Raw genomic sequence first — 72,089 nt, 5'->3', positions numbered from 1 at the left:
CGTCCATTTTCCATTATGCATGTCATTATCTTCACATACCTTCTCATGCATAGTGGATTGTCATCATAAGTTGAAGTGGATCTCCACAAGTACAACCTGCCATGTGCATTTGCATTCCAAAAGCAAATTACTTATATGCACATCTTCAGGGGGAGCCCTTGCAACTTATGAAGACAATCCCGTATCCTTTACAATTTCACAGATTATATTCGCCGTTGAAAACTTCAACTAGTTTGTCATCAATCACCAAAAAGGGGGAGATTGTAAGTGCATCTAGTTCCACCCCTAGTTGGTGTTGGAGTATTGACGACAAACCTAGTTGAGGGACTAATGTGTTTGTGAGAATTGCAGGATAACACAGGTAGAAGTCCCTCATTGATTCGGTTTTCCTACCAGAGATGACCCCTAAAAATGTATGAAGACATTTAAGTCAAAGGTGGTATATGAAGATATTCACATTGAAGACTATGACAAGAGAAGACACCGCATGAAGCCTATGGAGCTCGAAGACTTAGATCTTTCGTAGTTCTTTTTCTTCTATGTTGAGTCATAGGAACCACCGTACTATTAAGTGGGGTCCAAGAGAACCAGTCAGAATGACTAAAGTGATGCCTAACCAAAACCTATGTCTTCGAGTGAAGACTATGAGAGCGAATCTTGTCCAGAGTCGGACAAGTCAGCTTTGCTTGCAGCCCAAGTAAAGTTGCCGTGTGAGTTTGAAATCTAACCATTGGAACACGTGTCAGTTCCTTAGTGACCCAGGGTCATTTCGGACAAATCAGGTCGGGTTGCCTTGTGGCTATAAATAGCCCACCCCCTACAACCATAAACGGTTGGCTGCTTAGAGTTAGTGTACGGCTTCTGTCGTTTGAGAGCAACCCACCTCGAAGCATTTGAGAGAGAAATCCTTGCGAGGATAAAGCCCTAACAACCCAGAGCCAAAGAGAATTAGGCATCACTTAAGTCTTCTTGTCTGTGTGATCTGAAGACTTATTACACTTGAGGACTGTGCATCCTCCAGCCGGTTAGGCGTCGCGTTCTGAGCATCCAAGAGACATTGTGGATCGCCGGTGAACGAAGTCTGTGAAGGTTTGGGAGTCTACCTTGAAGACTTACCAGAGTGATTGGGCGAGGTCTGTGTGACCTTAGCTCAAGGGGAATACGATGAGGACTGGGTGTCCTGAGCTGCGTGTCCAGGACTGGGTGTCCAGGACTGTGTGTCCTCAGGTTTAAATACCTAGCCACCCTAACCAGACGTACAGTTGTCACAGCAACTGGAACTGGTCCAACACATCATTGTCTTCAACAAGTCACTGGTTTCATCCTTCCCTTCTCTTTACGTACTGTTACTCCTTGTGAAGACATTGTATGATTGCACTATCTTTTATCTTCACTGAGTGACTGTGTGTTCTGTTTGGCTTCATAATTTCTTCCTACTTGATCCTTACTACATTGATGCTCTTAGTCATTGTGCTTTCACTCTATTGAATACTTGACTATGGCTTGCCTAGTGTAGTCTACCTTCCGCTGCAGGGTAATAGGTTTATTTCGATCGTCTGTCTTCACAACTTCCACGTTTTAAAGACTTTCATAAAAATCGCCTATTCACCCCCCCCTCTAGTCGATATAATGCACTTTCAATTACCAACTTGTAGCACCCACAATGCGGCTATATCTCCCACTTGTCAGGGCACGACCTAGAGGCATAGCCGCATGCTAGGTTTGTCGCAAGAGGGGTAATCTTCACATAATCCCATGTACTGAATAAGAAAGGGATAAAGAGTTGGCTTACAATCGCCACTTCACACAAATACAAGTTAAACATACATCATCCAGAATACAATCAAGGTCCGACTACGGAACCAAAATAAAAGAAGACAACCCCAAATGCTAGATCCCCGATCGTCCCAACTGGGACCCACTACTGATCGACTAGAAATGAAACAACACAACGAACACGAGCTTCATCAAGCTCCCACTTGAGCTGGGTTGCGTCATCCGCACCTGTATCATCGGCACCTGCAACTGTTTAGAAGTATCTTTGAGCCACGAGGACTCAGCAATATTACACCCGCGAGATCATGACTATTTAAGCTTATGGGTATGAAAGGGTAGTGAGGTGGAGTTGCAGCAAGCACTAAGCATATATGGTGGCTAACATACGCAAATAAGAGCGAGAAGAGAAGCAACGGAGCGGTCGAAAAGCTAGAAGTGATCAAGAAGTGATCCTGAAACTACTTACGTTCAAGCATAACACAAGACCGTGTTCACTTTCCGGACTCCACCGAAAAGAGACCATCACGGCTACACACGTGGTTGATGCATTTTAATTAAGTTAAGTGTCAAGTTTTCTACAACCGCACATTAACAAATTCCCATCTGCCCATAACCGCGAGCACGGCTTTCGAAAGTTCAAAACCCTGCAGGGGTGTCCCAACTTAGCCCATCACAAGCTCTCACGGTCAACGAAGGATATTCCTTCTCCCAGGAAGACCCGATCAGACTCGGAGTCCCGGTTACAAGACATTTCGACAATGATAAAACAAGACCAGCAAAGCCGCCCGATGTGTCGACATCCCGATAGGAGTCACACGTATCTCGTTCTCAGGACACACCGGATAGGTCAAGCTACGAGTAAAATGAGCCCTCAAGTTAACCCGAGGTGGCCCCGCAGGTTGCCCAGTTCGGACCAACACTTGGACAAGCACTGGCCCGGGGGGTTAAAATAAATATAACCCTCGGGAGCGTGACTCCCAAGGGAACAGTATAGGTGGTGGTGAGGCAAATGGTAAAACCAAGGTTGGGCCTTGTTGGAGGAGTTTTATTCAAAGCGAACTGTCAAGGGGTCCCCATAACACCCAATCGTGGAAGGAATGCAAAATCAAGGAACATAACACCGGTATGACGGAAACTAGGGTGGCAAGAGTGGAACAAAACACCAGGCATAAGGCCGAGCCTTCCACCCTTCACCAAGTATATAGATGCATTAAAGTAAATAAGGTATAATAATGATATCCCAACATATCCATGTTCCAAACATGGACAAACTTCATCTTCACCTGCAACTAGCAATGCTATAAGAGGGGCTGAGCAAAAGCGGTAACATAGCCAAACAACGGCTTGCTAGGAAGGGTGGGTTAGAGGCTTGACATGGCAATATGGGAGGCATGATAAAGTAGGTGGTAGGTATCGCGACATAGCAATAGAGCTAGCAACTAGCAAGCAAAGATAGAAGTGATTTCGAGGGTATGGTCATCTTGTCTGAAATCCCACAAGGAAGAAGAACGAGTCCATGAAGAAGACAAACGGACGAAGTCGAACGAATCCTCACAAACATGACGTTATCGAAACTAACCCGAAGAAGCAACACCGGAAAGAAGCAAACACCATAGTAAACAACCATCACATAAACAAGGCATGATGCATAACCAAGTATGGTGCATGTCCTGTTTAAATATGCATGGCATGGCAAAGTGCAACAAATAACACTACAAGTTAAGTGGAGCTCAATATGCAACGAGTTGCATATTGACGAAACACCACATTCAAGTTATTTAGTTCTCTCTCATTTATGTACCCAACAATATTAAATGTTCTTAACATGGCAAGGGGGTGAAGCAAAAGAAAACTACCTATCCAGGCAAGTTTAAATGAGGCCGGAACGACAAGCAACAAGTCCGGAAGAACCTCATGAGCATATATTAGATTTGGTACTGTTCTGACCTAAACACAATTTTAGAGTTGTTAAACATGCAAAGCAAGTACACCATGTTAAACTATGCATTTTTCTACCCCATTTACATATAAATATTATTTAAATCCAAGCTACGGTTGATTAATTATGAATTAAATCATTTTATCATGGCATTAGAGCAAATATAAGCAAACACCATTTTAAGCATTTCAAACATAGATGAAAGTTGGATATTATGAATCTAGACACAATTCTAAGCATTTTACATATAAAGTTTGTTTTAATCCGATGCACGGTTAATTTGTTATTAAAAGCATGAACAACAAGGGGTAATATGTAAATATGCAGTTTTTCTGGAAATAGCGAAATTCGTTCATAGCATAAAAAAATATACATCGGGCCGAATCTGCACTTGGGCCAACAGAGAGGCGCTGGGGAGCAGCTCACCCATGGGCTTCGGCCCGTTGGTGAGGAGGTGGAGGCAGACCGCGGGGCGCAGTCGAGCAGGCCGGCTCGGCAGGAGGCCCAAGCGGGGCGCTGGAGCGGGCGTCGCAGGAGGCTGGCACCCGATGCGGCCCACACATCGGTCGCTGGCATGGTCAACGCGAGCTGGCGGCGCAAGCAGAAGGGACTTGGTGCTGGGGTACTCCTCCTCATGAGCTTGCACAGAGAAGAAAGGGAGGCCGGCGACGAGGCTTGGAAAGGTCGATCCGAACGGATCCCTCCAGATCCGATCGGGAATGAGACGACAGCAAGCGGGGGTCACCGAACGGAGCAGGGTTGACCCGCAGGCACACACACACACACACACACACACACACACACAGAGAGAGAGAGAGAGAGAGAGAGAGAGAGAGAAACATGAGAAAACGGGAGGAAAACAAAGGGAAGAGGAGGAGTGACAGGGCCAGCCTAGGGTCTTGGTGGCTTCGGTCCAAGGCGCCGGTGTGCTCGCAAGACGGGGCGGAGCGAGGCTTTGCTCCTGGTGGTGCATCGAAGGAGGCGAGGAGACCAAACCGAGGTCAACCCTTCCGTTCCCGACGGGGGCGAGGCATGTCGAGGTCGACCATGGTAGCGGTGTTCCTGTGGGTCTCCATGGAGAAGACATAGAGCAAGTGAGAGAGGGAATGGGAGGGGTGCGGGTCCAGTGACTGATCTTGGAGGCGAGATGGGGCGGCGAGGAGGAGGTCTTGGAGGTGAGGGTCGTCGCTGGTTGGATCGAGGAAGAAGGAAGCTGCGGCTGGTTGGGTGGATCGATGGATTGAGGGGATATGGCTGGTGTGTGAAAACGAGGAGGGGATGGATCCCGAGATGGATGGAGACGGGGTGGCGGCGGCGGGATTGGACTGATGGGACAAGCCTCCTAATTTTTAGGGCTGGACCTCAAGTATATATAGCAGGTGGATTTGGGGTGCATTTGGGCCCTCCGATTCAAATCAGACGGTCGAGAAAATTAGGGTGGGCGAGTCCAACAAATAAACAAAGACGTTTCGGGGATGTTGGGTGACGATCCGGACTCAACGGACAGGAGTGCCCGGTCGGGTTCGGGGAGGTTTTCGGACGCGCATGCGAGGAGGGCCATGGGCTGGCGAGAGAGGTTAGATTGGGCCTGGCAGTGAGTGGACTGTGTAGACGGTCTGGAGCTAAGAGAAGATAAGAGAGAGAGGCCCGACGACTGTTTCCGGAGACCGAAAACATCCGACGATTTGACCGACTATATTGTCGCTATAGTTATCCGTTGAGGCATCAAACAAACTCCGAATGCGATGAAACTTGGCAGGCGACCTACTAACAACAAAACAACACCGCATGCCAACTTTCATCCCATTCCGAGAACATATTCCGGCCCCTTATAAAATAAGATTTCGGACGTGCCGCGGGCGCGTGCAAGTGTGTCTGGGCTTAGAATAGACAATGGAAGGAACGGGGAGGCCGGGACGGATGCAAGTTTTGAAAACATGATGATGCAATGCACATGATGCAATGACAAGATGCACATGCAAGCGAATGACATGGCAACGACGGCGAATAACTGGGAGACACCTGGCGCATCGGTCTCGGGGAGTTACAGTTAGATCCTATCCAAGAGGAGATATCCTCACCAAGGGTTATCCCAAGGAGAGATCTCCTACTTGGCGAGCTATTTGTCAGGGAAGTGACGTGATGCGCAAGGGCCTTATTAGGCATGTCGAAGATATGAGAACAATAGAGGCATGGCGTGATCAATGCATCGCTATCACAACCACGATGAATCTAATGGGTATACTTTGTGGATACTCCAGCTTAGATGATTGTTGATTTGATTGAACCATGTTTGGGTCAATGAAATGTGCGGTCGTGAAAGAAGTGTTCTACGTGCCTGATGCAGATGCTATCTTAAATATGCTAGACCGAGGAGGGCTGGTGTGGATAACTGGGTGTGTGTGTGGGAGAAGAATGGAATTTTCTTAGTTATCATACGCACAACCAAAGGTTCCGCTCGCACTAGAAGGGAGTAGCGACAACAACAACGGCGACGTGCCCTTATCCCGCGATGGATATGTGGTTGGATTGGTTCCTGAGGGTGTTGGCTATAATTTCCTAATTTTCTAGGGTTGTGTTGTACCACTGTTTATTTTCAATATAATATGGGGTCCTTCTTGCAACTTCTTTTACATATAGAGAAGTAAGGAACAACAACCCTGCATGATGTGTTTGGTTGCTCGCATCAAACCCAACCAGGTCTGCGCAGGAAGAAAATGGGTTGTTTGGTTGTCGGGCCTGCATTGGATTCTTGGCCCGCACGCAACTTAAATCACTCCTCAGTTGGGCCCTCTAGGAACAGTTGAATTAGTTGTTTCGAGTGAGCCAGGCACGAGTGGTGCAGAGGAGGGGTACGCACTACTGACCTCCTGTGTCCATAGAGATGGCGCGAGTTCGCGCGCCTCTCTGAAAAAGCGATGGAAAAATTTGCGTCACCGCCCATCAAATCGGTCACCTTATATAGCCAGCCTCACCTCACAAAACTCCCGCCATCCCCCCTCTCAAGCTGCCCCTCCGGTGCGGATCGAGAATGATGATCAGGTAAGTGGTGCTCCTGCTCCAACCATCGGTTGACGATGTGGCGATTCGACTCCTCCTCTTCTCTGACATGTTCATCGCCTCCTTTGAGTTGCTCCGATGGTGTGAGTGAGTTTAATCACCCCCATCTCTCTAGTCGTTCTAGCTAGATCTGTGAGCATGTGGTAAGGTTAGATTTGTGACCATGTGGTCACATTGTACACCACCGATCTGTCTGAGTGTGATGTTCTGGTAGCTAGTGGTGATGGATTTGAAGCATGCTAGGAGTTGTTTTCATGTCCGCAAGGATTGGTAGCTAGTGGTGACGGATGGATTGATAGTATGCTTGATGTGTAGTATGCTAGGTATGTGTGCTAGTTTGTTGAACTCCTTGCTATTATTGCTGATGTTGTGTTGAACTATTTCATCCGTCTGTACATGTGGTAGTGCTCGTTCATACTGTCTATAGGTGGTGTCTGTTCATACTGTCCATGTTTAGTGCTAGTTCCTAATGGCGATGAAGGAAATATGCCCTAGAGGCAATAATAAAGTCATTATTTATTTCCTTATATCATGATAAATGTTTATTATTCATGCTAGAATTGCATTAACCCGAAACTTAGTACATGTGTGAATACATAGAAAAACAGAGTGTCACTAGTTTGCCTCTACTTGACTAGCTCGTTGAATCAATGATGGTTATGTTTCCTAACCATAGACATGAGTTGTCATTTGATTAATGGGATCACATCATTAGAGAATAATGTGATTGACTTGACCCATCCGTTAGCTTAGCACGATGATCGTTTAGTTTGTTGCTATTGCTTTCTCCATAACTTATACATGTTCCGATGACTATGAGATCATGCAACTCCCGAATACCGGAGGAACACTTTGTGTGCTACCAAACATCACAACGTAAATGGGTGATTATAAAGGTGCTCTACAGGTGTCTCCAATGGTGTTTGTTGAGTTGGCATAGATCGAGATGAGGATTTGTCACTCCGAGTATGGGAGAGGTATCTCTAGGCCCTCTCGGTAATGCACATCACTATAAGCCTTGCAAGCATTGTGACTAATGAGTTAGTTGCAAGATGATGCATTATGGAACGAGTAAAGAGACTTACCGGTAATGAGATTGAACTAGGTATTGGGATACCGACGATCGAATCTCGGGCAAGTAACATACCGATGACAAAGGGAACAACGTATGTTGTTATGCGGTTTGACCGATAAAGATCTTTGTAGAATATGTAGGAACCAATATAAGCATCCAGGTTCCGCGATAGGTTATTGACCGGAAGTGAGTCTCGGTCATGTCTACATAGTTCTCTAACTCGTAGGGTCCGCACACTTAACGTTCGGTGATGATCGGTATTATGAGTTTATGTGATTTGATGAACCGAAGGTTGTTCAGAGTCCTGGATGTGATCACGGGCATGACGAGGAGTCTCTAAATGGTCGAGACATAAAGATTGATATATTGGAAGCCTATGTTTGGACGGAATGGTTCCGAGTGATTCGGGCATTTTTCCGGAGTACCGGGAGGTTACCAGAACCCCCGGGAGAAGTTATGGGCCTTATGGGCCATAAGAAGGAAGCACACTAGCCCACAAGGGGCTGGTCCACCCCCCTTGGGCAGGAGGCCGAATTCGAATAGGTTGGGGGGGCCTTTCCTTCTCTCCTACTCCTCCTTCCCTTCCTCTCCTACTCCAACTAGGAAGGGGGGAATCCTACTCCCGATGGGAGTAGGACTCCCCTAGGGCGCGCCATAGAGAGGGCCGGCCCCTCCCTGATACGTCTCCAACATATCTATAATTTTTGATTGTTCCATGCTATATTATATCCTATTTTGGACATTATTGGGCTTTATTATACACTTTTATATTATTTTTGGGACTAACCTATTAACCGGTTATATTGGGTGTGACTATGATTGGATCTCTTTTACCATGAATTACAATGTCTAGTCAGTCCTTGATCTTTAAAGGTGCTCTGCATTTATGTTTTGCAGTCTCAGAAAGGGCTAGCGAGATACCATCTTGTTATATCATATTATGATTGTTTTGAGAAAGTGTTGCCATCCAAGATTTATTATTTTGGCTTGCTAGTTGATTATGCTATTGATATGAGTAAACATGAGACCTGAGAATTATTGCAAATATGGTTAGTTATAATCTTTGCTGAAAACTTGAATGCTAGCTTGACATATTTATAACAACAAGAGCAAACAGAGTTTGTAAAAGTTTTTCTTTATTTCTTTCAGTTTGTCAACTGAATTGCTTGAGGACAAGCAAGGGTTTAAGCTTGGGGGAGTTGATACGTCTCCGTCGTATCTACTTTTCCAAACACTTTTGCCCTTGTTTTGGACTCTAACTTGTATGATTTGAATGGAACTAACCCGGACTGATGCTGTTTTCAGCAGAATTGCCATGATGTTGTTTTATGTGCAGAAAACAAAGTTCTCGGAATGACCTGAAACTCCACGGAATACCTTACAATAAATAATAAGAAATCCTCGCAAAAGATGAAGACCAAGGGGCCCACACCCTTCTCACGAGGGTGGGGGGCGCCCCCCCTAGGGCGCGCCCCCTATCTCGTGGCCCCCCTAGAGACCCCCCGACTCCAACTCCAACTCTATATAACTGCTTTCGGGGAGAAAAAATAGGAGAGAAGAAATCATCGCGTTTTACTATACGGAGCCGCCGACAAGCCCTAAAACCTCTCGGGAGGGCTGATCTGGAGTCCGTTCGGGGCTCCGGAGAGGGGGATTCGTCTCCGTCGTCATCATCAACCATCCTCCATCACCAATTTCATGATTCTCACCGCCGTGCGTGAGTAATTCCTCGATAATCAACAACCATCCTTAACGATCCATCCTTCTTCTCCACTAGAAGTACTGGCGATCCCCAAGGTGAAGAACTTGGGCGAATATAACCTTTATCCAGTAACTCCTTAATTTGCTTCTTAATCTCCACCAAATCCTTTGTGGGCATCCTATATGGTCTCTTAGATATTGGCCCTGTGCCTGGTAAAAGCTCAATCAAAACTCAATATCTCTATCCGGTGGCATGCCTGGCAACTCTTCTGGAAATACATCAGGGAAATCCTTCACTACTGGTACTTCCTCCTGTACAACTCCTATTAAACAATTTACTTGAGTCCTCTTCGGCACATGCCGGGATACATACTTGATCCTTCTCCCTTCTGGGGTGGTAAGCAAAATTGACTTACTGGCGCAATCGATGTTTCCTCCATACATCGACAGCCAATCCATACCCAGAATTACATCCAATCCTTGTGATTCCAAAATGATCAAATCTGAGGGAAACACATGCCTACCTATACTCAATGGCACTTGAAAACATCCCTTACTAGCCATATACTCCGCTCCTGGTGAGCTTACTAACATAGGTGTTCTAAGAACTTTGGTCGGCAGGTTATACTTATCCACAAATTCCCTTGATATGTATGAATGCGATGCACCAGTATCAAAAAGAACGAGTGCAGTAAATGACTTAACCAAAAACTTACTGATTACTGCATCCGGCTGCTCTTCAACCTCCTCCACGTTAACGTGGTTCACCTGTCCCCTGTTGAAAGGGTTCGGCTTCTTCCCAGAGCTTCCATTGCCATTTCCATTCTGGGATTCAGGACATTCATTGGCATAATGTCCGGTCTTCTGGCACTTGAAACAAGTGACTTGGCTCAGGTCTCTCTTGGCTGGGGTTGATGGGTTGGTGCGGTTTTGGCCGTTGCTTCCTCCATTCCCATTACCATTCTTGGTGCCATTGTGATTGTGCGAGCTACCTCCTCCATGGGTATGCTGAAAATGTCCTCCCGGCCTAGGGGTAAAACATAGCTTCTACTGAGCTCCTGAATTGTACTTCCATTGTCCACACTTCCTCTTGCGGTTCTCAATCTGCTGCTGCTTCCCTTCAATCACGAGAGCACGATCTACCAACTCCTGGTAGTTGTTGAAGGTTGCTACCATCAACTGCATGCTCAACTCATCATTCAGTCCTTCCAGAAACTTCTCCTGCTTAGATGCATCCGTAGCAAACGTCATCTGGGGCATAATGTGCTAACTTACTAAAGTCCTCCACATACTGGCCAACTGTCCGTCCTCCTTGGCACAAGTTGCGAAACTCTCACTTCTTCATGGCCATAGCTCCTGCTGAAACATGGGTAGTACGGAAAGCCTACTGAAACTGGTCCCATGTGATAGTGTCGATAGGGAAAGTGGCGGTGAAATTCTCCCACCATGATGCTGCGGGTCCTTCAAGCTGATGTGCGGCAAACTTCACCTTTTCCGCATCTATGCATCCTGCCGTGGTCAACTCCCTTGCTGTCTTGCGGAGCCAATCATCTGCTACTATCTGCTCGGTGCTACTGGAAAACACCGGCGGATTCAGCCTAAGAAAACGGGCTAAGTGATCAACAGGTGGTGGTGGTGGTGGTGGGTTGTTGTTGTTCCCTTGATTCTGATTCTGGACTAGCAACTGCATCAATGTGTTCTGCTGCTGGATCAACTGAGTGAGCTCCGGTGGGAAGGTAAATCCGGGGTCATGTCTTGGAGGCATCTGAGGGTTTAGAAAAGATGAGATTTAAGAATAGAGAGGGGTCTAGAGAGAAAACACTACCCATATGCACATGAGGCAAAAGCAAACAATTCACTTCATTCAATCAAATAGGACATACAATCGATCTAACTATCGCAAAAGTGCTCGGACTACTATATTTACATGGTGGACTACTACTACTGTTGGGGTGGTCTACTAGAAATATTCTTCGGTTGCAGACTCCATGATATCTGCTCCAGCTTCATCAACGTAGTCATCATCGCTATCATCTGGATCCGAGTCAGTGTCGTCGATGATGATGTAGTCTTCCGGGCGAATCTCCTTGGGTTCTTCGTCTTCTTCTACTGGTGTAGGGCCTCCCATGAATATTCCGATCTTCTTTGTTAAGTCGGCATTCTTGTCCACTAGTACTTCGATTTCCTCTTCATAATCTTCACGTGTAGCCTTGAGTTCTTCCTCCAGTTCCTTGATTCTTGTCCTCGCCTTCTTCAGATCTATCATGTCGGCGCACATCTGGTTCTCCTGACGTCGAATGTGCTGATTTAACTCCTGGATAAAAGCTGCAATTGATCCATCCTTCCTGGTGCTGATCATCTCCCAGTGCTCATCTCGGCGCCCACAAATCTGGTAGATAGTATCCTTGAGATCATTGCGGTAAACTTGTCCAATGCGTCCCATGGTGATGTGAGCTGCCATGCTCTTTCCTAGACTCCAGGTTGGTGCATCAAAAGAAAACTCTATGGGCTCAGTGACTGGCATGAACGTCCTTCCTGGAACTTGAACTTGAATCATCCAGCGCTCCTCTTCAGGTAAAGTGGCGTTGTAGGTTTCGGTGAAGCTTGGTACTCCTATGTTTAGGTATCTAGTGACTTCCTTCAAGTGACGTCCAAAGGGTGTATCTTCATCTGGTTGCGTGAACTTGTTCCTTGCATCTGCCATCCTAAAGAGTAGAAAAGATGAGGAGTCAGAATGGGAAGAGAGTGAGTAGTGATCTAGGTCTTTTAGCTTAGTGGTCGTGTCCTACAGTCAGCGTGTGCTCTGATACCATCTTGTAGCGACCAGACCTCAAACGGTCCAATCTCTGTGCTCAGGTGTCATCCCTGGATCAGTAATGCTGACACCACACAGTACTTGAAGGATTTATAACAGAGTAGCAATCACACACTTATTACATCGAGCATCTCAAAAGAGAACTTATTAAAATAAACATGGCTTAAGGCCATCTAATAACGATAACAGCGGAAGGCTTGGAAGATAAGTGAGTCCATCAACTCCAACGGCATCACTGAGTATAGAACCACGACCTAAAGGCACCTTAATCATCGTCTAAAAAGTCTGCAACATGAATGTTGCAGCCCGAAACAGGTCAGCACATGGAATATGCTGGCAATGTAACACATAGAGAGCAATGAAAGAATAAGGCTATACTATATGCATATTTGGCTGGTGGAAAGCTCTATGGTTACAGTTTTGCGTAAAGCCAATTTTTCCCTACTGCAAAGGAATAAATTTTATTTAACTATCATGGTAGTTGTTAAACATTGAGAATGGTTGATAGCATTCTCAATCCCAATTAAGCATCAACATTAAAAACCCAACAAAATTAATTTAGAGTAACATGATGAGATTCACATGATAATCCAGGTACTAGATACTCAAGATGTCCATAACTGGGGACACGACTAACCATGATTAGTTTATACACTCTGCAGAGGTTTGCGCACTTTTCCCCACAAGACTCAATCTCCTCCGTTGGGATTCTCGCACTACATGGTGTTTGAGAAACGGATGACCGAGACATAGTCTTTCAGAAGCGCTAGCACCTTACAATCGGGTAGACCGTTACACCTACTTTCCCCTACATCTGCTAGTCTACCACTATAAGAGTTCGCACAACTTAATCAACTATGCTAGAGCCCATAGTAGCTTGTGGCTGCACACGGAAGTTTCTAGCATGAATAATCTCATGATCCCTTTGAGCCTGGGTGGCGGTCCAAAAGAAAAATAGGCAATCGCTGGAATAGCCAGGTGCCTCAATCCACCTAGATGTGTATTTAAGTTGCCACCTTAGATAAACCATTAATTTAACAATCTCACATCTGTCATGGATACACTCACCCAATCCACGTCTACTAGCATAGCATGGCATAATAAGCAAACGTAGAAGTAACTCCCAAAGGTTTGATAATAAACAGGTAATAGGTACTCCTCAACTACTTCCCAAACCCACAATTTAATTAGATCCTAATCATGCAATGTGTGAGGATTGATCTAATGCAATAAAAATTGGGTAGTAGGAGGTATGATCAAAGTGTTACTTGCCTTGCTGATGATCCACAAAACCTAGCGATTCGAAGTAGCAAGCGGCGCACTCCGGGTACTCTATCGCAAACAAACAAGCATACAATAAGTACTCAACTGATGCACAAGTAAAACTCAAATAAGAGATCTAACCAGAAAGTTCAACTTAAGAACTCCGGTTGGCAAAAAGAATCAAATCGAACGAATCAACGAAAGACAAACGACAAAAGAAACAGGCTTCGTTTACTATTCTGGATCTAGGGCAATTTTTACCATGGCAAAAACTTGTTTGAGTTGGTTAAACGGAAAGAGGATTTCGAGACGAAACTCCAGGCGCTTGAATCGCCTGATTCCGATAAACGAGCGAAAAGTTATACTAAAACGAAAATCGGATCAGAAATCGCGATCAGAAAAATCGTGGATTTAATCCGAGAAAAATAAAAACGATGAACAGATTAACGAACGAACGTTCGTTATCTGGATCTAAATGATGAACGCGTTCGTTAAAACGAACGAACGAGCGAACGCTCGCTAATTAAGTAAACCAAAAAAACCGATCTAACGAAAAAACAGATCTAAGTTTAAAAAAAACAGATCGGTTTTCCTTCGCGAAAACCGAGGCAACGACGTCTACCTCGGCGGCTCCGGCGAATGGCGGCGGCGCGGGGCGGCTCCGGTGATCGTCGGCGGCGGCGACGGGGCGGCGCGGGGCGGCTCCGGCGATCGTCGGAGGCGGCGACGGGTGGCGGCGCGAGGCAGCGGCGCGGCGGCGGCTAGGGTTAGGGTTTGGGGCGGGTGGCGGTTGGGCTGTCTCGGGCCTCGGGCGGTGCTATAAAAAGGCCTCGGCCAGGGAGTCCTGGCCGGATACGGCCCGTAGGTCGGTTCAGACTTTTTTTCTAAATAATTACGCTTAGAAAAGAAAACAAAAGAAATATTAAACGGACTCCAAAAATCCCGAAATAAATTTTTCCCGGCTTCTAAAATCAAGCCGCACAGGATGTACATTTATTTGGGGTCTAAATGCAATTTTGAAAAATGCGCATTTTTCCTAAATTCAAATAAAATAGCAAATAAAACCAAAATAAAATCTTATTTGATTTTTTTATTAAATCCTCAATATTTCTTTATTTTGGGAAATTCATTTTATTCCCTCTCTCATATTTTTGTGATAGAAATAATTGAAGATAAAATAAATAAAATCAAATGATCCTATTTTCAAAATTTGAGAAAACTCAAATATGAAAATAACGAAATCCCCAACTCTCTCTAAGGGTCCTTGAGTTGCGTAGAATTTCTAGGATCAACCAAAATGCAATAAAATATGATATGCAATGATGATCTAGTGAACATTCCAAATTGAAAATTTGGGATGTTACATAAGCACGTATGACTATATTCGGAATACATGCCTACATTACATTGACGAATTGGAGCTAGTTCTGTGTCACCCTATGTTATGACTGTTACATGATGAACCGCATCCGGCATAATTATCCATCATTGATCCGATGCCTACGAGCTTTCCATATACTGGTTTACGCTTATTTACTTTCCCGTTGCTACTGTTACAATCACTACAAAATAACAAAAACATTACTTTGCTTTCATTACTCTTTTGTTACCGTTACTATCACTATCATATTACTTTGCTACTAAACACTTTGCTGTAGATACTAAGTTTCCAGGTGTGGTTGAATTGACAACTCAACTGCTAATACTTGAGAATATTCTTTGGCTCCCCTTGTGTCGAATCAATAAATTTGGGTTGAATACTCTACCCTCGAAAGCTGTTGCGATCCCCTATACTTGTGGGTTATCGAGACTAATTTCTGGCGCCGTTGCCGGGGAGCATAGCTCTATTCTTTGAGTCACTTGGGATTTATATCTGCTGGACACTATGAAGAACTTGAGAGATCCAAAAACCAAGATCTATCCCTCAACTACGAGGGGAGGTAAGGAACTGCCATCTAGCTCGATTCACCTTCTGTTATGAGTAAGCTTGCGACACCTACACCTGCTTCTGCTATTTGTTCTGATATGTCGCATGTTATTGATGATGCTACTTCTGCTATACATGATACTTATGATGAAACTACCTCTATGTCTGATACTACTATGCCACTTAGTGATTTTCTAGAGGAACGACTTGCTAGGGCTAGAGAGATTGAAAATATTGAATCTGATTATGAAGATGAAAGTGATGATGAAGAACCACTTGTTATTCCTGAAGGTTATTTATTTGATAAAGATGCTTCTTTAGCTATTTTAGCCTGCAAATATAGATATGAACTCAAAAGGTTATTAGCTAAATGGAATAAGCAATCTCCAAATGCTAGGATGAGACCTGACCCTGCTTTTGCTACTTCACCTATATGTGTTGCTGATAAGGATTATGAATTCTCCGTTGATCCTGATATAATTACTTTGGTTGAATCTGATCCTTTTCATGGCTATGAATCTGAAACTGTTGTAGCACATCTTACTAAATTAAATGATATAGCCACCCTGTTCACTAATGATGAGAGATCTCGCTACTTTTATATCCTTAAAATATTTCCGTTCTCATTAAAGGGTCATGCTAAGATATGGTTTAATTCTTTTGATCCTGGTTGTGTGTGTAGTCCCCAGGATATGATCTATTACTTCTCTGCTAAATATTTCCCTACTCATAAGAAACAAGCTGCTTTAAAGGAAATATACAACTTTGTGCAAATTAAAGAAGAAAGTCTCCCACAAGCTTGGGGGAGGCTTCTCAAGTTACTTAATGCTTTGCCTGATCATCCTCTTAAGAAAAATGAAATACTTGATATCTTTTATAATGGACTAACCGATGCTTCTAGAGATTACCTGGATAGTTCTGTTGGTTCTCTTTTCAGGGAAAGAACACCGGATGAAGCTGAAATCTTATTGAATAATATGTTGAGAAATAAAAATAATTGGGCACCTCCTGAGCCAACTCCTGCTCCAATTAATGATCCTACTCCTAAACCAACTCCAAAGAAGAGAGGTATTCTATTTCTCAGTCCTGAAGATATGCAAAAGGCAAAGAAATCTATGAAAGAAAAAGGTATTAAAGCTGAAGATGTTAAGAATTTATCTCCTATTGAAGAAATACATGGTCTTAATTTACCGCTTGTTGAAGAAACATATGATCTTAATCCTTTATTTATTGAAGAACCTCCAGACTTTGATAACCCGACACAGGTAGTAAAGGTAAATTCTCTCTATAGATATGATAAAGCTGAAATCCCTCCTGCTAAAATTGCTAATCAATGCTTGGATGAGTTTGATAATTTTATGTTTAAGCAAGAAGACTTCAATGGTTATTTTGGTAGACAATTAAAACAAGATGCTGATATGATTAAATACTTGGGTGACTATATGGCTAATATTAGAGGTGAACTTAAACTTGTTAGCAAACATGCTTCTATGGTTACCACTCAAGTAGAACAAATACTTAAAGCTCAAAAAGAATTGCTCAATGAGATGAATAGTAAGAAAAATGATTATGCTGTTAAAGTGGTTACTAGAACTGGTAGAATGACTCAGGAACCTTTGTATCCTGAAGGCCACCCTAAGAGAATTGAGCAAGATTCTCGGAGAAATAAAATTGATGCACCTAGTTCTTCAAAAAAGAAGAAAAGAAAAATATAGAACTGTGCAAACTTCTAGTGAACCTGTTGCTGAACCACCTGATAATCCAAATGATATTTCTATTTGTGATGCTGAAACTCAATCTGGAAATGAACATGAACCTAATTAAAATGTTAATGATGATGTTCATAATAATGCTCAACCTAGTAATGATAATGATATAGAAATTGAACCTGCTATTGATCTTGATAACCCACAATCAAAGAATCAACGTTATGATAAGAAAGACTTTGTTGCTAGGAAACATGGTAAAGAAAGAGAACCTTGGGTTTAGAAACCCATGCCCTTTCCTCCCAAACCATCCAAGAAAAAGGATGATGAGGATTTTGAGTGCTTTGCTGAAATGATTAGACCTATATTTTTGCGTATGTGATTGACTGATATGCTTAAAATGAATCCTTATGCTAAGTACATGAAAGATATTGTTACAAATAAAAGAAAGATACCGGAAGCTGAAATTTCCACCATGCTTGCTAATTATACTTTTAAGGATGGAATACCAAAGAAACTTGGGGACCCAGGAGTACCTACTATACCATGCTCCATTAAAAGAAACTGTGTTAAAACTGCTTTATGTGATCTTGGAGCCGGTGTTAGTGTTATGCCTCTCTCTTTATATCGTAGACTTGATCTGAATAAGTTGACACCTACTGAAATATCTTTGCAAATGGCTGATAAATCAACTGCTATACCTGTCGGTATTTGTGAGGATGTGCCTGTTGTGGTTGCAAACGTTACTATTTTAACAGACTTTGTTGTCCTTGATATTCCCAAGGATGATAGTATGTCTATTATTCTTGGAAGACCTTTTCTTAATACTGCGGGGGCTGTTATTGATTGCAACAAAGGCAATGTCACTTTTCATGTTAATGGTAATGAGCATACATTACACTTTCCGGGAAAACAACCTCAAGTTCATAGTATCAATTCTATCGGAAAAATTCCATCAATTATATTTGGAGGTTTTGAATTTCCTCTTCCTACTGTCAAGAAGAAATATGATATACTTGTTATTGGGGATGTGCATATCCCTGTTGAGGTAACCTAGTGTTATTCAAAATTTCTCCGGTTTCATGTTAATCGGAATGAGTTTGTTAACAAGACTTGATCAACCTTGTTAGTGGATTCCTTTTGACGAGCATGAGATGGATGAAACTAGAAGCACAACCTTCTGTACCCTCTCTATACTTTCTGTTATTTAGTTGAAATAAAGTAAAAATAAATAATTTTCTGTCTGTTATCAGATTATCTGTGCAATATAAAAATACCTCGAAAATAAAAGTTCTCCAAATGCCCTGAAAATTAAATATGATTTTTTATAGAATATTTGAGGATTTATGGAACAAAGAACACACCAGGGGGGCCAACCACCTTGCCACAAGGGTGGAGGGCGCGCCCACCCCCCTAGGGCGCGCCCCCTGCCTCGTGGGCCCACGGTGGCCCTCCTCCACTCATTCTTCCAGACACACACTTCATCTTCCTCCCCCAAACACGAAAAACCAACTCAAACCTGAGTCCAAGCTCGTTTTGCTGCCATTTTCGATCTCCTTGCTCAAAGCACCTCTCACAAAAACTGCTTGGGGAGATTGTTCCTTGGTATGTGACTCCTCCATTGGTCCAATTAGTTTTTGTTCTAGTGCTTTATTCATTGCAAATTTGTGTTGCTTAGGTGACCCTGTTCTTGAGCTTGCATGTCAAATTTATATGGTCAAAAGTAGTTTTGATGCATGATATAGGCCCTAGGCACTTGTAGGAGTAGTTGCTATCAATATTATTGAGTTTGGTTTACTTTTATTTTGAAGTTACTAAAAATTTCAGAATTTTTCAGAAAATGATGAGGAGATTATTGAGGGGCTCATCGAGCCAAAGCTCGAAGGAAAAGGCACTAAAGCCTAAGTACAATTTGCCGCGCACCGCAGAGTTTCGGGCGTGTGAATGGCCTTCTGAGGATTTCTTGAGAGCAGCCGGGATTTATGAAGATTTTCATGAGTTGGCTCATAATGCAGGCCTCATTGCTTTCCTCCACGACCAATGCGATCAGTATCTCTTGCTCACCAATACCTTTGTGCAAAACTTTCATTTTCATTCTAGGAACTCACCACCTACGGTGGAGTTTCATTTATATGATGAGCATAAGGAGATGTCACTTTATGATTTCTGTCGGATTTGTTTAGTCCCTTTTGGGGGCAAGACAGAAGTGTGGGGGAACGTTGCAGAAAACAAAAAATTTCCTACTCGTTTCACCAAGATCCATCTAGGAGTTCATCTAGCAACGAGACATCGGATGCATCTACATACCTTTGTAGATCGCGCACGGAAGCGTTCAAAGAACGGTGATGATGTAGTCGAACACGACGTGATCCAAATCACCGATGACCAAGCGCCGAACGGACGGCACCTCCGCATTCAACACACATACGGGACGGGAGACGTCTCCTCCTTCTTTATCCAGCAAGGGGAGGAGGAGAGGTTGATGAAGATCCAGCAGCACGACGGCGTGGTGGTGGATGCAGGGTGTCACAGTAGCAGGGCTTCGCCTATACTACGAGGGAGAGACGTAACGGGGAGAGAGGGAGGCGCCAAAGCTCAGGTATGAAGTCCTCCCCTCTCCTCAACTATATATATGGGTGCCAAGGGGGGGGGGCGCCGGCCCTAGTAGATGGATCTACTAGGGGGGGCAGCGGCCAAGGGTGGGGGGCTTGCCCCCCAAGCAAGGGGGCGCCCCCTTAGGGTTCCCCCCCAACCCTAGGCGCATGGGCCCTTGGGGGGTGGCGCCCCAGCCCACTTTGGGCTGGGTTCCCTCCCACTTCAGCCCATGGGCCCCCCCGGGATAGGTGGCCCCACCCGATGGACCCCCGGGACCCTTCCGGTGGTCCCGGTACAATACCGGTGACCCCAAAACTTGTCCCGATGGCCGAAACAGCACTTCCTATATATAATTCTTTACCTCCGGACCATTCCGGAACTCCTCGTGACGTCCGGGATCTCATCCGGGACTCCGAACAATATTCGGGTTACTGCATATACATATCTTCACAACCCTAGCGTCACCGAACCTTAAGTGTGTAGACCCTACGGGTTCGGGAGACAAGCAGACATGACCGAGACGACTCTCCGGTCAATAACCAACAGCGGAATCTGGATACCCATGTTGGCTCCCACATGCTCCACGATGATCTCATCGTATGAACCACGATGTCAAGGATTCAATCAACCCCGTATGCAATTCCCTTTGTCAATCGATATGTTACTTGCCCGAGATTCGATCGTCGGTATCCCAATACCTCGTTCAATCTCGTTACCGGCAAGTCACTTTACTCGTACCGTAATGCATGATCCCGTGACCAGACACTTGGTCACTTTGAGCTCATTATGATGATGCATTACCGAGTGGGCCCAGTGATACCTCTCCGTCATACGGAGTGACAAATCCCAGTCTTGATCCGTGTCAACCCAACAGACGCTTTCGGAGATACCCGTAGTCTACCTTTATAGTCACCCAGTTACGTTGTGACGTTTGGTAGACCCAAAGCACTCCTACGGTATCCGGGAGTTACACGATCTCATGGTCTAAGGAAAAGATACTTTGACATTGGAAAACTCTTAGCAAACGAACTATACGATCTTGTGCCATGTTTAGGATTGGGTCTTGTCCATCACATCATTCTCCTAATGATGTGATCTCGTTATCAATGACATCCAATGTCCATAGTCAGGAAACCATGACTATCTGTTGATCAACGAGCTAGTCAACTAGAGGCTTACTAGGGACATGTTGGTGTCTGTTATTCACACATGTATTACGATTTCCGGATAACACAATTATAGCATGAATAAAGACAATTATCATGAACAAGGAAATATAATAATAATGCTTTTTATTATTGCCTCTAGGGCATATTTCCAACAGTCTCCCACTTGCACTAGATTCAATAATCTAGTTACATTGTGATGAATCGAACACCCATGGAATTCTGGTGTTGATCATGTTTTGCTCTAGGGAGAGGTTTAGTCAACGGATCCGCTACATTCAGGTCCATATGTACTTTACAAATCTCTATGTCTCCATCTTGAACATTTTCACGAATGGAGTTGAAGCGACGCTTGATGTGCCTTGTCTTCTTGTGAAACCTGGGCTCCTTGGCAAGTGCAATAGCTCCAGTGTTGTCACAAAAGAGCTTGATTGGCCCCGACGCATTGGGTATGACTCCTAGGTCGGTGATGAACTCCTTCACCCATATTGCTTCATGTGCTGCCTCCGAGGCTGCCATGTACTCTGCTTCACATGTAGATCCCGCCACGACGCTTTGCTTGCAACTGCACCAGCTTACTGCCCCACCATTCAAAATATACACGTATCCGGTTTGTGACTTAGAGTCATCCAGATCTGTGTCGAAGCTAGCATCGACGTAACCCTTTACGACGAGCTCTTCGTCACCTCCATAAACGAGAAACATTTCCTTAGTCCTTTTCAGGTACTTCAGGATATTCTTGACCGCTGTCCAGTGTTCCTTGCCGGGATTACTTTGGTACCTTCCTACCAAACTTACGGCAAGGTTTACATCAGGTCTGGTACACAGCATGGCATACATAATAGACCCTATGGCCGAGGCATAGGGGATGACACTCATCTCTTCTATATCTTCTGCCGTGGTCGGACATTGAGCTGAGCTCAATTTCACACCTTGTAATACAGGCAAGAACCCCTTCTTAGACTGATCCATATTGAACTTCTTCAATATCTTATCAAGGTATGTGCTTTGTGAAAGACCTATGAGGCGTCTTGATCTATCTCTATAGATTTTGATGCCTAATATATAAGCAGCTTCTCCAAGGTCCTTCATTGAAAAACTCTTATTCAAGTAGGCCTTGATGCTGTCCAAGAGTTCTATATCATTTCCCATCAAAAGTATGTCATCTACATATAGTATGAGAAATGCTACAGAGCTCCCACTCACTTTCTTGTAAACGCAGGCTTCTCCATAAGTCTGTGTAAACCCAAACGCTTTGATCTTCTCATCAAAGCGAATGTTCCAACTCCGAGATGCTTGCACCAGCCCATAAATCGAGCGTTGGAGCTTGCACACCTTGTCAGCATTCTTAGGATTGACAAAACCGAGCTTTATAGATGGTCACATTAGCGACATTAGGATCGGACGGACTTCAACTTCGCTACTGGTGAGAAAGTCTCATCGTAGTCAACCCCTTGAACTTGTCGATAACCCTTAGCGACAAGCCGAGCTTTATAGATGGTCACATTACCATCCACGTCTGTCTTCTTCTTAAAGATCCATTTATTTTCTATGGCTCGCCATTCAACAGGCAAGTCAGTCAAAGTCCATACTTCATTTTCATACATGGATCCTATCTCGGATTTCATGGCTTCTAGCCATTTGTCGGAATCCGGGCCCGCCATCGCTTCCTCATAGTTCGAAGGTTCACTGTTGTCTAACAACATGATTTCCAAGACAGGGTTGCCGTACCACTCTGGTGCGGAACGTGTCCTTGTGGACCTTCGAATTTCAGTAGGAGCTTGATCAGAAGTATCTTGATCATTATCATTAACTTCCTCTCTAGTCGGTGCAGGCACCTCAGGAACATTTTCTTGAGTTGTGCCAGTTTCCGGTTCAAGAGGTAATACTTCATCAAGCTCTACTTTCCTCCCACTTACTTCTTTCGAGAGAAACTCTTTCTCTAGAAAGGACCCATTCTTGGCAACAAAGATCTTGCCTTCGGATCTGTGGTAGAAGGTGTACCCAATAGTTTCTTTTGGGTATCCTATGAAGTCGCATTTTTCCGACTTGGGTTCGAGCTTTTCAGGTTGAAGTTTCTTGACATAAGCATCGCATCCCCAAACTTTTAGAAACGACAGCTTAGGTTTCTTCCCAAACCATAATTCATACGGTGTCGTCTCAACGGATTTCGACGGAGCCCTATTTAAAGTGAATTCGGCAGTCTCTAAAGCATAGCCCCAAAAAGATAACGGTAAATCGGTAAGAGACATCATAGATCGCACCATATCAAATAGAGTGCGATTACGACATTCGGACACACCGTTACGCTGAGGTGTTCCAGGCGGCGTGAGTTGTGAAACTATTCCACATTTTCTTAAGTGTGTGCCAAATTCGTGACTCAAGTATTCTCCTCCACGATCTGATCGTAGAAACTTGATTTTCCTGTCACGTTGATTCTCAACCTCACTCTGAAATTCCTTGAACTTTTCAAAGGTTTCAGACTTGTGTTTCATTAAGTAGACATACCCATATCTACTCAAGTCATCAGTGAGGGTGAGAACATAACGATAGCCACCGCGAGCCTCAACACTCATTGGACCGCACACATCAGTATGTATGATTTCCAATAAGTTGGTTGCTCGCTCCATTGTTCCTGAGAACGGAGTCTTGGTCATTTTACCCATGAGGCATGGTTCGCACGTGTCAAATGATTCATAATCAAGAGACTCTAAAAGTCCATCTGCATGGAGCTTCTTCATGCGTTTGACACCTATGTGACCAAGGCGGCAGTGCCACAAGTATGTGGAACTATCATTATCAACCTTACATCTTTTGGTACTCACACTATGAATATGTGTAGCAATACGCTCGAGATTCATTAAGAATAAACCATTCACCATAGGAGCATGACCATAAAACATATCTCTCATATAAATGGAACAACCATTATTCTCAGATTTAAATGAGTAGCCATCTCGAATTAAACGAGATCCCGATACAATGTTCATGCTCAAAGCTGGCACTAAATAACAGTTATTGAGGTTTAAAACTAATCCCGTAGGTAAATGTAGAGGCAGCGTGCCGACGGCGATCACATCGACCTTGGAACCATTCCCGACGCGCATCGTCACCTCGTCCTTCGCCAGTCTCCGTTTATTCCGCAGCTCCTGCTGTGAATTACAAATATGAGCAACGGCACCGGTATCAAATACCCAGGAGTCACTACGAGTACTGGTAAGGTACACATCAATTACATGTATATCAAATATACCTTTGGTGTTGCCGGCCTTCTTGTCCGCTAAGTATTTGGGGCAGTTCCGTTTCCAGTGACCCTTCCCTTTGCAATAAAAGCACTCCGTCTCAGGCTTGGGTCCATTCTTTGGCTTCTTCCCGGCAGCTTGCTTGCCGGGCGCGGCAACCTCCTTGCCGTCCTTCTTGAAGTTCTTTTTACCCTTGCCTTTCTTGAATTTAGTGGTTTTATTGACCATCAACACTTGATGTTCCTTCTTGACTTCTACCTCCGCTGATTTCAGCATTGAGAACAACTCAGGAATGGTCTTTTGCATCCCCTGCATGTTGAAGTTCATCACACAGCTCTTGTAGCTTGGTGGAAGCGACTGGAGGATTCTGTCAATGACCGCATCATCCGGAAGATTAACTCCCAGCTGAGACAAGCGGTTATGTAACCCAGACATAGTGAGTATATGCTCACTGACAGAACTATTTTCCTCCATCTTATAGCTGAAGAACTTATTGGAGACTTCATATCTCTCGATCTAGGCATGAGCTTGAAAAACCATTTTCAGCTCTTCGAACATCTCATATGCTCCATGTCTCTCAAAATGCTTTTGGAGCCCCGGCTCTAAGCTGTAAAGCATGCCGCACTGAACGAGGGAGTAGTCGTCAACACGTGTCTGCCAAGCGTTCATAACGTCTTGGTTCTGTGGGACGGGTGGATCACCTAGTGGTGCTTGTAGGACATAATCTTTCTTGGCAGCTATGAGGATGATCCTCAGGTTCCGGACCCAGTCCGTATAGTTGCTGCCATCGTCTTTCAGCTTGGTTTTCTCTAGGAACGCGTTGAAGTTGAGGACTACGTGGGCCATTTGATCTACAAGACATGTTGCAAAGATTTAGACTAAGTTCATGATAATTAAGTTCATCTAATCAAATTATTAATGAACTCCCACTTAGATTAGACATCCCTCTAGTCATCTAAGTATTACATGATCCGAGTTAACTAGACCGTGTCCGATCATCACGTGAGACGGACTAGTCAACGTCGGTGAACATCTTCATGTTGATCGTATCTTCTATACGACTCATGCTCGACCTTTCGGTCTTCTGTGTTCCGAGGCCATGTCTGTACATGCTAGGCTCGTCAAGTTAACCCTAAGTGTTTTGCATGTGTAAAACTGTCTTACACCCGTTGTATGTGAACGTAAGGATCTATCACACCCGATCATCACGGCGTGCTTCGAAACGACGAACTTTAGCAACGGTGCACAGTTAGGGGAGAACACTTCTTGAAATTGTTATGAGGGATCATCTTATTTACTACCGTCGTTCTAAGTAAATAAGATGCAAAACATGATAAACATCACATGCAATCAAATAATAAACGTGACATGATATGGCCAATATCACATAGCTCCTTTGATCTCCATCTTGGGGCTCCATGATCATCTTGTCACCGGCTTGACACCATGATCTCCATCATCATGATCTCCATCATCGTGTCTCCATGAAGTTGCTCACCAACTATTACTTCTACTACTATGGCTAACGCGTTTAGCAATAAAGTAAAGTAATTTACATGGCGTTTCTCAATGACACGCAGGTCATATAAAAGAATAAAGACAACTCCTATGGCTCCTGCCGGTTGTCATACTCATTAACATGCAAGTCATGATTCCTATTACAATAACATGAACATCTCATACATCACATATAGATCATTCATCATTCATCACAACTTTGGCCATATCATATCACAAACCACTTGTTGCAAAAACAAGTTAGACGTCCTCTAATTGTTGTTGCAAGTTTTACGTGGCTGAATTAGGGTTCTAGCAAGAACGTCTTCTTACCTACGTTAAAGCCACAACGTGATTTGTCAACTTCTATTTACCCTTCATAAGGACCCTGTTCATCGAATCCGCTCCAACTAAAGTGGGAGAGACAGACACCCGCCAGCCACCTTATGCAACTAGTGCATGTTAGTCGGTGGAACCGGTCTCACGTAAGCGTACATGTAAGGTTGGTCCGGGACGCTTCATCCCACAATACCGCTGAAGCAAGATAAGACTAGTAGCGGCAAGAAAGTTGACAAATCTACGCCCACAACAAATTGTGTTCTACTCGTGCAAGAAGAACTACGCATAGACCTAGCTCATGATGCCACTGTTGGGGAACGTTGCAGAAAACAAAAATTTTCCTACTCGTTTCACCAAGATCCATCTAGGAGTTCATCTAGCAACGAGACATCGGATGCATCTACATACCTTTGTAGATCGCGCACGGAAGCGTTCAAAGAACGGTGATGATGTAGTCGAACACGACGTGATCCAAATCACCGATGACCAAGCGCCGAACGGACGGCACCTCCGCATTCAACACACATACGGGACGGGAGACGTCTCCTCCTTCTTTATCCAGCAAGGGGAGGAGGAGAGGTTGATGAAGATCCAGCAGCACGACGGCGTGGTGGTGAATGCAGGGCGTCACAGTAGCAGGGCTTCGCCTATACTACGAGGGAGAGACGTAACGGGGAGAGAGGGAGGCGCCAAAGCTCAGGTATGAAGTCCTCCCCTCTCCTCAACTATATATATGGGTGCCAGGGGGGGCGCCGGCCCTAGTAGATGGATCTACTAGGGGGGGCAGCGGCCAAGGGTGGGGGGCTTGCCCCCCAAGCAAGGGGGCGCCCCCTTAGGGTTCCCCCCCAACCCTAGGCGCATGGGCCCTTGGGGGGTGGCGCCCCAGCCCACTTTGGGCTGGGTTCCCTCCCACTTCAGCCCATGGGCCCCCCCGGGATAGGTGGCCCCACCCGATGGACCCCCGGGACCCTTCCGGTGGTCCCGGTACAATACCGGTGACCCCAAAACTTGTCCCGATGGCCGAAACAGCACTTCCTATATATAATTCTTTACCTCCGGACCATTCCGGAACTCCTCGTGACGTCCGGGATCTCATCCGGGACTCCGAACAATATTCGGGTTACTGCATATACATATCTTCACAACCCTAGCGTCACCGAACCTTAAGTGTGTAGACCCTACGGGTTCGGGAGACAAGCAGACATGACCGAGACGACTCTCCGGTCAATAACCAACAGCGGAATCTGGATACCCATGTTGGCTCCCACATGCTCCACGATGATCTCATCGGATGAACCACGATGTCAAGGATTCAATCAACCCCGTATGCAATTCCCTTTGTCAATCGATATGTTACTTGCCCGAGATTCGATCGTCGGTATCCCAATACCTCGTTCAATCTCGTTACCGGCAAGTCACTTTACTCGTACCGTAATGCATGATCCCGTGACCAGACACTTGGTCACTTTGAGCTCATTATGATGATGCATTACCGAGTGGGCCCAGTGATACCTCTCCGTCATACGGAGTGACAAATCCCAGTCTTGATCCGTGTCAACCCAACAGACGCTTTCGGAGATACCCGTAGTCTACCTTTATAGTCACCCAGTTACGTTGTGACGTTTGGTAGACCCAAAGCACTCCTACGGTATCCGGGAGTTACACGATCTCATGGTCTAAGGAAAAGATACTTTGACATTGGAAAACTCTTAGCAAACGAACTATACGATCTTGTGCCATGTTTAGGATTGGGTCTTGTCCATCACATCATTCTCCTAATGATGTGATCTCGTTATCAATGACATCCAATGTCCATAGTCAGGAAACCATGACTATCTGTTGATCAACGAGCTAGTCAACTAGAGGCTTACTAGGGACATGTTGGTGTCTGTTATTCACACATGTATTACGATTTCCGGATAACACAATTATAGCATGAATAAAGACAATTATCATGAACAAGGAAATATAATAATAATGCTTTTTATTATTGCCTCTAGGGCATATTTCCAACAAGAAGAACCACATCATGATGATGTGGAGGGATTTATTAATAGTATCACTGTAGGGGAAACTAGGAAGGTTTCCGATGCACGAATCACTAGCATACATTTTCCTGTTTTACGTTACTTTGCATTATTTGCTAGTCATTGCTTAATTGGTCATGGAAACTGTGGAAACCTTAGTATCCCTGATATTATTATTTTGCTCCAAGGTTTATACAGTGATAACACTTTCAGTATGGGCGGCATTATTGCTAGACGGTTAAGTATGAACCGTACTAAGGGTCCCATCTTTGGAGGCATCTATGCTACACGCCTAGTTGCACATTTTAACATTCCTATTAGGCATGCTAAGAAGGAAGAAAAAGTGCTGCCTCGTGTTTATTTAGATTATAAAAGTATGGTGGCACATGATTTTATTGTTAAGAATAGGGCGGGAGAGCTTAAATATCAATTGTTCTTTAATAAACATCATCCTGAGACCATTACCTTGCCTGCTCCTACTTTGTTTGATTTGACTGTAGGCAAGTACCTTGTTCCGTTGACGGCTATCCACGCCTACCGGAACCCTGCACCAGCCGAGGAGCCAGAACCGGAACCACAATTTGATCCTTCACGACAGTCTAACTATCAGTGGGATCCAGATATGATTGCCAGCCAGTGGCAATCGGAGCCTTCTTCTTCCTCATCGCAGTACGACCCCAACAACTATTATTATGGATATCAGCCAGGCCAGCCGTGGCCATAGACCAACTTAGGCCAAAAGCCTAAGCTTGGGGGAGTATGTATTTCTCACCGGCATTACATTTATGTTCACACACACTCATTGCCAGATGTCGGTGCTCATACTTTTTCATTGTATCATCCATGCTAGTTTATTTTCTTTTATGCTTTCTTCTTGTGTGTTTGATAAACCTTAAGAAAAACAAAAAAATTAGGTGTAGCTTTTAATTAATTTACTTTCCATGCTTGTAGTAGTAATTAAAAAGAAAATCCAAAAATATTTCATGTTCTTCTTTTACTTGTTGGGAGCTTTCCCGTGTAAATAGTTTTATTTCTTTTCTTTTCTTTGGGGGTCGATCGGAGAAGGCCATGATTAAACTGTTGAAGTGGCTCTTATATGCATTGTTGTTTATCTGACAAAAGAGCCCATATTGCCTTGTCTTCTCCTGTTTATTGAATGCTCACAGATTCCAACTTAGTCCAATGTACGTGCACTCTTATTATTATTCACATCATTCGGTCGTGCAAGTGAAAGGCAATTATGATGATATATGATGGACTGACTGAGATGAGAAAAGTTGGTATGAACTCGACCTCTTTTGTTTTTGTAAATATGATGAGTTCATCGTTCTTGATTCAGCTTGTTATGAATAAACATGTTTGCAATGACAATTAGAGATCATAGTTGCTTGTGCCATGCTTGATTAGCTATGAGTTATAATGATTTACCTTGCGTGCCAACAAGCTATTAAAATGGTTATGATGTGGTATGATAGGGTGGTATCCTCCTCTGAATGATTTAAGTGACTTGACTTGGCACATGTTCACGCATGTAGTTGAAACAAATCAACATAGCCTTCACGATATTTATGTTCATGGTGGATTATATCCTACTCATGCTTGCATCCAATGTTTATTAATTTTAATGCATGTACATGGCTGTTGTCGCTCTCCAGTTGGTCGCTTCCCAGTCTTTTGCTAGCCTTCACATGTACTAAGCGGGAATACTGCTTGTGCATCCAAACTCCTTAAACCCCAAAGTTATTCCAGATGAGTCCACTATACCTTCCTATATGCGGTATCTATCTATCATTCCAAGTAAATTTGTATGTGCCAAACTCTAAACCTTCAAATAATCATCTTGTTTTGTATGCTTGAATAGCTCATGTATCAACTAGGGTTGTCCGTATCTTCCATGTTAAGCGGGTTATTCTCAAGAGGAGTGGACTCCGCTCCTCACTCACGAGATAAAGGGCTGGTCACCGGGATGCCCAGTCCCATGCTTTATGCAAACTAAATCAAAATAATTGCAAACAAAACTCCCCCTGGGACCTGATGTATGTTGGAGGCACTCGTTGTTTCGAGCAAGCCATGGATTAATGTTTGTTGGTGGAGGGGAGTATAAACTTTACCATTCTGTTTGGGAACTGCCTATAATGTGTGTAGCATGGAATATATCGCCATCTCTTGGTTGTTATGTTGACAATGAAAGTATACCGCTCAAAATGTTATTCATCTCTATTTCAAAACCGAGCTTTGGCACCTCTACAAATCCCTGCTTCCCTCTGCGAAGGGCCTATCTATTTAATTTTATGTTGAGTCATCACCCTCTTATTAAAAAGCACCAGTTGGAGAGCACCGCTGTCATTTGCATTCATTACTGTTAATTTATATTGGGTGTGACTATGATTGGATCTCTTTTACCATGAATTACAATGTCTAGTCAGTCCTTGATCTTTAAAGGTGCTCTGCATTTATGTTTTGCGGTCTCAGAAAGGGCTAGCGAGGTACCATCTTGTTATATCATATTATGATTGTTTTGAGAAAGTGTTGTCATCCGAGATTTATTATTTTGGCTTGCTAGTTGATTATGCTATTGATATGAGTAAACATGATACCTGGGAATTATTGCAAATATGGTTAGTTATAATCTTTGCTGAAAACTTGAATGCTAGCTTGACATATTTATAACAACAAGAGCAAACAGAGTTTGTAAAAGTTTTTCTTTATTTCTTTCAGTTTGTCAACTGAATTGCTTGAGGACAAGCAAGGGTTTAAGCTTGGGGGAGTTGATACGTCTCTATCGTATCTACTTTTCCAAACACTTTTGCCCATGTTTTTGACTCTAACTTGTATGATTTGAATGGAACTAACCCGGACTGACGCTGTTTTCAGTAGAATTGCCATGATGTTGTTTTATGTGCAGAAAACAAAAGTTCTCGGAATGACCTGAAACTCCACGGAATACCTTACAATAAATAATAAAAAATCCTTGCCAAAGATGAAGACCAGGGGGCCCACACCTTGCTCAAGAGGGTGGGGGCGCACCTCGTGGGCCCCCTGGAGACCCCCCGCCTCCAACTCCAACTCTATATAACTGCTTTCGGGGAGAAAAAAATAGGAGAGAAGAAATCATCGTGTTTTATGATATGGAGCAGCCGCCAAGCCCTAAAACCTCTCGGGAGGGCTGATATGGAGTCCGTTCAGGGCTCCGGAGAGGGGGATTCGTCGTCGTCGTCATCATCAACCATCCTCCATCACCAATTTCATGATGCTCACCGTCGTGCGTGAGTAATTCCATCGTAGGCTTGCTGGACGGTGATGGGTTGGATGAGATTCACCATGTAATCGAGTTAGTTTTGTTAGGGTTTGATCCCTAGTATCCACTATGTTCTAAGATTGATGTTGCTATGACTTTGCTATGCTTAATGCTTGTCACTAGGGCCCGAGTGCCATGATTTCAGATCTGAACCTATTATGTTTTCATCAATATATGAGAGTTCTAGATCCTATCTTGCAAGTCTATAGTCACCTATTATGTGTTATGATCTGCTAACCCCGAAGTGACAATAATCGAGATACTTACCGGTGATGACCGTAGTTTGAGGAGTTCATGTATTCACTATGTGCTAATGCTTTGTTCCGATTCTCTATTAAAAGGAGGCCTTAATATCCCTTAGTTTCCGTAAGGACCCTGCTGCCACGGGAGGGTAGGACAAAAGATGTTATGCAAGTTCTTTTCCATAAGCACGTATGACTATATTCGGAATACATGCCTACATTACATTGACGAATTGGAGCTAGTTCTATGTCACCCTATGTTATGACCGTTACATGATGAACCGCATCCGGCATAATTATCCATCATTGATCCGATGCCTACGAGCTTTCCATATACTGGTTTACGCTTATTTACTTTCTCGTTCCTACTGTTACAATCACTACAAAATACCAAAAACATTACTTTGCTTGCATTACTCTTTTGTTACCGTTACCATCACTATCATATTACTTTGCTACTAAACACTTTGCTGCAGATACTAAGTTTCCAGGTGTGGTTGAATTGACAACTCAGCTGCTAATACTTGAGAATATTCTTTGGCTCCCCTTGTGTCGAATTAATAAATTTGGGTTGAATACTCTACCCTTGAAAGCTGTTGCGATCCCCTATACTTGTGGGTTATCAGGTATCGATCACGGAGGGCTTGTACATCAACACCATAGCCTCTCCGATGAAGTGTGAGTAGTTTACTTCAGACCTACGGGTCCATAGTTATTAGCTAGATGGCTTCTTCTCTCTTTTTGGATCTCAATACAAAGTTCTCCCCCTCTCTTGTGGAGATCTATTCGATGTAATCTTCTTTTGCGGTGTGTTTGTTGAGACCGATAAATTGTGGGTTTATGATCAAGCTTATCTATGAACAATATTTGAATCTTCTCTTAATTCTTTTATGTATGATTGGTTATCTTTGCAAGTCTCTTCGAATTATCAGTTTGGTTTGGCCTACTAGATTGATCTTTATTGCAACGGGAGAAGTGCTTAGCTTTGGGTTCAATCTTGCAGTGTCCTTTCCCAGTAACAGTAGGGGCAGCAAGGCACATATTTTATTGTTGCCATCGAGGATAACAAGATGGGGTTTATATCATATTGCATGAGTTTATCCCTCTACATCATGTCATCTTGCTTAAAGTGTTACTCTGTTCTCTTGAACTTAATACTCTAGATGCATGTTGGATAGCGGTCGATGTGTGGAGTAATAGTAGTAGATGCAGGCAGGAGTTGGTCTACTTGTGTTGGACGTGATGCCTATATACATGATCATACCTAGATATTCTCATAACTATGCTCAATTCTATCAATTGCTCAATAGTAATTTGTTCACCCACCGTAATACTTATGCTCTCGAGAGAAGCCTCTAGTGAAACCTATGGCTCCCGGATCTATTTTCCATCATATTAATCTTCCAATAGTTAGTTATTTCCTTTGCCATTTATTTTACTTGCATCTTTATTTCTCTTTATCATAAAAATACCAAAAATATTATCTTATCATATCTATCAGATCTCACTCTCGTAGGTGACCGTGAAGGGATTGACAACCCCTTTATCGCGTTGGTTGCGAGGAGTTTACTTGTTTGTGTAGGTGCGAGGGACTCGTGTGTGGCCTCCTACTGGATTTCTACCTTGGTTCTCAAAAACTGAGGGAAATACTTACGCTGCTCTACTGCATCACCCTTTCCTCTTCAAGGGAAAAACAACGCAGTGCTCAAGAGGTAGCAAGAAGGATTTCTGGCGCCATTGCCGGGGAGTCTACGCAAAAGTCAACATACCAAGTACCCATCACAAACCCTTATCTCCCGCATTACATTATTTGCCATTTGCCTCTCGTTTTCCTCTCCCCCACTTCACCCTTGTCGTTTTATTCGCCCTCTCTCTCTCCATACTCCCTCTCTTTCTCTATTCGCCTCTTTTTTGCCTGTTTCTTGCTTGCTTGTGTGTCGGATTGCTTGCTTGTCACGATGGCTCAAGATAATACCAAAGTGTGTGACTTTACCAATACCAACAACAACAATTTTATTAGCACTCCGATTGCTCCTCTTACCGATGCTGAATCTTGTGAAATTAATGCTGCTTTGCTGAATCTTGTCATGAAAGATCTGTTTTCCGGCCTTCCTAGTGAAGATGCCGCTACCCATCTAAACAACTTCGTTGATTTGTGTGATATGCAAAATAAGAAAGATGTGGACAATGATATTGTTAAATTGAAGCTATTTCCTTTTTCGCTTAGAGATCGTGCTAAAGCTTGGTTTTCGTCTTTATCTCTAAGTATTTCCCTCCCGCTAAGATCATCTCTCTTAGAAACGATATTATGAATTTTAAGCAACTTGATCATGAACATGTTGCACAAGCTTGGGAGAGGATGAAATTAATGATACGTAATTGCCCCACACATGGTTTGAATTTGTGGATGATTATAAAAAAAATATGCCGGATTGAATTTTGCTTCTAGAAATCTTTTAGATTCGGCCGCGGGAGGCACTTTTATGGAAATCACTTTAGGAGAAGCTACTAAACTCCTAGATAATATTATGGTTAATTATTCTCAATGGCACACCGAAAAATCTACTAATAAGAAAGTGCATGCGATAGAAGAAATTAATGTTTTGAGTGGTAAGATGGATGAACTTATGAAATTATTTGCTAATAAAAGTGTTTCTTCTGATCCTAATGATATGCCTTTGTCTACTTTGATTGAGAATAATAATGAATCTTTGGATGTGAATTTTGTTGGTAGGAATAATTTTGGTAACAACGTGTATAGAGGAAACTTTAATCCTAGGTTGTATCATAGTAATTCCTCTAATAATGATGGTAATTCCTACAATAATTCTTATGGAAATTGTAATAAGATACCCTCTGATTTTGAATCTAATAAAAGAATTTACTTGCACGAACCTCCCCGGCAACGGCGCCAGAAATCCTTCTTGCTACCTCTTGAGCACTGCGTTGGATTTCCCCGAAGAGGAAGGGATGATGCAGCAAAGTAGCATAAGTATTTCCCTTAGTTTTGAGAACCAAGGTATCAATCCAGTGTTGCGCGCGCGTCCCCAAGTACCTGCACAAAGCAAATAACTCCTCGCAACCAACGCGATAAGGGGTTGTCAATCCCTTCACGGTCACTTACGAGAGTGAGATTTGATAGATATGATAAGATAATATTTTTGGTATTTTTATGATAAAGATGCAAAGTAAAATAAAAGCAAAGAAAATAACTAAGTATTGGAAGATTAATATGATGAAGATAGACCCGGGGGCCATAGGTTTCACTAGTGGCTTCTCTCAAGAGCATAAGTATTCTACGGTGGGTGAACGAATTACTGTTGAGCAATTGACAGAATTGAGCATAGTTATGAGAATATCTAGGTATGATCATGTATATAGGCATCACGTCCGAGAAAAGTAGACCGACTCCTGCCTGCATCTACTACTATTACTCCACTCATCGACTGCTATCCAGCATGCATCTAGAGTATTAAGTTAATGAAAACAGAGTAACGCCTTAAGCAAGATGACATGATGTAGAGGGATAAATTCATGCAATATGATTAAAAAAACATCTTGTTATCCTCGATGGCAACAATACAATACGTGCCTTGCTGCCCCTAATGTCACTGGGAAAGGACACTGCAAGATTGAACCCAAAGCTAAGAACTTCTCCCATTGCAAGAAAGATCAATCTAGTAGGCCAAACCAAACTGATAATTCGAAGAGACTTGCAAAGATAACCAATCATACATCAAAGAATTCAGAGAAGATTCAAATATTGCTCATAGATAGACTTGATCATAAACCCACAATTCACCGATCTCAACAAACACACCGCAAAAAGAAGATTACATCGAATAGTTCTCCACAAGAGAGGGGGAGAACATTGTATTGAGATCCAAAAAGAGAGAAGAAGCCATCTAGCTAATAACTATGGACCCAAAGGTCTGAGGTAAACTACTCACACTTCATCGGAGAGGCTATGGTGTTGATGTAGAAGCCATCCGTGATGGATGCCCCCTCCGGCAGAGCTCCGGAACAGGCCCCAAGATGGGATCTCGTGGATACATGAAGTTACGGCGGTGGAATTAGGGTTTTGGCTCCGTATTTGATCGTTTGGGGGTACGTAGGTATATATAGGAGGAAGGAGTACATTGGTGGAGCAACAGGGGGCCCACGAGGGTGGAGGGCACGCCTGGAGGGGGGGTAGGCACGCCCCCTACCTCGTGGCCTCCTCCTTTGTTTCTTGACGTGGGGTCCAAGTCTCCTGGATCATGTTCGGTGAGAAAATCACGTTCCCGAAGGTTTCATTCTGTTTGGACTCCATTTGATATTCCTTTTCTTCGAAACCCTAAAATAGGCAAAAAAAACAGCAATCTGGGCTGGGCCTCCGGTTAGTAGGTTAGTCCCAAGAATAATATAAAAGTGAATAATAAAGCCCAATAATGTCCAAAACAGTAGATAATATAGCATGGAGCAATCAAAAATTATAGATACGTTGGAGACGTATCAAGCATCCCCAAGCTTAATTCCTGCTCGTCCTCGAGTAGGTAAATGATAAAAATAGAATTTTTGATGTGGAATGCTACTTGTCATAATTTTAATGTAATTCTTCTTAATTCTGGTATGAATATTCAGATCCAAAAGATTCAAGATAAAAGTTCATTTTGACATAAAAATAATAATACTTCAAGCATACTAACAAAGCAATCATCTCTTCTCAAAATAACATGGCCAAAGAAAGTTATCCCTACAAAATCATATAGTCTGGCTATGCTCTATCTTCACCACACAAAGTATTTAAATCATGCACAACCTCGATGACAAGCCAAACAATTGTTTCATACTTTTGACATTCTAAAAACTTTTTCAATCTTCACGCAATACATGAGCGTGAGCCATGGATATAGCACTATAGGTGGAATAAAATGGTGGTTGTGGAGAAGACAAAAACGGAGAAGATAGTCTCACATCAACTAGGCGTATCAACGGGCTATGGAGATGCCCATCAATAGATATCAATGTGAGTGAGTAGGGATTGCCATGCAACGGATGCACTAGAGCTATAAGTATATGAAAGCTCAACAAAAGAAACTAAGTGGGTGTGCATCCAACTTGCTTGCTCATGAAGACCTAGGGCATTTTGAGGAAGCCCGTCATTGGAATATACAAGCCAAGTTCTATAATGAAAAATTCCCACTAGTATATGAAAGTGACGAAATGAGAGACTCTGTATCATGAATATCATGGTGCTACTTTGAAGCACAAGTGTGGTAAAATGATAGTAGCATTGCCCCTTCTCTCTTTTTCTCTCTTTTTTTTATTTGGGCCTTTTCTCTCTTTTTTATGGCCTCTTTTCTTTCTCTTTTTTTTATTTTTCGTCCGGAGTCTCATCCCGACTTGTGGGGGAATCATAGTCTCCATCATCCTTTCCTCATTGGGACAATGCTCTAATAATGATGGTCATCACACTTTTATTTTCTTACAACTCAACAATTACAACTTGATACTTAGAACAAAATATGACTATATGAATGCCTCCGGTGGTGTACCGGGATATGCAATGACTCATGAGTGACATGTATGAAAGAATTATGAACGGTGGCTTTGCCACAAATACGATGTCAACTACATGATCATGCTAAGCTATATGACAATGATGGAGTATGTCATAATAAACGGAACGGTGGAAAGTTGCATGGCAATATATCTCGAAATGGCTATGGAAATGCCATAATAGGTAGGTATGGTGGCTGTTTTGAGGAAGGTATATGGTGGGTGTATGATACCGGCGAAAGGTGTGCGGTATTAGAGAGGCTAGCAATGGTGGAAGGAAGAAAGGTGTGTATAATCCATGGACTAAACATTAGTCATAAATAACTCATATACTTATTGCAAAAATATACAAGTTATCAAAGAAAAGTATTACGCGCATGCTCCTAGGGGGATAGATTGGTAGGAAAAGACCATCGCTCGTCCCCGACCGCCACTCATAAGGAAGACAATCAATAAATAAATCATGCTCCGACTTCATCACATAACGGTTCACCATATGTGCATGCTACGGGAATCACAAACTTTAACAAAAGTATTTCTCAAATTCACAACTACTCAACTAGCACAACTTTAATATCACCATCTTCATATCTCAAAACAATTATCAAGCATCAAACTTCTCATAGTATTCAACACACTCATAAGAAAGTTTTTACTATTCTTGAATACCAAGCATAGTAGGATTATTTAAGCAAATTACCATGATATTTAAGACTCTCAAAATAATCTAAGTGAATCATGAGAGATCAATAATTTCTATAAAACAAATCCACCACCGTGCTCTAAAAGATATAAGTGAAGTACTAGAGCAAAACTATATAACTCAAAAGATATAAGCGAAGCACATTGAGTATTCTAACAAATTCCAAATCATGTATGGCTCTCTCAAAAGGTGTGTACAGAAAGGATGATTGTGGTAAACTAACAAATAAAGACTCAAATAATACAAGATGATCCAAGCAAAACACATATCATGTGGTGAATAAAAATATAGCTCCAAGTAAAGTTACCGATAGAAGTAGACGAAAGAGGGGATGCCTTCCGGGGAATCCCCAAGCATTGGCTTTTAGGTGTCCTTATATTATCTTGGGTATGCCATGGTCATCCCCAAGCTTAGGCTCTTGCAACTCCTTGTTCCATAATCCATCAAATCTTTACCCAAAACTTGAAAACTTCACAACACAAAACTTAAAGTAGAAAATCTCGTGAGCTCCGTTAGCGAAAGAAAACAAAAGACCACTTCAAGGTACTGTAATTAACTCATTATTTATTTATATTGGTGTTAAACCTACTGTATTCCAACTTCTCTATGGTTTATAAACTATTTTACTAGCCATAGATTCATCAAAATAAGCAAACAACACACGAAAAACAGAATCTGTCAAAAACAGAACAGTCTGTAGTAATCTGTAGCTAGAGCAAGATATGGAACCCCAAAAATTCTAAAATAAATTTCTAGACGTGAGGAATTTATCTATTAATCATCTGCAAAAAGAATTAACTAAATATCACTTTCCAAATAAAAATGGCAGCAGTTCTCGTGAGCGCTAAAATTTCTGTTTTTTACAGCAAGATATCAAGACTTTCCCCAAGTCTTCCCAACGGTTCTACTTGGCACAAACACTAATGAAACATAAAAAACACAACAAAAACAGAGGCTAGATAAATTATTTATTACTAAACAGGAGCAAAAATCAAGTAATAAAAATAAAATTGGGTTGCCTCCCAACAAGCGCTATCGTTTAACGCCCCTAGCTAGGCATAAAAAACAAGGATAGATCTAGGTATTGACATCTTTGGTTGGTAATTCTTCAATGAGGCATCTACCATCCTTAGGAAATTTTTTATTTTTAGTTATTATCAAACTTTTAGGCACAAGATCGAAAAATTCATTTGTAACAAATGGTTCCTTAATGATAGCAACAAGATTGGGATGAATACTTATAGATTTTAGATCAGCAGTTTCCTTACTAGAGGATTCACCCTTATTTTTAGGAACATACATAAGCTTGGCAATTTTAATAGGAGGACTTGGAGTATTCTTTACGGAAGAAAAAGCGGTTCCCAAATTGGTAATGATACCCTCAAGTTTATCGATTCTAGTGGAATCATGATTTATTTTCTCATTAACTATGGGTTCCTTCTCTTTAATATTTTTCAAAGTGACTCCTACTTTAGATCCGTATTGAGAGATTCGGTTGTGGATCTTTTTATCCAAATTTTCAATTGACTCTATGATAGAAACCTTATTTTCAATAATTTTGAGCCTTTGCATTACATGCTCCAAAGTTAATACAGTCCCATTAACCAAAAGAGGTGGTGAGCCAAATAAATCTATCATAGCATTATAAGAATCAAAAGTGTGGCTACCCAAGAAATTCCCTCCGGTAATGCTATCAAGGACAAATCTGTACCAAGGAGCAACGCCTACATAAAAATTGCAAAGAAGAACGGAAGTAGATTGCTTCCCGGTAGATCTATTTTGAGCATTGCAAATTCTATACCAAGCGTCTTTTAGATTTTCTCCCTCCCTTTGCTTAAAATTTAGAACTTCATTCTCGGGAGATAACAGAGAAGATAGAGGACTTGCCATAACAACGAGCAAACGGAAAAGAGGCAAACGGAGAGAGATAGGGAGGATAGAGAGAGAGAGGGCGAATAAAACGGCAAGGATGAAGTGGGGGAGAGGAAAACAAGAGGCAAATGGCAAATAATGTAATGCGGGAGATAAGGATTGTGATGGGACTTGGTATGTTGACTTTTGCGTAGACGCTAGAAGTGGCTCATTGTTGGAAGTCAAATCTTGACTTGCATGAACCTCCCCGGCAACGACGCCAGAAATCCTTCTTGCTACCTCTTGAGCACTGGGTTGGATTTCCCCGAAGAGGAAGGGATGATGCAGCAAAGTAGTGTAAGTATTTCCCTCAGTTTTGAGAACCAAGGTATCACTCCAGTAGGAGGTTGCGCACACGTCCCCAAGTACCTGCACAAAGAAAATATCTCCTCGCAACCAACGCGATAAGGGGTTGTCAATCCCTTCACGGTCACTTACGAGAGTGAGATCTGATAGATATGATAAGATAATATTTTTGGTATTTTTATGATAAAGATGCAAAGTAAAATAAAAGCAAAGAAAATAACTAAGTATTGGAAGATTAATATGATGAAGATAGACCCCGGGGCCATAGGTTTCACTAGTGGCTTCTCTCAAGAGCATAAGTATTCTACGGTGGGTGAACGAATTACTGTTGAGCAATTGACAGAATTGAGCATAGTTATGAGAATATCTAGGTATGATCATGTATATAGGCATCACGTCCGAGACAAGTAGACCGACTCCTGCCTGCATCTACTACTATTACTCCACTCATCGACTGCTATCCAGCATGCATTTAGAGTATTAAGTTAATGAAAATAGAGTAATGCCTTAAGCAAGATGACATGATGTAGAGGGATAAATTCATGCAATATGATAAAAACCCCATCTTGTTATCCTCGATGGCAACAATACAATACGTGCCTTGCTGCCCCTACTGTCACTGGGAAAGGACACCGCAAGATCGAACCCAAAGCTAAGCACTTCTCCCATTGCAAGAAAGATCAATCTAGTAGGCCAAACCAGACTGATAATTCGAAGAGACTTGCAAAGATAACCAATCATACATAAAAGAATTCAGAGAAGATTCAAATATTGTTCATATATAGACTTGATCATAAACCCACAATTCATCGATCTCAACAAACACACCGCAAAAACAAGATTACATCGAATAGTTCTCCACAAGAGAGCAGGAGAACATTGTATTGAGATCCAAAAAGAGAGAAGAAGCCTTCTAGCTAATAACTATGGACCCGAAGGTCCGAGGTAAACTACTCACACTTCATCGGAGAGGCTATGGTGTTGATGTAGAAGCCCTCCATGATGGATGCCCCCTCCGGCGGAGCTCCGGAACAGGCCCCAAGATGCGATCTCGTGGATACGTGAAGTTACAGCGGTGGAATTAGGGTTTTGGCTCCGTATCTGATCGTTTGGGGGTACGTAGGTATATATAGGAGGAAGGAGTACGTCGGTGGAGCAACAGGGGGCCCACGAGGGTGGAGGGCGCGCCTGGGGGGTAGGTGTTGGGGAACGTAGTAATTTCAAAAAAATGCCTACGCACACGCAAGATCATGGTGATGCATAGCAACGAGAGGGGAGAGTGTGATCTACGTACCCTTGTAGACCGACAGCGGAAGCGTTAGCACAATGCGGTTGATGTAGTCGTACGTCTTCACGGCCCGACCGATCAAGCACCGAAACTACGGCACCTCCGAGTTTTAGCACACGTTCAGCTCGATGACGATCCCCGGACTCCGATCCAGCAAAGTGTCGGGGAAGAGTTCCGTCAGCACGACGGCGTGGTGACGATCTTGATGTTCTACCGTCGCAGGGCTTCGCCTAAGCACCGCTACAATATTATCGAGGATTATGGTGGAAGGGGGCACCGCACACGGCTAAGAATATGATCACGTGGATCAACTTGTGTCTAGAGGTGCCCCCTGCCCCCGTATATAAAGGAGCAAGGGAGGAGGAGGCCGGCCCTAGGAGGGGGCGCGCCAAGTGTGGAGTCCTACTAGGACTCCCTAGTCCTAGTAGGATTCCACCTCCCATATGGAATAGGAAAAGAGGAAGGGAAAAGGAGAAGGAAGGAAGGGGGCGCCCCCCTTCCCTAGTCCAATTCGGACCAGACCAAGGGGAGGGGTGCGGCCACCCTTGAGGCCCTTTTTCTTCTTTCCCGTATGGCCCAATAAGGCCCAATACGTATTCCCGTAACTCTCCGGTACTCCGAAAAATACCCGAATCACTCGGAACCTTTCCGATGTCCGAATATAGTCGTCCAATATATCGATCTTTACGTCTCGACCATTTCGAGACTCCTCGTCATGTCCCCGATCTCATCCGGGACTCCGAACTCCTTCGGTACATCAAAACTCATAAACTCATAATATAACTGTCATTGAAACCTTAAGCGTGCGGACCCTACGGGTTCGAGAACAATGTAGACATGACCGAGACACGTCTCCAGTCAATAACCAATAGCGGAACCTGGATGCTCATATTGGCTCCCACATATTCTACGAAGATCTTTATCGGTCAGACCGCATAACAACATACGTTGTTCCCTTTGTCATCGGTATGTTACTTGCCCGAGATTCGATCGTCGGTATCTTAATACCTAGTTCAATCTCGTTACCGGCAAGTCTCTTTACTCGTTCCGTAATACATCATCTCACAACTAACTCATTAGTTGCAATGCTTGCAAGGCTTATGTGATGTGCATTACCGAGAGGGCCCAGAGATACCTCTCCGACAATCGGAGTGACAAATCCTAATCTCGAAATACGCCAACCCAACATGTACCTTTGGAGACACCTGTAGAGCTCCTTTATAATCACCCAGTTACGTTGTGACGTTTGGTAGCACACAAAGTGTTCCTCCGGCAAACGGGAGTTGCATAATCTCATAGTCATAGGAACATGTATAAGTCATGAAGAAAGCAATAGCAACATACTAAACGATCGGGTGCTAAGCTAATGGAATGGGTCATGTCAATCACATCATTCTCCTAATGATGTGATCCCGTTAATCAAATAACAACTCTTTTGTTTATGGTTAGGAAACATAACCATCTTCGATTAACGAGCTAGTCAAGTAGAGGCATACTAGTGACACTCTGTTTGTCTATGTATTCACACATGTATTATGTTTCCGGTTAATACAATTCTAGCATGAATAATAAACATTTATCATGATATAAGGAAATAAATAATAACTTTATTATTGCCTCTAGGGCATATTTCCTTCAGTCTCCCACTTGCACTAGAGTCAATAATCTAGTTCACATCGCCATGTGATTCAACACTAAGAGTTCACATCACCATGTGATTAACACCCATAGTTCACATCGTCATGTGACCTATACCCAAAGGGTTTACTAGAGTCAATAATCTAGTTCACATCATTTATGTGATTAACACCCAAAGAGTACTAAGGTGTGATCATGTTTTGCTTGTGAGATAATTTTAGTCAACGGGTCTGTCACATACAGATCCGTAAGTATTTTGCGAATTCTATGTCTACAATGCTCTGCACGGAGCTACTCTAGCTAATTGCTCCCACTTTCAATATGTATCTAGATCGAGACTTAGAGTCATCCAGATCTGTGTCAAAACTTGCATCGACGTAACTTTTTACGACGAACCTTTTGTCACCTCCATAATCGAGAAATATTTCCTTATTCCACTAAGGATAATTTTGACCAATGTCCAGTGATCTACTCTTAGATCACTATTGTACTCCCTTGCTTAACACAGTGTAGGGTATACAATAGATCTGGTACACATCATGGCATACTTTATAGAACCTATGGCTGAGGCATAGGGAATGACTTTCATTCTCTTTCTATCTTCTGCCGTGGTCGGGCTTTGAGTCTTACTCAATTTCATACCTTGTAACACAGCCAAGAACTCTTTCTTTGACTGTTCCATTTTTGAACTACTTCAAAATATTGTCAAGGTATGTACTCATTGAAAAAACTTATCAAGCGTCTTGATCTATCTCTATAGATTTTGATGCTTAATATGTAAGCAGCTTCACCGAGGTCTTTCTTTGAAAAACTTCTTTAAAAACACTCCTTTATGCTTTGCAGAATAATTCTACATTATTTCCGATCAACAATATGTCATTCACATATACTTATCAGAAATGCTGTAGTGCTCCCACTCACTTTCTTGTAAATACAGGCTTCACCGCAAGTCTGTATAAAACTATATGCTTTGATCATACTATCAAAGCGTTTATTCCAACTCCGAGAGGCTTGCACCAGTCCATAAATGGATCGCTGGAGCTTGCACACTTTGTTAGCTCCTTTTGGATCGACAAAACCTTCCGGCTGCATCATATACAACTCTTCTTCCAGAAATCCATTCAGGAATGCAGTTTTGACATCCATTTGCTGGATTTCATAAAATGCGGCAATTGCTAACATGATTCGGACAGACTTAAGCATAGATACGAGTGAGAAACTCTCATCATAGTCAACACCTTGAACTTGTCGAAAACCTTTTTGCGACAATTCTAGCTTTGTAGATAGTAACACTACTATCAGCGTCCGTCTTCCTCTTGAAGATCCATTTAATCTCAATGGCTCGCCGATCATTGGGCAAGTCAATCAAAGTCCATACTTTGTTCTCATACATGGATCTCATCTCAGATTTCATGGCCTCAAGCCATTTCGCGGAATCTAGGCTCATCATCGCTTCCTCATAGTTCGCAAGTTCGTCATGGTCTAGTAACATGACTTCCAGAACAGGATTACCGTACCACTTTGGTGCGGATCTCACTCTGGTTTACCTACGAGATTCGGTATTAACTTGATCTGAAGTTACATGATCATCATCATTAGTCTTCCTCACTAATTGGTGTAGTAGTCACAGGAACAGATTTCTTGTGATGAACTACTTTTCAATAAGGGAGAAGGTACAATTACCTTATCAAGTTCTACTTTCCTCCCACTCACTTCTTTCAAGAGAAACTCCTTCTCTAGAAAGGATCCATTCTTAGCAACGAATGTCTTGCCTTCGGATCTGTGATAGAAGGTGTACCCAATAGTCTCCTTTGGGTATCCTATGAAGACATATTTCTCCGATTTGGGTTTGAGCTTATCAGGATGAAACTTTTCATATAAGCATCACAATCCCAAACTTTAAGAAACGACAACTTTGGTTTCTTGCCAAACCACAGTTCAGATTGTGTCGTCTCAACGGACTTAGATGGTGCCCTTTTAAACGTGAATGCAGCTGTCTTTAATGCATAACCCCAAAACGATAGTGGTAGATCGGTAAGAGACATCATAGATCGCACCATATCTAATAAAGTACGGTTATGATGTTCGGACACACCATTATGCTGTGGTGTTCCAGGTGGCGTGAGTAGTGAAACTATTTCACATTGTTTTAACTGAAGGCCAGACTCGTAACTCAAATATTTTACCTCTGCGATCATATCGTAGAAACTTTTATTTTCTTGTTACGATGATTCTCCACTTCACTCTGAAATTCTTTGAACTTTTCAAATATTTCAGACTTGTGTTTCATTAAGTAGATATACCCATATCTGCTCAAATCATCTGTGAAGGTCAGAAAATAATGATACCCGCCACGAGCCTTAACACTCATCGGATCTCATACATCAGTATGTATTATTTCCAATAAGTCAGTTGCTCGCTCCATAGTTCCGGAGAACGGCGTTTTAGTCATCTTGCCCATGAGGCATGGTTCGCAAGCATCAACTGATTCATAATCAAGTGATTCCAAAAACCCATTAGCATGGAGTTTCTTCATGCGCTTTACACCAATATGACCTAAACGGCAGTGCCACAAATAAGTTGCACTATCATTATTAACTTTGCATCTTTTGGTTTCAATATTATGATTATGTGTATCACTACGATCGAGATCCAACGAACTATTTTCATTGGGTGTGTAACCATATAAGGTTTTATTCATGTAAACAGAACAACAATTTATTCTCTTACTTAAATGAATAACCGTATTACAATAAACATGATCAAATCATATTCATGCTCAACGCAAACACCAAATAACACTTATTCAGGTTCAACACTAATCCCGAAAGTATAGGGAGTGTGCGATGATGATCATATCAATCTTGGAACCACTTCCAACACACATCGTCACTTCACCCTTAACTAGTCTCTGTTTATTCTGCAACTCCCGTTTCGAGTTACTAATCTTAGCAACTGAACTAGTATCAAATACTGAGGGGTTGCTATAAACACTAGTAAAGTACACATCAATAACATGTATATCAAATATACTTATGTTCACTTTGCCATCCTTCTTATCTGCCAATCACTTGGGGTAGTTCCGCTTCCAGTGACCAGTCCCTTTGCAGTAGAAACACTTAGTCTCAGGCTTAGGACCAGACTTGGGCTTCTTCACTTGAGCAGCAACTTGCTTGCTGTTCTTCTTGAAGTTCCCCTTCTTCCCTCTGCCCTTTTCTTGAAACTAGTGGTCTTGTCTACCATCAACACTTGATGTTTTTCTCGATTTCTACCTTCGTCAATTTCCGCATTACGAAGAGCTTGGGAATCGTTTCCGTTATCCCTTGCATATCATAGTTCATCACGAAGTTCTACTAACTTGGTGATGGTGACTAGAGAATTCTGTCAATCACTATCTTATCTGGAAGATTAACTCCCACTTGATTCAAGCGATTGTAGTACTCAGACAATCTGAGCACATGCTCACTAGTTGAGCGATTCTCCTCCATCTTTTAGCTATAGAACTTGTTGGAGACTTCATATCTCTCAACTCGGGTATTTGCTTGAAATATTAACTTCAACTCCTGGAACATCTCATATGCTCCATGACGTTCAAAACGTCTTTGAAGTCCCGATTCTAAGCCATTAAGCATGGTGCACTAAACTATCAAGTAGTCATCATATTGAGCTAGCCAAACGTTCATAACGTCTGCATCTGCTCCTGCAATAGGTCCGTCACCTAGCGGTGCATCAAGGACATAATTCTTCTGTGCAGCAATGAGGATAAACCTCAGATCACGGATCCAATCCGCATCATTGCTACTAACATCTTTCAACACAATTTTCTCTAGGAACATATCAAAATAAACACAGGGAAGCAACAACGCGAGCTATTGATCTACAACATAATTTGCAAAATACTACCAGGACTAAGTTCATGATAAATTTAAGTTCAATTAATCATATTACTTAAGAACTCCCACTTAGATAGACATCCCTCTAATCCTCTAAGTGATTACGTGATCCAAATCAACTAAACCATGTCCGATCATCACGTGAGATGGAGTAGTTTCATTGGTGAACATCGCTATGTTGATCATATCTGCTATATGATTCACGCTCGACCTTTCGGTCTCCGTGTTCCGAGGCCATATCTGTATATGCTTGGCTCGTCAAGTATAACCTGAGTATTCTGCGTGTGCAACTGTTTTGCACCCGTTGTATTTGAACGTAGAGCCTATCACACCCGATCATCACGTGGTGTCTCAGCACGAAGAACTTTCGCAACGGTGCATACTCAGGGAGAACACTTCTTGATAATTAGTGAGAGATCATCTTATAATGCTACCGTCAATCAAAGCAAGATAAGATGCATAAAAGATAAACATCACATGCAATCAATATAAGTGATATGATATGGCCACCATCATCTTGTGCTTGTGATCTCCATCTTCGAAGCACCGTCATGATCACCATCGTCACCGGCGCGACACCTTGATCTCCATCGTAGCATCGTTGTCGTCTCGCCAATCTTATGCTTCCACGACTATCGCTACCGCTTAGTGATAAAGTAAAGCATTACAGCGCGATTGCATTGCATACAATAAAGCGACAACCATATGGCTCCTGCCAGTTGCCGATAACTCGGTTACAAAACATGATCATCTCATACAATAAAATTTAGCATCATGTCTTGACCATATCACATCACAACATGCCCTGCAAAAACAAGTTAGACGTCCTCTACTTTGTTGTTGCAAGTTTTACGTGGCTGCTACGGGCTTAAGCAAGAACCAATCTTACCTACGCATCAAAACCACAACGATAGTTTGTCAAGTTGGTGCTGTTTTAACCTTCGCAAGGACCGGGCGTAGCCACACTCGGTTCAACTAAAGTTGGAGAAACTGTCACCCGCTAGCCACCTTTGTGCAAAGCACGTCGGGAGAACCGGTCTCGCGTAAGCGTACGCGTAATGTCGGTCCGGGCCGCTTCGTCCAACAATACCGCCGAACCAAAGTATGACATGCTGGTAAGCAGTATGACTTATATCGCCCACAACTCACTTGTGTTCTACTCGTGCATATAACATCAACACATAAAACCTAGGCTCTGATGCCACTGTTGGGGAACGTAGTAATTTCAAAAAAATTCCTACGCACACGCAAGATCATGGTGATGCATAGCAACGAGAGGGGAGAGTGTGATCTACGTACCCTTGTAGACCGACAGCGGAAGCGTTAGCACAACGCGGTTGATGTAGTCGTACGTCTTCACGGCCCGACCGATCAAGCACCGAAACTACGGCACCTCCGAGTTCTAGCACACGTTCAGCTCGATGACGATCCCCGGACTCCGATCCAGCAAAGTGTCGGGGAAGAGTTCCGTCAGCACGACGGCGTGGTGACGATCTTGATGTACTACCGTCGCAGGGCTTCGCCTAAGCACCGCTACAATATTATCGAGGATTATGGTGGAAGGGGGCACCGCACACGGCTAAGAATATGATCACGTGGATCAACTTGTGTCTAGAGGTGCCCCCTGCCCCCGTATATAAAGGAGCAAGGGAGGAGGAGGCCGGCCCTAGGAGGGGGCGCGCCAAGTGTGGAGTCCTACTAGGACTCCCTAGTCCTAGTAGGATTCCACCTCCCATATGGAATAGGAAAAGAGGAAGGGAAAAGGAGAAGGAAGGAAGGGGGCGCCCCCCTTCCCTAGTCCAATTCGGACCAGACCAAGGGGAGGGGTGCGGCCACCCTTGAGGCCCTTTTTCTTCTTTCCCGTATGGCCCAATAAGGCCCAATACGTATTCCCGTAACTCTCCGGTACTCCGAAAAATACCCGAATCACTCGGAACCTTTCCGATGTCCGAATATAGTCGTCCAATATATCGATCTTTACGTCTCGACCATTTCGAGACTCCTCGTCATGTCCCCGATCTCATCCGGGACTCCGAACTCCTTCGGTACATCAAAACTCATAAACTCATAATATAACTGTCATTGAAACCTTAAGCGTGCGGACCCTACGGGTTCGAGAACAATGTAGACATGACCGAGACACGTCTCCAGTCAATAACCAATAGCGGAACCTGGATGCTCATATTGGCTCCCACATATTCTACGAAGATCTTTATCGGTCAGACCGCATAACAACATACGTTGTTCCCTTTGTCATCGGTATGTTACTTGCCCGAGATTCGATCGTCGGTATCTTAATACCTAGTTCAATCTCGTTACCGGCAAGTCTCTTTACTCGTTCCGTAATACATCATCTCACAACTAACTCATTAGTTGCAATGCTTGCAAGGCTTATGTGATGTGCATTACCGAGAGGGCCCAGAGATACCTCTCCGACAATCGGAGTGACAAATCCTAATCTCGAAATACGCCAACCCAACATGTACCTTTGGAGACACCTGTAGAGCTCCTTTATAATCACCCAGTTACGTTGTGACGTTTGGTAGCACACAAAGTGTTCCTCCGGCAAACGGGAGTTGCATAATCTCATAGTCATAGGAACATGTATAAGTCATGAAGAAAGCAATAGCAACATACTAAACGATCGGGTGCTAAGCTAATGGAATGGGTCATGTCAATCACATCATTCTTCTAATGATGTGATCCCGTTAATCAAATAACAACTCTTTTGTTTATGGTTAGGAAACATAACCATCTTCGATTAACGAGCTAGTCAAGTAGAGGCATACTAGTGACACTCTGTTTGTCTATGTATTCACACATGTATTATGTTTCCGGTTAATACAATTATAGCATGAATAATAAACATTTATCATGATATAAGGAAATAAATAATAACTTTATTATTGCCTCTAGGGCATATTTCCTTCAGTAGGCGCACCCCCTACCTCGTGGTCTCCTCCTTTGTGTCTTGATGTGGGATCCAAGTTTCCTGGATCATGTTCGGTGAGAAAATCACGTTCCCGAAGGTTTCATTCCGTTTGGACTCCGTTTGATATTCCTTTTCTTCGGAACCCTAAAATAGGCAAAAGAACAGCAATTCTGGGCTGGGCCTCCGGTTAATAGGTTAGTCCCAAAATAATATAAAAGTGAATAATAAAACCGAATAATGTCCAAAACAGTAGATAATATAGCATGGAGCAATAAAAAATTATAGATACGTTGGAGACGTTTCAACACCTAAAAGCCAAAGCTTGGGATGCCCCGGAAGGCATCCCCTCTTTTGTCTACTTCTATTGGTAACTTTACTTGGAGCTATATTTTTATTTACCACATGATATGTGTTTTGCTTGGAGCGTCTTGTATTATTTGAGTCTTTATTTGTTAGTTTTCCACAATCATCATTGCTGCACACACCTTTTTGAGAGAGACACTCATGATTCGGAAATTGTTAGAATACTCTATGTGCTTCACTTATATCTTTTGAGTTATATAGTTTTTTCTCTAGTGGTTCACTTATATCTTTTAAAGCACGTTGGTGGATTTGTTTTATAGAAACTTTTGTTCTCTCATGCTTCACTTAGATTATTTTGAGAGTCCTACAAAATAGCATGGTAATTTGCTTTAATTATGTTAGGCATTCAAGATTAATAATAAAATTTTCTTATGAGTGTGTTGAATACTATGAGAAGTTTGAAACTTGATAATTGTTTTGAGATATGGAGATGGTGATATTAGAGTCAGGCTAGTTGAGTAGTTGTGAATTTGAGAAATGCTTGTGTTAAAGTTTGTGATTCCCGTAGCATGCACGTATGGTGAACCGTTATGTAACGAGGTCGGAGCATGATGTATTTATTGATTGTCTTCCTTATGAGTGGCGGTCGGGGACGAGCGATGGTCTTTTCCTACCAATCTATCCCCCTAGGAGCATGCGCGTAGTACTTTGCTTCGATAACTAATATAGTTTTGCAATAAGTATGTGAGTTATTTATGACTAATGTTGAGTCCATGGATTATACGCACTCTCACCCTTCCACCATTGCTAGCCTCCCTAATACCGCGCACCTTTCGCCGGTATCATACACCCACCATATACCTTCCTCAAAACAGCCACCATACCTACCTAATATGGCATTTCCATAGCCATTCTGAGATATATTGCCATGCAACTTTCCACCGTTTCGTTTACTATGACACGCTCCATGATTGTCATATTGCTTCGCATGATCATGTAGTTGACATTTTAGTTGTGGCAAAGCCACCGTTCATAATTCTTTCATATAAGTCACTCATGCATCATTGCTATCCCGGTACACCGCCGGAGGCATTCATATAGAGTCATACTTTGTTCTAGTATCGAGTTGTAATCATTGAGTTGTAAATAAATAGAAGTGTGATGATCATCATTCAAGAGTATTGTCCCAATAAAAAAAGGGGTAATACTACTATCCTTTTTTCCACACTTGTGCTTCAAAGTAGCACCATGATCTTCATGATAGAGAGTCTCTTATGCTATCACTTTCATATACTAGTGGGAATTTTTATTATAGAACTTGGCTTGATATTCCCACGACGGGCTTCCTCAAATGCCCTAGGTCTTCGTGAGCAAGCAAGTTGGATGCACACCCACTTAGTTCCTTTTGTTGAGCTTTCAAATACCTATAGCTCTAGTGCATCCGTTGCATGGCAATCCCTACTAATCACATTGATATCTATTGATGGGCATCTCCATAGCCCGTTGATACGCCTAGTTGATGTGAGACTATCTTCTCCCTTTTTGTCTTCTCCACAACCACCATTCTATTCCACCTATAGTGCTATGTCCATGGCTCACGCTCATGTATTGCGTGAAGATTGAAAATGTTTGAGAACACCAAAAGTATGAAACAATTGTTTGGCTTGTCATCGCGGTTGCGCATGATTTGAATACTTTGTGTTTTGAAGATGGAGCATAGCCAGACTATATGATTTTGTAGGGATAACTTTCTTTGGCCATGTTATTTTGAAGAGACATAATTTCTTAGTTAGTATGCTCGAAGTGTTCTTATTTCTATGTCAATATTAAAATTTTGTCTTGAATCTTTCGAACCTGAATATTCATACCACAATTAAGAGAATTACATTGAAATTATGACAAGTAGCATTCCACATCAAAAATTATCTTTTTATCATTTACCTACTCGAGGATGAGCAGGAATTAAGCTTGGGGATGCTTGATATGTCTGCAATGTATCTATAATTTTTAATTGTTCCATGCTATATTATATCCTGTTTTGGACATTATTGGGCTTTATTATACAGTTTTATATTATTTTTGGGACTAACCTATTAACCAGAGGCCCAACCCAGAATTGTTGTTTTTAGCCTATTTTAGGGTTTCACAGAAAAAGAATATCAAACAGAGTCCAAACGGAATGAAACCTTCGGGAACGTGCTTTTTGGAACGAACATGATCCAGAGGAGTTGGACCCTACGTCAAGCAATCAACCAGGAAGGCATGAGGTAGGGGCGCACGCCTCACCCCCCTGGCACGCCCTCTACCCTCGTGGGGCCCATGTTGCTCCACCGACGTACTCCTTCCAACTATATATACCTACGTACCCCCAAACTACCAGATACAGAGCCAAAACCCTAATTCCACCGCCGTAACTTTCTGTATCCATGTCTTGGGGCCTTTTCCGGAGCTCCGCCGGAGGGGGTATCGATCATAGAGTGCTCCTACATCAACACCATAGCCTCTCCAATGAAGTGTGAGTAGTTTACTTCAGACCTACGGGTCCATAATTATTAGCTAGATGGCTTCTTCTCTCTTTTTGGATCTCAATACAAAGTTCTCCCCCTCTCTTGTGGATATATATTCGATGTAATCTTCTTTTGCAGTGTGTTTGTTGAGACCAATAAATTGTGGGTTTATGATCAAGTTTATCTATGAACAATATTTGAATCTTCTCTGAATTCTTTTATGTATGATTGGTTATCTTTGCAAGTCTCTTCGAATTATTAGTTTGGTTTGGCCTACTAGATTGATCTTTCTTGCAATGGGAGAAGTGCTTAGCTTTGGGTTCAATCTTGAGGTGTCCTTTCCCGGTGATAGTAGGGGCAGCAAGGCACGTGTTTTATTGTTGCCATCGAGGATAACAAGATGGGGTTTATATCATATTGCATGAGTTTATCCCTCAACATCATATCATCTTGCTTAAAGCGTTACTCTGTTCTCTTGAACTTAATACTCTAGATGCATGCTGGATAGCGGTCGATGTGTGGAGTAATAGTAGTAGATGCAGGTAGGAGTCGGTCTACTTGTCTTGGATGAGATGCCTATATACATGATCATACCTTGATATTCTCATAACTATGCTCAATTCTGTCAATTGCTCAACAGTAATTTGTTCACCCACCGTAATACTTATGCTCTCGAGAGAAGCCTCTAGTGAAACCTATGGCCCCCGGGTCTATTTTCCATCATATTAATCTTCCAATTGTTAGTTATTTCCTTTCCCATTTATTTTACTTGCATCTTTATTTCTCTTTATCATAAAAATACCAAAAATATTATCTTATCATATCTATCAGATCTCACTCTCGTAGGTGACCGTGAAGGGATTGACAACCCCTTTATCGCGTTGGTTGCGAGGAGTTTATTTGTTTATGTAGGTGCGAGGGACTCCTGCGTGGCCTCCTACTGGATTGATACCTTGGTTCTAAAAAACTGAGGGAAATAACGCTTCTCTACTGCATCACCCTTTCCTCATCATGGGAAAACCAACGCAGTGCTCAAGAGGTAGCACTCCCCTCCTCCACTCCTTTATATACATGGGAGGGGGGCACGCCATGGACACACAAGTTGATCATTGATCCCTTAGCCATGTGCGGTGCCCCCCTCCACCATAATCCACCCTGGTCATATCATCGTAGTGCTTAGGCGAAGCCCTACGACGGTAGCATCATCATCACCATCATCACTCCATTGTGCTGACAAAGCTCTCCCTCGACACTCAGCTGGATTGAGAGTTCATGGGACGTCACCGAGCCGAACATGTGCAGATCGCGGAGGTGCCGTACTTTCGGTACTAGGATCGGTCGATCGTGAAGACGTACGACTGCATCAACCGCGTTGTCACAACACTTCTGCTTACGGTCTACGAGGGTACGTGGACAACACTCTTCCCCTCTTGTTGCTATGCATCACCATGATCTTGCATGTGCGTAGGAATTTTTTGAAATTACTGCGTTCCCCAACAGTGGCATCCGAGCCAGGTTTATGCGTAGATGTTATATGCACGAGTAGAACACAAAGGAGTTGTGGGCGTGGGTATATACATATTGCTTGCCGTCACTATTTGATTCTTGATTCGGCGGTATTGTTGGATGAAGCGGCCTAGACCGACATTACGCGTACTGATAACCCACAAGTATAGGGGATCACAACAGTTTTCGATAAGTAAGAGTGTCGAACCCAACGAGGAGCTAAAGGTAGAACAAATATTCCCTCAAGTTCTATCGACCACCGATACAACTCTACGCACGCTTGACGTTCGCTTTACGTAGAACAAGTATGAAACTAGTAGTACTTTGTAGGTGTTGTTGGATACGTATGCAAGATAATAAAGAGCAAGTAAATAAAAAGTAGGGGCTGTTTAGATAAAGACACAACGAAGTTAGGTTTAGTAGAGAGTTTGTTGTTACGAGAAAGTTATTTGTCCCTGGGCAATCGATAATTAGACCGGTAATCATTATTACAATTTTATTTGAGGGAGAGGCATAAGCTAACATATTTTCTCTAATTCGATCATATGCACTTATGATTGGAACTCTAGCAAGCATCCGCAACTACTAAAGATTCATTAAGGTAAAACCCAACCATGGCATTAAAGCATCAAGTCCCCTTTATCCCATACGCAAACAACCTACTTACTCGTGTCTGTGCTTCTATCACTCACGCCACCCACCATAAGCAAATCATGAACATATTGCAAACCCTACATCGGGGATCCCTCACGCTTGTGCGACACGGAGAGCACCATAGGACAACACCAATAATAAAACATGCAACTCAAACCAATCTTGATCATCAAATAGCCATTAGGAAAAAACGGATCTACTCAAACATCATAGGATAGCCATACATCATTGGGAAATAATATATAGCATTGAGCACCATGTTTAAGTAGAGATTACAGCGGGTAAGAGAGAGGTTACACCGCTGCATAGAGGGGGGAAGAGTTGGTGATGATGGCGGTGAAGTTGTTGGTGAAGATGGCGGTCATGATGATGGCCTCGGCAACGCTCCGGCGCCACCGGAAGCAAGGGGGAGAGGGCCCCCCTTCTTCTTCTTCTTCCTTGACCTCCTCCCTAGATGGGAGAAGGGTTTCCCCTCTGGTCCTTGGCTCCCATGGCGTGGGAGGGGCGAGAGCCCCTCCGAGATTGGATCTATCTCTCTGTTTCTCTCTGGTTCTGCGTTCTGGTCTGGCTCTATTTCACCGTTTCGTATATATATGGAGATCTGTAACTCCGATTGGCCTGAAACCTTCGCCATGATTTTTTTCCGAATATTAGCTTTCTTGTGGCAAAAGAAGAGCGTCAACCACCTTACGGTGGGCTCACGAGGGTAGGGGCGCGCCCTAGGGGGGCGCCCCTGCCTCGTGACTACCTCGGGCACCGGTTCGCGTTGATTTTCCTTCTGAATTTTCCATATTTTCCAAAAATAAGATCCCTCCGTTTTTATCCCGTTTGGACTCCGTTTGATATGGATATTCTGCGAAACCAAAAACATGCAACAGACAGGAAGTGGCACTAGGCACTGGATCAATATGTTAGTCCCAAAAATAATATAAAAAGTTGCCAAAAAGTATATGAAAGTTGAATAATATTGGCATGGAACAATCAAAAATTATAGATACGACGAAGACGTATCAGCATCCCCAAGCTTAATTCCTGCTCGTCCTCGAGTAGGTCAATGATAAAAAAGATAATTTTTGATGTGGAATGCTACCTAGCATAATCTTGATCATATTTCTAATCATGGCATGAATATTAAGACACGAGTGTTTCAAAGCAATAATCTATCCTTTGACATAAAGACAATAATATTTCAAGCATACCAAGCAAGCAATTATGTCTTATTGAAATAACATAGCCAAAGAAAGCTCATCCCTACAAAATCATATAGTCTGGCTATGCTCCATCTTCACCACACAAAGCATTCACATCATGCACAACCCCGATGATAAGCCAATCAATTGTTTCATACTTTGTCATTTCTCAAACCTTTTCAACTTTCACGCAATACATGAGCGTGAGCCATGGACATAGCACTATAGGTGGAATAGAATATGATGATAGGGGTTATGTGGAGAAGACAAAAAGGGAGAAAGTCTCACATCAACTAGGCGTATTAACGGGCTATGGAGATGCCCATTAATAGATATCAATGTGAGGAGTAGGGATTGCCATGCAACGGATGCACTAAGAGCTATAAGTTTATGAAAGCTCAAACTGAAACTAAGTGGGTGTGCATCCAACTTGCTTGCTCATGAAGACCTAGGGAATTTGAGGAAGCCCATCATTGGAATATACAAGCCAAGTTCTATAATGAAAATTCCCACTAGTATATGAAAGTGATAACTCAAGAGACTCTCTATATGAAGAACATTGTGCTACTTTGAAGCACAAGTGTGGTAAAAGGATAGTAACATTGCCCCTTTTTCTTTTTTTTCTTTTTTTGCGGGCTTCTTTGCCCCCCCCTTTTTATTTAGGCTTCTTTGGCCTCTCTTTTTTTGGCAATGCTCTACTAATGATGATCATCACACTTTTATTTACTTACAACTCAATATTACAACTCGATACTAGAACAAAGATATGACTCTATATGAATGCCTCCGGTGGTGTACCGGGATGTGCAATGATCTAGCGTAGCAATGACATCAAAAAACGGACAAGCCATGAAAACATCATGCTAGCTATCTTACGATCATGCAAAGCAATATGACAATGATGCTCAAGTCATGTATATGATGATGATGGAAGTTGCATGGCAATATATCTCGGAATGGCTATGGAAATGCCATAATAGCTAGGTATAGTGGCTGTTTTGAGGAAGGTATATGGTGGGTTTATGGTACCGGCGAAAGTTGTGCGGTACTAGAGAGGCTAGCAATGATGGAAGGGTGAGAGTGCGTATAATCCATGGACTCAACATTAGTCATAAAGAACTCACATACTTATTGCAAAAATCTATTAGTCACCGAAACAATGTACTACGCGCATGCTCCTAGGGGGATAGATTGGTAGGAAAATACCATCGCTCGTCCCCGACTGCCACTCATAAGGAAGACAATCAATAAACACCTCATGCTCCGACTTTGTTACATAACGGTTCACCATACGTGCATGCTACGGGACTTGCAAACCTCAACACAAGTATTTCTCAATTTCACAATTACTCGACTAGCATGACTCTAATATCACCACATTTATATCGCAAAACTATTGCAAGGAATCAAACATATCATATTCAGTGATCTACAAGTTAATGTAGGATTTTATGACTAACCATGTGAATGACCAGTTCCTGTCATCTCTCTAAATAGATATAAGTGAAGCACGAGAGTTTAATTATTTCTACAAAAGATATGCCCGTGCTCTAACAAATATAAGTGAACCAAAAGAGCATTCTACAAATGGCGGTTGTCTATGTAAAGAGAAACAGGCAATCCAAACTTCAAACGATATAAGTGAAGCACATGAAGCATTCTATAAAGCCATACTCAAAAGATATAAGTGAAGTGCAAAGAGCATTCTATAAATCAACCAAGGACTATCTCATACCAGCATGGTGCATAAAAGAAAAATAAAAACCTAAATGCAAAATATGCTCCAAGACTTGCACATATCGCACGAACGAAACGAATCCGAAAACATACCGATATTTGTTGAAGAAAGAGGGGATGCCTCCCCAGCATCCCCAAGCTTAGACGCTCGAGTCTCCTTGAATATTTACTTGGGGTGCCTTGGGCATCCCCAAGCTTGAGCTCTTGCCTCTCTTCCTTCTTCTCACATCGAAACCTTCTCAATCATCGAACACCTCATCCACACAAAACTTCAACAGAAAACTCGGTAAGATCCGTTAGTATAATAAAGCAAATCACTACTCTAGGTACTGTTGCAAACCAATTCATATTTTGTTTTTGCATTGTCTCTACTGTAATATAACTTTTTCATGGCTTAATCCACTGATATAAATTGATAGTTTCATCAAAACAAGCAAACTATGCATCAAAAATAGAATCTGTCTAAAACAGAACAGTCTGTAATAATCTGAACATTCACCATACTTATGATACTTGAAAAATTCTGCCACAATTAGGTAAAATAAACAATTTGTATAGGAAGACATTTCAAAAAGAATCAGAACCATTTGATGTTCCAGCTAAAAATGTAAAATCGCGCACTACAGCCAAAGTTTCTGTCCTGCACCGTACAAACCATCAAGCAAATGTAAACATCCTAAAGACAAACCTTGGCACATTATTTTTATAATACAATGGAATTTTACAAGGGGATAATTATTTTTATTGAAAAGTTTCTGTAATCAAGATTCACAAAGTTCCCATGGGCATGAACAAAGTTCAAGGACGTCCCCCACTTTCACAATGCTCGTCTCTTTCACTTTCACTTTTCTTTTTGAAAAAGTTTTGGGTTCCCCTCTTTATTTTTGTTGTTTTTGAACTATATGAAAGCACTCAACAAAAATAAATGAGTCTCTAAAACTTCCGGGTTGTCTCCCTGGCATCGCTTTCTATAAAGCCATTAAGCTAGGCATATAGTGCTCAAGTAGTGAATCCACCCGAATCCCAAGGTATATCAAAGCCAATTTTAATTAACAATGATTTGTAATTTAGTAGTGAGCACAAAGCAACATATATCATGTAATGACGAAGTCTAACTCTCTTCCTATGCATCGGCATGTCATAAAAGAACAATTCATGCACACCTAGTAAAGGCCAATGCATAGTATAAACAGTTTCTTGCAATTTTATCATGTGGGAAGCATAGAGAGGTGGAGATATAGTTCCTCTCTCATAATAATTGCAAGTAGGAGCAGAAAGCACATGCATATTATATTCATTAAAATCATCATGTGTAACAGTAAAAGGCAACCCATCAATATAATCCTTAATAAGGGCAAACTTCTCCGATATAGTGTAGTTTGGAGAATTCAAAAAGATAATAGGACTATCATGCGTGGGTGCAATAGCAACAATTTCATGTTTAACATAATGAACTATATCAAGTTCATCTCCATAAGCATAATTCATATTGGCATCTTGGCCACAAGTATAGCAAGCATCATCAAAAAGGGATATTTCAAAAGAATCGACGGGATCATAGCAATTATCATAATATTCATCCTTCGGTAAGCATGAAGGGGAATTAAACAATGTATGAGTTGAAGAGTTACTCTCACTAGAAGGTGGGCACGGGTGATCAATCCGCTCTTCCTCCTTTTGTTCTTCGCTCTCCTCATCATCTTTTTCATCCAATGAGCTCACAGTTTCATCAATTTCTTCTTCCATAGACTCCTGCAAAATATTAGTCTCTTCTTGGACAGCGGAATATTCCTTAATATATTATTTAACATAGGTATTAGAAGCATAATTATCATAGCAATATTTAAGTATAGCAAATTTTTCAGATTTGTGAAAAGTAGCATCATACTTTTCAATCAAAGAAGCAATTTCAAAAGCACCCTTATAAGCAACAAATTCTTCAATTTGTTGAACATCATAGTAACTATAAACACCTTTAGCATAAGAAGATAAGATTCCATTATCAATAAACTCACATTGGTAGGGAAGGTGTTTCTTAGGGTTTTCAGAACAACAAGTAAAATCATATAATTCACATAAATTCCAAGCATAGCATTGCAAATGTTGAATTTGACTCCATAATAATTTCCCTTTTTCAGATATACGGTGTCGCACATAACAAGCATGCTCATCTAAAGATTTGCCCTCAACTAAGCTAGTTAGGGTTTTGGCACAAGCACAAAGGGATCGAAGATGATCCAAGTAAAAAAGCTTCAGCAGTGTGATAGATTTTGAGTGGTTCTTCAACCATTGGTTCAGTAGGCACAACTAATTTTTTTGGTATTTCGCGTTTTCTACCCATAACTAAAGATAGAAAACAACTAAGAACAGCAAATAAAAATTACTTAGTGATAAAGCAAACAAGCACACATGAGAATATTCACCCCATGCTATTGCTCCCCGGCAACGGCGCCAGAAAAAGGTGTTGATAACCCACAAGTATAGGGGATCGCAACAGTTTTCGATAAGTAAGAGTGTCGAACCCAACGAGGAGCTAAAGGTAGAACAAATATTCCCTCAAGTTCTATCGACCACCGATACAACTCTACGCACGCTTGACGTTCGCTTTACCTAGAACAAGTATGAAACTAGTAGTACTTTGTAGGTGTTGTTGGATAGGTATGCAAGATAATAAAGAGCAAGTAAATAAAAAGTAGGGGCTGTTTAGATAAAGACACAACTAAGTTAGGTTTAGTAGAGAGTTTGTTGTTACGAGAAAGTTATTTGTCCCTGGGCAATCGATAACTAGACCGGTAATCATTATTACAATTTTATTTGAGGGAGAGCCATAAGCTAACATACTTTCTCTACTTGCATCATATGCACTTATGATTGGAACTCTAGCAAGCATCCGCAACTACTAAAGATTCATTAAGGTAAAACCCAACCATAGCATTAAAGCATCAAGTCCCCTTTATCCCATACGCAAACAACCTACTTACTCGGGTCTGTGCTTCTGTCACTCACGCCACCCACCATAAGCAAATCATGAACATATTGCAAACCCTACAACGGGGATCCCTCACGCTTGCGCGACACGGAGAGCACCATAGGACAACACCAATAATAAAACATGCAACTCAAACCAATCTTGATCATCAAATAGCCATTAGGAAAAAACGGATCTACTCAAACATCATAGGATAGCCATACATCATTGGGAAATAATATATAGCATTGAGCACCATGTTTAAGTAGAGATTACAGCGGGTAAGAGAGAGGTTAGACCGCTGCATAGAGGGGGGAAGAGTTGGTGATGATGGCGGTGAAGTTGTTGGTGAAGATGGCGGTCATGATGATGGCCTCGGCAACGCTCCGGCGCCACTGGAAGCAAGGGGGAGAGGGCCCCCCTTCTTCTTCTTCTTCTTCCTTGACCTCCTCCCTAGATGGGAGAAGGGTTTCCCCTCTGGTCCTTGGCTCCCATGGCGTGGGAGGGGCGAGAGCCCCTCCGAGATTGGATCTATCTCTCCGTTTCTCTCTGGTTCTGCGTTCTGGTCTGGCTCTATTTCACCATTTCGTATATATATATATGGAGATCCGTAACTTCCGATTGGCCTGAAACCTTCGCCATGATTTTTTTCCGAATATTAGCTTTCTTGTGGCAAAAGAAGAGCGTCAACCGCCTTACGGTGGGCTCACGAGGGTAGGGGCGCGCCCTAGGGGGGCGCCCCTGCCTCGTGACTACCTCGGGCACCGGTTCGCGTTGATTTTCCTTCTAAATTTTCCATATTTTCCAAAAATAAGCTCCCTCCGTTTTTATCCCGTTTGGACTCCGTTTGATATGGATATTCTACGAAACCAAAACATGCAACAGACAGGAACTGGCACTGGGCACTGGATCAATATGTTAGTCCCAAAAATAATATAAAAAGTTGCCAAAAAGTATATGAAAGTTGAATAATATTGGCATGGAACAATCAAAAATTATAGATACGACGGAGACGTATCACGTACGCTTACGCGAGACTAGTTCTACCGACGTGCTTCGCACACAGGTGGCTGGTGGGTGTCAGTTTCTCCAACTTTAGTTGAATTAGATTCAATGAACAGGGTTCTTTCTGAAGATCAAAAAACAATCACTATACCGCGTTGTGGTTTTTGATGAGCAGGTAAGAACAGTTCTTGCTCAGCCCGTAGCAGCCACGTAAAACTTGCAACAACAAAGTAGAGGACGTCTAACTTGTTTTGCAGGGTATGTTGTGATGTGATATGGTCAAGACATGATGCTAAATTTTATTGTATGAGACGATCATGTTTTTTAACACAGTTATCGGCAACTGGCAGGAGCCATATGGTTGTCGCTTTATTGTATGAAATGCAATCGCCATGTAATTGCTTTACTCTATCACTAAGCGCTAGCGATAGTCGTAGAAGCAATAGTTGGCAAGACGACAACGATGCTTCGATGGAGATCAAGGTGTCAAGCCGGTGACGACGGTGATCATGACGGTGCTTCGGAGATGGAGATCAAGGGCACAATATGATGATGGACATATCATATCACTTATATTGATTGCATGTGATGTTTATCCTTTATGCATCTTATTTTGCTTAGTTCGATGGTAGCATTATAAGATGATCTCTCACTAAATTTCAAGGTATAAGTGCTCTCCCTGAGTATGCACCATTGCTACAGTTCGTTGTGCCGAGACACCACTTGTGTGATAAGCTCTACGTTCACATACAATGGGTGCAAGCCAGTTTTGCACACACAGAATACTCGGGTTAAACTTGAGGAGCCTAGCATATGCAGATATGGCCTCGGAACACTGAGACCAAAAGGTCGAGCATGAATCATATAGTAGATATGATGAACATAGTGATGTTCACCATTGAAATCTACTCCATCTCATGTGATGACCGGACATGGTTTAGTTGATATGGATCACGTGATCACTTAGATGATTAGAGAGATGTCTATCTAAGTAGGAGTTCTTAAGTAATTTGATTAATTGAACTTTAATTTATCATGAACTTAGTACCTGGTAGTATTTTGCATTATCTATATTGTAGATCAATTGCTCGCGTATAGCTTCCCTGTTTTATTTTTGATATGTTCCTAGAGAAAAATAAGTTGAAAGATGATAGTAGCAATGATGCGGACTAGGTCCATGATCTGAGGATTATCCTCATTGCTGCATAGAAGAATTATGTCCTTGATGCACCGCTAGGTGATGGACCTATTGCAGGAGCACATGCAGACGTTATGAACGTTTGGCAAAGCTCGGTATGTGATACGTCTCCGTCGCATCTACTTTTCCAAACATTGTTGCCCTTGTTTTGGACACTAACTTGCATGATTTGAATGGAACTAACCCGACTGACATTGTTTTCAGCAGAATTACCATGGTGTTATTTATGTGCAGAAACAAAAGTTCTCGGAATGACCTGAAACTTCACGGAACACCTTTTCGGAAAATATAAAAAATCCTTGCAAAAGATGAAGGCCAGGGGGCCACCACCTGTCCACGAGGGTGGGGGCGCGCCTGCCCCCCCTAGGGCGCACCCCCTACCTCGTGGGCCCCCTGGAGCTCCTCCGACCTCAAGTCCAACTCTATATATTTGGTTTCTGATAACCAACGAGTATAGGGGATTGCAACAATTTTTGAGGATAAAGTATTCAACCCAAATTTATTGATTCGACACAAGGGGAGCCAAAGAATACTCTCAAGTATTAGCAGCTGAGTTGTGAATTCAACCACACCTGGAAACTTAATATCTGCAGCAAGGTATTTGGTAGCAAAGTAATATGATAGTAGTGGTAATGGTAGAAAAAGGTAGTGATAGTAAAAGTAATGTTTTTGGTATTTTGTAGTGATGATAGCAATAGCAACGGAAAAGTAAATAAGCGGAGAACAATATATGGAAAGCTCATAGGCAATGGATCGGTGATGGAGAATTATGACGGATGCGGTTCATCATGTAACAGTCATAACCTAGAGTGACACAGAACTAGCTCCAGTTCATTGATATAATGTAGGCATGTATTCCGAACATAGTCATACGTGTTTATGGAAAAGAACTTGCATGACATCTTTTGTCCTACCCTCCCGTGGCAGCGGGGTCCTTAAGGAAACTAAGGGATATTAAGGCCTCCTTTTAATAGAGTACCGGAACAAAGATTTAACACATACTGAATACATGAACTCCTCAAACTACGGTCATCACCGGTAAGTATCCCGATTATTGTCACTTCAGGGTTAACGGATCATAACACATAATAAGTGACTATAGACTTGCAAGATAGGATCTAGAACTCTCATATATTGATGAAAACATAATAGGTTCAGATCTGAAATCATGGCACTCGGGCCCTAGTGACAAGCATTAAGCATAGCAAAGTCATAACAACATCAATCTCAGAACATAGTGGATACTAATACGTCTCCGTCGTATCTATAATTTTTGATTGTTCCATGTCAATATTATTCAACTTTCATATACTTTTGGCAACTTTTCATACTATTTTTGGGACTAACATACTGATCCAGTGCCCAGTGACAGTTCCTATTTGTTGCATGTTTTTTGTTTCTCAGAATATCCATATCAAACGGAGTCCAAACGGAATAAAAACTGACGGAGATTTTTTTTGGAATATATATGATTTTTGGGAAGAAGAATCCACGCGAGACGATGCTCAAGGGGCCCATGAGGTAGGGGGCGCGCTCTGGGGAGGCAGGTGCGCCCCTGACCCTCGTGGCTGTTGGGGAACGTTGCAGAAAACAAAAAATTTCCTACTCGTTTCACCAAGATCCATCTAGGAGTTCATCTAGCAACGAGTCATTGGATGCATCTACATACCTTTGTAGATCGCGTGCGGAAGCGTTCAAAGAACGGTGATGATGTAGTTGAACATGACGTGATCCAAATCACCGATGACCAAGCGCCGAACGGACGGCACCTCCGCGTTCAACACACGTACAGGACGGGAGACGTCTCCTCCTTCTTGATCCAGCAAGGGGGAAGGAGAGGTTGATGAAGATCCAGCAGCACGACAGCGTGGTGGTGGATGCAGGGCGTCACAGTAGCAGGGCTTCGCCTATACTACGAGAGAGAGACGTAACGGGGACAGAGGGAGGCGCCGGGGGCTGGTGTATGAAGTCCCTCCTCTCCCCCACTATATATAGGGGTGCTAGGGGGGGCGCCGGCCCTAGGAGATGGAATCTCCTAGGGGGGGCGCCGGCCAAGGGTGGGGGGCTTGCCCCCCAAGCAAGGGGGCGCCCCCTTTAGGGTTTCCCCTCAACCCTAGCCGCATGGGCCCTAGGGGAGTGGCGCCCCAGCCCACTTTGGGCTGGGTTCCCTCCCACTTCAGCCCATGGGGCCCCCCGGGATAGGTGGCCCCACCCGGTGGACCCCCGGGACCCTTCCGGTGGTCCCGGTACAATACCGGTGACCCCGAAACTTGTCCCGATGGCCGAAACAGCACTTCCTATATATAATTCTTTACCTCCGGACCATTCCGGAACTCCTCGTGACGTCCGGGATCTCATCCGGGACTCCGAACAACATTCGGGTTACTGCATATACATATCTTCACAACCCTAGCGTCACCGAACCTTAAGTGTGTAGACCCTACGGGTTCGGGAGACAAGCAGACATGACCGAGACGACTCTCCGGTCAATAACCAACAGCGGGATCTGGATACCCATGTTGGCTCCCACATGCTCCACGATGATCTCATCGGATGAACCACGATGTCGAGGATTCAATCAACCCCGTATGCAATTCCCTTTGTCAATCGATATGTTACTTGCCCGAGATTCGATCGTCGGTATCCCAATACCTCGTTCAATCTCGTTACCGGCAAGTCACTTTACTCGTACCGTAATGCATGATCCCGTGACCAGACACTTGGTCACTTTGAGCTCATTATGATGATGCATTACCGAGTGGGCCCAGTGATACCTCTCCGTCATACGGAGTGACAAATCCCAGTCTTGATCCATGTCAACCCAACAGACACTTTCGGAGATACCCGTAGTCTACCTTTATAGTCACCCAGTTACGTTGTGACGTTTGGTATACCCAAAGCACTCCTACGGTATCCGGGAGTTACACGATCTCATGGTCTAAGGAAAAGATACTTGACATTGGAAAAACTCTAGCAAACGAACTATACGATCTTGTGCTATGTTTAGGATTGGGTCTTGTCCATCACATCATTCTCCTAATGATGTGATCTCGTTATCAATGACATCCAATGTCCATAGTCAGGAAACCATGACTATCTGTTGATCAACGAGCTAGTCAACTAGAGGCTTACTAGGGACATGTTGGTGTCTGTTATTCACACATGTATTACGATTTCCGGATAACACAATTATAGCATGAATAAAGACAATTATCATGAATAAGGAAATATAATAATAATGCTTTTATTATTGCCTCTAGGGCATATTTCCAACAGTCTCCCACTTGCACTAGAGTCAATAATCTAGTTACATTGTGATGAATCGAACACCCATGGAATTCTGGTGTTGATCATGTTTTGCTCTAGGGAGAGGTTTAGTCAACGGATCTGCTACATTCAGGTCCGTATGTACTTTACAAATATCTATGTCTCCATCTTGAACATTTTCACGAATGGAGTTGAAGCGACGCTTGATGTGCCTTGTCTTCTTGTGAAACCTGGGCTCCTTGGCAAGTGCAATAGCTCCAGTGTTGTCACAGAAAAGTTTGATTGGCCCCGACGCATTGGGTATGACTCCTAGGTCGGTGATGAACTCCTTCACCCATATTGCTTCATGTGCTGCCTCCGAGGCTGCCATGTACTCCGCTTCACATGTAGATCCCGCCACGACGCTTTGCTTGCAACTGCACCAGCTTACTGCCCCACCATTCAAAATATACACATATCCGGTTTGTGACTTAGAGTCATCCAGATCTGTGTCGAAGCTAGCGTCGACGTAACCCTTTACGATGAGCTCTTCGTCACCTCCATAAACGAGAAACATTTCCTTAGTCCTTTTCAGGTACTTCAGGATATTCTTACCGCTGTCCAGTGTTCCTTGCCGGGATTACTTTGGTACCTTCCTACCAAACTTACGGCAAGGTTTACATCAGGTCTGGTACACAGCATGGCATACATAATAGAACCTATGGCTGATGCATAGGGGATGACGCTCATCTCTTCTATATCTTCTGCCGTGGTCGGACATTGAGCTGAGCTCAATTTCATACCTTGTAACACAGGCAAGAACCCCTTCTTAGATTGATCCATATTGAACCTCTTCAATATCTTATCAAGGTATGTGCTTTGTGAAAGACCTATGAGGCGTCTCGATCTATCTCTATAGATTTTGATGCCTAATATATAAGCAGCTTCTCCAAGGTCCTTCATTGAAAAACTCTTATTCAAGTAGGCCTTGATGTTGTCCAAGAGTTCTATATCATTTCCCATCAATAGTATGTCATCTACATATAATATGAGAAATGCTACAGAGCTCCCACTCACTTTCTTGTAAACGCAGGCTTCTCCATAAGTCTGCGTAAACCCAAACGCTTTGATCATCTCATCAAAGCGAATGTTCCAACTCCGAGATGCTTGCACCAGCCCATAAATCGAGCGTTGGAGCTTGCACACCTTGTCAGCATTCTTAGGATCGACAAAACCTTCCGGCTGCATCATATACAATTCTTCCTTAAGGAAACCATTAAGGAATGCCGTTTTGACGTCCATTTGCCATATCTCATAATCGTAGAATGCGGCAATTGCTAACATGATTCGGACGGACTTTAGCTTCGCTACCGGTGAGAAAGTCTCATCGTAGTCAACCCCTTGAACTTGTCGATAACCCTTAGCGACAAGTCGAGCTTTATAGATGGTCACATTACCATCCGCGTCTGTCTTCTTCTTAAAGATCCATTTATTTTCTATGGCTCGCCGTTCAACGGGCAAGTCAGTCAAAGTCCATACTTCATTTTCATACATGGATCCTATCTCGGATTTCATGGCTTCTAGCCATTTGTCGGAATCCGGGCCCGCCATCGCTTCTTCATAGTTCGAAGGTTCACCGTTGTCTAACAACATGATTTCCAAGACAGGGTTGCCGTACCACTCTGGTGCGGAACGTGTCCTTGTGGACCTTCGAATTTCAGTAGGAGCTTGATCAGAAGTATCTTGATCATTATCATTAACTTCCTCTCTAGTCGGTGCAGGCACCTCAGGAACATTTTCTTGAGTTGCGCCATTTTCCGGTTCAAGAGGTAATACTTCATCAAGCTCTACTTTCCTCCCACTTACTTCTTTCGAGAGAAACTCTTTCTCTAGAAAGGACCCATTCTTGGCAACAAAGATCTTGCCTTCGGATCTGAGGTAGAAGGTGTACCCAATAGTTTCTTTTGGGTATCCTATGAAGACGCATTTTTCCGACTTGGGTTCGAGCTTTTCAGGTTGAAGTTTCTTGACATAAGCATCGCATCCCCAAACTTTTAGAAACGACAGCTTAGGTTTCTTCCCAAACCATAATTCATACGGTGTCGTCTCAACGGATTTCGACGGAGCCCTATTTAAAGTGAATGCGGCAGTCTCTAAAGCATAGCCCCAAAAAGATAGCGGTAAATCGGTAAGAGACATCATAGATCGCACCATATCTAATAGAGTGCGATTACGACGTTCGGACACACCGTTACGCTGAGGTGTTCCAGGCGGCGTGAGTTGTGAAACTATTCCACATTTTCTTAAGTGTGTGCCAAATTCGTGACTCAAGTATTCTCCTCCATGATCTGATCGTAGAAACTTGATTTTCCTGTCACGTTGATTTTCAACCTCACTCTGAAATTCCTTGAACTTTTCAAAGGTTTCAGACTTGTGTTTCATTAAGTAGATATACCCATATCTACTTAAATCATCAGTGAGCGTGAGAACATAACGATAGCCACCGCGAGCCTCAACACTCATTGGACCGCACACATCAGTATGTATGATTTCCAATAAGTTGGTTGCTCGCTCCATTGTTCCTGAGAACGGAGTCTTGGTCATCTTACCCATGAGGCATGGTTCGCACGTGTCAAATGATTCATAATCAAGAGACTCTAAAAGTCCATCTGCATGGAGCTTCTTCATGCGTTTGACACCTATGTGACCAAGGCGGCAGTGCCACAAGTATGTGGGACTATCATTATCAACCTTACATCTTTTGGTACTCACATTATGAACATGTGTAGTATTACGTTCGAGATTCATAAAGAATAAACCATTCACCATAGGAGCATGACCATAAAACATATCTCTCATATAAATAGAACAACCATTATTCTCGGATTTAAATGAGTAGCCATCTCGAATTAAACGAGATCCCGATACAATGTTCATGCTCAAAGCTGGCACTAAATAACAATTATTAAGGTTTAAAACTAATCCCGAAGGTAGATATAGAGGTAGCGTGCCGACGGCGATCACATTGACCTTGGAACCATTCCCGACGCGCATCGTCATCTCGTCCTTTGCCAGTTTCCGCTTATTCCGCAGCCCCTGCTTTGAGTTACAAATGTGAGCAACTGCACCGGTATCAAATACCCAGGAGCTACTACGGACACTAGTAAGGTACACATCAATTACATGTATATCACATATACCTTTTGTTTTGCCGGCCTTCTTGTCTGCTAAGTATTTAGGGCAGTTCCGCTTCCAGTGACCGCTTCCCTTGCAATAAAAGCACTCAGTCTCGGGCTTGGGTCCATTCTTTGGCTTCTTCCCGGCAGCTTGCTTGCCGGGCGCGGCAACCTCCTTGCCATCCTTCTTGAAGTTCTTTTTACCCTTGCCTTTCTTGAACTTAGTGGCTTTATTGACCATCAACACTTGATGTTCCTTCTTGACTTCTACCTCCGCTGATTTCAGCATTGAGAACAACTCAGGAGTGGTCTTTTGCATCCCCTGCATGTTGAAGTTCATCACAAAGCTCTTGTAGCTTGGTGGAAGCGACTGGAGGATTCTGTCAATGACCGCATCATCCGGGAGATTAACTCCCAGCTGAGACAAGCGGTTATGTAACCCAGACATAGTGAGTATGTGCTCACTGACAAAACTATTTTCCTCCATCTTACAGCTGAAGAACTTATCGGAGACTTCATATCTCTCGATCCGGGCATGAGCTTGAAAAACCATTTTCAGCTCTTCGAACATCTCATATGCTCCATGTCTCTCAAAACGCTTTTGGAGCCCCGGCTCTAAGCTGTAAAGCATGCCGCACTGAACGAGGGAGTAGTCGTCAACACGTGTCTGCCAAGCGTTCATAACGTCTTGGTTCTGTGGGACGGGAGCTTCACCTAGCGGTGCTTGTAGGACATAATCTTTTTCGGCAGCTATGAGGATGATCCTCAGGTTCCGGACCCAGTCCGTATAGTTGCTGCCATCGTCTTTCAGCTTGGTTTTCTCTAGGAACGCGTTGAAGTTGAGGACTACGTGGGCCATTTGATCTACAAGACATATTGTAAAATATTTTAGACTAAGTTCATGATAATTAAGTTCATCTAATCAAATTATTAATGAACTCCCACTTAGATTAGACATCCCTCTAGTCATCTAAGTATTACATGATCCGAGTTAACTAGGCCGTGTCCGATCATCACGTGAGACGGACTAGTCAACATCGGTGAACATCTTCATGTTGATCGTATCTTCTATACGACTCATGCTCGACCTTTCGGTCTTCTGTGTTCCGAGGCCATGTCTGTACATGCTAGGCTCGTCAAGTCAACCTAAGTGTTTGCATGTGTAAATCTGTCTTACACCCGTTGTATGTGAACGTCTGAATAAAACACCCGATCATCACGTGGTGTTTTGAAACAGCGAACTGTCGCAACGGTGCACAGTTAGGGGGAACACTTCTTGAAATTATTATGAGGGATCATCTTATTTACTACCGTCGTTCTAAGTAAACAAGATGCAAAACATGATAAACATCACATGCAATCAAATAATAAACGTGACATGATATGGCCAATATCACATAGCTCCTTTGATCTCCATCTTGGGGCTCCATGATCATCTTGTCACCGGCTTGACACCATGATCTCCATCATCATGATCTCCATCATCGTGTCTCCATGAAGTTGCTCGCCAACTATTACTTCTACTACTATGGCTAACGCGTTTAGCAATAAAGTAAAGTAATTTACATGGCGTTTCTCAATGACACGCAGGTCATATAAAAGAATAAAGACAACTCCTATGGCTCCTGCCGGTTGTCATACTCATCGACATGCAAGTCGTGATTTCTATTACAATAGCATGAACATCTCATACATCACATATAGATCATTCATCATTCATCACAACTTTGGCCATATCATATCACAAACCACTTGCTGCAAAAAACAAGTTAGACGTCCTCTAATTGATGTTGCAAGTTTTACGTGGCTGAATTTAGGGTTCTAGCAAGAACGACTTCTTACCTACGTTAAAGCCACAACATGATTTGTCAACTTCTATTTACCCTTCATAAGGACCCTGTTCATCGAATCCGCTCCAACTAAAGTGGGAGAGACAGACACCCGCCAGCCACCTTATGCAACTAGTGCATGTTAGTCGGTGGAACCGGTCTCACGTAAGCGTACGTGTAAGGTTGGTCCGGGCCGCTTCATCCCACAATGCCGCTGAAGCAAGAAAAGAGTAGTAGCGGCAAGAAAGTTGACAAATCTACGCCCACAACAAATTGTGTTCTACTCGCACAAGAAGAACTACGCATAGACCTAGCTCATGATGCCACTGTTGGGGAACGTTGCACAAAACAAAAATTTTCCTACTCGTTTCACCAAGATCCATCTAGGAGTTCATCTAGCAACGAGTCATCGGATGCATCTACATACCTTTGTAGATCGCGTGCGGAAGCGTTCAAAGAACGGTGATGATGTAGTCGAACACGACGTGATCCAAATCACCGATGACCAAGCGCCGAACGGACGGCACCTCCGCGTTCAACACACGTACGGGACAGGAGACGTCTCCTCCTTCTTGATCCAGCAAGGGGGAAGGAGAGGTTGATGAAGATCCAGCAGCACGACGGCGTGGTGGTGGATGTAGGGCGTCACAGTAGCAGGGCTTCGCCTATACTACGAGAGAGAGACGTAACGGGGAGAGAGGGAGGCGTGAGGGGCTGGTGTATGAAGTACCTCCTCTCCCCACTATATATAGGGGTGCTAGGGGGGGCGCCGGCCCTAGGAGATGGAATCTCCTAGGGGGGGCGGCGTCCAAGGGTGGGGGGCTTGCCCCCCAAGCAAGGGGGCGCCCCCTTTAGGGTTTCCCCTCAACCCTAGCCGCATGGGCCCTAGG

This window comes from Triticum aestivum, chromosome 1A (genome assembly GCF_018294505.1).
Source record: "Triticum aestivum cultivar Chinese Spring chromosome 1A, IWGSC CS RefSeq v2.1, whole genome shotgun sequence".
NCBI classification, from domain to species: domain Eukaryota; kingdom Viridiplantae; phylum Streptophyta; class Magnoliopsida; order Poales; family Poaceae; genus Triticum; species Triticum aestivum.
The sequence above is the reverse complement of the archived record's forward strand: the minus strand, read 5'-3'. Positions refer to the sequence as shown.